The sequence below is a fragment of the Homalodisca vitripennis genome, chromosome 3 (assembly GCF_021130785.1).
Source record: "Homalodisca vitripennis isolate AUS2020 chromosome 3, UT_GWSS_2.1, whole genome shotgun sequence".
Classification (NCBI taxonomy): Eukaryota; Metazoa; Arthropoda; class Insecta; order Hemiptera; family Cicadellidae; genus Homalodisca; species Homalodisca vitripennis.
In genome coordinates, this window is record NC_060209.1 from 183,279,317 (window position 1) to 183,333,950 (window position 54,634).

Consider the following 54,634-nt stretch of genomic DNA (forward strand, 5'->3'; position numbering starts at 1 on the left):
TTGTTTCACTTAACGATGGCAAATGTGCAGAAAAATCCTGTTTCCTTCACAATCCTTTCATTGTAAAAAATAAACTTCAAAAGTATTTTAAAGGTATTTTAACTTCAAAAGTAACTAGAAGGTAAAAGCCAGCCAAAAGTGAGTTCTCCTGGAAGATACAAAAATGTCAGTGTAGTAAAGTTATCCAAAATTCCATGTTCGGTACCCCAAAAGGGGGATTTGGGGGTCCCATATCCTATTTGTTTAAAGTATTTACAAGGTTTTTTGGAAAAAAGGAAGTTTGGGAGGATGAACATGAGGGTCACCGCATCAATTGCTCAGAAGTGTATTCATACATTAGATATTAGCTTTGAGATGACACAACTATGGTCAAAGAAGAAGATTGGTGCCTACGATCGCGTGCTTTCGTTCTTCTGAACCACGCTCCAAAGAAAGAAAACGACGTGGAAGAATATTCTTAAACAGTTCCTTATAAGAAGAGCATGATGACTTCATGATCATTGTGAGAAACAAATGAAAACAGAGCTATATAAATTATATAAATTCTTCTGAAATCGGTTTCAGCCCTCCTTTAAACCTAATGTGTTTTCAAACTAAACAAGCCGTGTAATGAATCAATACAACATAAGTAGCTTACGGTTATATATAATTCATCCTTGATTTAAAGCTGTTTACCACTTCATACAGTAATTGGTAAATGGCGAAAGGCACCTTATCTGTAGTCCGATCGTTTGGTGAAAGTACTCCAACAAATACGTACTCTACTCTCCGGTTATGTGAAGCGTAACTATTAAACCTTAAAGTGAAAGATATTATTTTTGAAGGTTTATTATTCAATGTTCAACACAAATAAATTAATATTTTAAAATTCACAAAGATATAATGTTAGGTTACAAACATATGAATTTGAAGACTGAATACAATCTGATAAAATTGTTTACTTTAGTTGATTCCCTGCGTAATCAGATCCTTTAACCCGTTCGTGACAACATTTTCCAAATATCCAGTGCTCCTTTTATGAATAATATTCTAAAGAGACGAGTTCAATCGATTCCACTTCTCCTTCTAATAGGAGGTTATAGATTTTTGCCCCTCCAACGTAAATTGTGGATGCAACACTAAATTGATTTTAGAATTGTGCTAAAACTTATATTGATGAAATGTAGACTAGCTTCAAATTATCAGAAATCAACGGACGCCCGTTGTTTTGCATCGCTCTCTTCACTTATTATAGTACTGTACATTATACTGGATACGCTGAATGTCGTAACTTTATTATTTATTTATGCTAATTACTCGTAGTATTAGTACATTAAATTTATTAGGCATTTATTTTTTATAGTTATATTTTATAGCTATAAATGAGTAAAATACTTATCAAACATCCATTTACGAGTATAGGCAACTACCACTGTCAGATAACTAATTGAAAAGTCTGATGAGTTGATATAAATAAATGTATTAATGTTTCAAATGTTATATGACCGTGTTCACTGAAAAATTGATTCAGTGTACTATTTCCAGTTAATGCTTAGACACTAATTTATCTACAGTATCTTATGACCAATACAAAACTATATATTTCTAAAATTAGACTAAAGTTAGGATGTTTTGGCAATATCAAAATTTTAAATTTTTTATACCGTACATAAAAGTGTTCTCTAGTTAATTGCTAACAAAATAATGCCACACATAGATAGATTAACAGTAAAAAAAATATATTTTACGGATAAAAAAACAATTACTATACAAATCACAAAAAGATAGTAGCAGAGTGTAGATCACAATGATTCCGGCCTCAGACATCGCGGAAGCAGCAATATATAAGTACATTTATTTAATCCACCACGATCATACAGGAAAAATACCGCTAAACAAGGGCTAATGAAGAGATAGGCCAGTTTTAATCTATCAGATCAACAGCGTACTTAGTTAAAGATTGAGAGCTCTGCTTTCTCTTCGAGCGCCATCCAATCCAGTGTAAGAGACTGAACCCAACTACTAAAGGTGATGCCTTTAGTAAAGAAAAAATGGTAAAGGGTACCATTCCATCAGACGAAGTTAGGACTAAAAAGCCCTCTCTGATAATTAGAACCAACGGCTAAATGGTGACTTCCGAATCACCACCACCAATGGCCGGGCAGACAAGCTGCTTGAAAGACAGCGTTGCTCAGCGGTCACCATCCAAGCAGCAGCCACGCCCAATGTTGCTTGACTCAGTTACCTTGCGATAACCGCCCTTCTCTTTACTTTTCGGGTGTTCCTTTAAAGAACGACCCCCTATCACTTATCGTGATAACTGGGTCATGTACTACTAGGTGCGTTAAAATTACAATTTGTCAGCTACATATTGACATACACGAATACAATTATCATAGCTGTTTTTTCTATACTCAAAAAACTCTAATTTTGAAAAACTTGAATCAGTGAAAATACGATATATTGATTAAACTTGTATATTAATAGTTTCTGGCCCTCAGAAATCGATCGAAGCTGTTATTCTAGGAAAATTCCCACTTCTTAGTGGTAAGAAATTATAGAATCGAAAACTTAGAAATGGGTAAACGCAGAATAAACGAATTGTACACATGCAGACTGATACGCAATCATACACAATTTACTGTGTTGTTTGAAATAAGTTATTGTCACGGGATGAAGTTACCTTGTTTGTAGGATTAATGTGAAGAGTTTACCTCCAGTTCACCTTCCTCTTAGTGCAGGGCCTGTAATTGACGCTGTCACAGAATTGGCTCCTGAAATCTGGAGACATGTTCGTCTGAAGAGATTCAAAAAAGTTGGCGACGAAGAAGCACGAAATGAACTCGTTACATCATTTTGACATCAGGGACACCTAGACTAAAAAATATAACATCTACGATGTTCAATTCATAGAAAATACATATACAGAGTGGAGCTCGGAAGTCAGCGATGTTATAGTCTATATTTAAGCTTAAGTTTTAGAATAATATTTTTGGAATTCAGAAGTTAAATTACGTAATTCGTTACCCCAAAAAATCTTATTTATAAAAATTTTAATTTGAGAAATCGTTTAGTGACATATTTCACTGCAGAAAAATAAGAGCTAATTCTGCAAAAACTAATTTCAAAATTCAGCATAGGATTATGCGTGTAACGGATTTCACTATTATAGTATGATCAACCTGCAACAGTAACCTTGCCATCATAAATTTATATTTCTTTGCTGTTCTTCTCCCAATAAAGAGGTATAAAATACTACATTTTTTATAAATTTCTACTTAAAAATCAGTATTATCAAGGATGTTAGACTGTAAATAACATTTATCCAAACAACCTCACATACGGTTAGCTATTTTCTCCTTAGATTTCAAACAAAGTAATAATACTGGATATATAAATTTATTTTTTTACATCGATAAAATATAAATTTGTAGGCTACAACTTTTATTTCTGTTTCTCCTTTTAGATTAGACTCTTTACGTAGACTCTTTCCTACTTTTATAAATATATAAATTATATTTGGCTCGCTTGATTGCTCACCATTACATACAAAAGGCATTGCTCATTTACTTAGATTTTATAAAAGCAATATATTCAGTCTTTTATTGGTGGATAATTGCACATTTTCCATTTCCGAGAATGAACGTGTGTGAGTGAACCCTAAACTTCATAGATCCCAACATTTTCTTGAATGTATTTTTAATGTAGACTAATTTAAAGCAAATCGCCGAGATGAATTACATTAACAATTGAATGATAAATTGTTTATTACAGGAAATTATCTAAGATGATTAGCATTCGTTTTTGTTTATTTTCCAAGGCAATTTTTAAAATAAATATTTTATTGATATGAGAGGAACCTCTTTTCGATTTGTCTTCCACAATTCTTTATTTTGTAGTCTCAGAATTATCTTGTTGCATACATTGCTGTTTGAAGTGAATAGGCGAGAAAATACTTAGGGCTCCGACCATTTTATTATTGGCAGTGCCGATGGCCAGACTGTATAAGAAGTCAAATTTTGGATCTCAATTAGAGATTGTTACTATTATCGGGTTCAAATCCTGTCTATGACCGTAGCACTTTTTATCAGTACCATCAACCTTGTACCGTATCGACTCTCACCTCATTCTGTTCGATAAGATCCTCGCACAGACCAGTGGCCCTCTATGACGGGCAGAATAAGGCTTAAAAGACGACTGGCTTATCCGTAAAAAATCCTTCCGTAATAATTGAGATTGTGAATAATGCGTCAGTATATAGGATTTATAAATTCGCCATTTATGTCCCAATTTAAACAACACGCGTTAATTACATTTTTATGGTGATCATTTTAAATATCCTTCATTTTCACATGAACCTTTTATATTCATATTTTATGATAAAATATTGATAATACAAAAGGAAAATTAGGTAACTATTACCCGACTTCCATGAAAATGTTGATAACTTGTAGATTTGCTTGAATTGAATCTCATCAAATTCCCGAATGCTTTAATTCAAATCCAAAAATAAAGTGGTTTTAGGATCTTTTTCAAACAGGTAATCGTATTGTACTAACATTGCATTTTATATAACTAGCCTAATATGCTGCCCTAAACTAGAAACAAAAAGATCTAAATTTACATTTTTTGCCAAAATATTTATCTTACAAAAACATAATTGGGTAACTATTACCCGACTTCTATGAAAATGGACGTAATGTTGATAACTTGTAAATTTGCTTGAAATTAAATCTCAGCAAAACCCTGAAAGCTTTAATTCAAATCCAAGATTAAAGCTGTTTTTAGAACTTTTTCAGACAGATAATCGTATTGTCAGCGTAATGTACTAACATTGCATTTTATATAACTAGCCTAATATACTGCCCTAACCTAGAAACAAAAAGGATCTAAGAAACTAACCCTGGGGAGCACCGTGAACAGTTTGGCTATTGGGCATGATTCTGTGACCTGAACTCTAGCAAACCATAATATGTTGCGGCATGTTTCTGACGGTACAAGCATCTTGGCGCAGAATCAGGGGAAGGGGGGGGGGGCAAGCATGAGTGGGAGACTACCTAAAAAAATCCCGTTTTGGGCGAAGAAAGTTTTGCATTCCTCCGTTTAAAACACGTGACAGCCTAGACTCAGAGCCCTATTGTCATCATTACACATTGTGTCGAGCTGACGCGACGCCACGTACGCGTAAAATTGATAACGCTCCGCGACGAGATGGTGGAATTTCACTAACTCGTTCCAGTGCTTGTGCTCCGTGAGGCATGGGAGGGTTTGCTAAACAAACACCTCGGCATGGCACGAACAGTTTGCAATCTGACATTGCGAACTTCAAATTACTGTCTTCCTGAAGGTCTCGATTCACAGCTCATACTTACTTTTCTCTGTGGTACACAATTATAAGAAATTAGCTGTTATTACTTTCACATCTATATTTGGCTTACGAACACAACCACATTTTAAGGGATTCTATTTTTTCTACCGACAATGAAGTAAATTAAGGCAAGTTTATGTAGTCTGGAACGACTACTTCATTACTGAAGTCAAAAATAAGGTACGGCGGCTTAACTTGTTTCATGTAATGGTGTATACCTGACATCTAGCTCTACGTTTCTTACATCATGAAATTTTACAATATTGAAAAATATTTTACTCAGCTAAAGAGCGAAAAAATAGCATTTCAAATCAGTATTTGAAAAATGAAAATTATTATTTATCTTTACTAACTCTAAAACATACACTAATAAAAACGAAACACAACACTAATTATTAAAACTAAACTACAGGTACATAGTACAGGTCGCAATAATGCATTCGTCGACCAACCACCTACGACTGATCGTCAGTAACGTGGTGTTACTGATTTTTTTGTATCACTGAACGATGGCAAATGTCGGAAAAGTCCTGTTTCCTTCACAATCCTTCCATCGTCAAAAACAAAATTCAATCACAGAAGAATATATGGTTGTAACTGCACAGTTAATCTGCAGCCTAGTAAAATAAATCCACCTGCTTGGTAAAACAACTTAAATATATGTATTCCTTGCGCAACAAAATATAAAATTGAGCGACATCTCTAAATAGTTGTATAAAACCTTTTGCAAAATGAATTTAGAGACTTTTGAATGTCCGGAAAGAAATTCTCGTGACGCCATACGGTTAGGAAAGACCGGGACAATCTCGGTTTTCCGGGACATTTGGTCACCATAACGGAAAATGTGAATCTTTTACGAGCGGTATGGCCTACCAAGTCAACACGGTCTCAAGGAGAATAATTGTTGAGCAAATGAGTATTGGGCGAAAGCAGCGAAGTGGCCTTTATTTGTGGAAAGTAAGCCTGCACAATGGCTCCATCAAAGTCTGATGACAGGAGACTCGCGGCCGTACAAGGCGACTGACTGGCACACAGCAGGTCCGTTCCGTTAGTATCCGGACCGACTCTTTCATCTGCCATTGCGCTGTGCAAAGATGTATCCGTGCACAGCCAGAAGTGGCCCAGTTTCGTGGCTGAGCTATTTTTGGCTAGTTGCATGTTTTGGTTACCATACTAGAGATGGGAAATACCGTTATTTGTCAATAACCTATTACCAAAATAACGTGGTTAGTTGGTATTACGTTTCAGTAACATGTTACTAGTCGACCAACTCTCGGTATTAACACCATGCTGTTACTGAACTGACGTTATTAAGTTGCAAGTATGAGTCAGACTAAATCTACGTGTGTGTGTGTGTGTGTGTGTGTGTGTGTGTGTGTGTGTGTGTGTGTGTGTGTGCGTGTGTGTGCGTGTGCGTGCGTGTGCGTGCGTGCGTGCGTGTGCGTGCGTGCGTGCGTGCGTGCGTGCGTGCGTGCGTGCGTGCGTGCGTGCGTGCGTGCGTGCGTGCGTGCGTGCGTGCGTGCGTGCGTGCGTGCGTGCGTGTGCGTGCGTGCGTGCGTGCGTGCGTGCGTGCGTGCGTGTGCGTGCGTGCGTGCGTGCGTGCGTGCGTGCGTGCGTGCGTGCGTGCGTGCGTGCGTGTGTGTGTGTGTGTGTGTGTGTGTGTGTGTGTGTGTGTGTAGGGCAATGTAGACAAATTATACGAAAATTACACTGTCAGTAAAATGTAACCGTAGACTACTTTGAAATATATACTAATTATAAATTGGTTATTTAAAATTTTCACTAAACAATACAATTTATTGTTTAGTGTACAAAAACTTAACTAACTCACTACAATGTAATATTTAGATTAGTAGACTACTTTTAAATAGACTACTTATAATTAATGATAAATGAGGACGAACAGTAATTAATGGTAAGTGAGAACGAACAATTGAATAATAATAAATTAGGTAGGTTATGTTTTAATTTTTTTTTTCAGAAACAAGTCTACATTTCTATTTTGATAAATATATTTTATTTATTTATAATTGTTTATTTCAACTGATTTTTTATTCTTTGTCTCCCCTCCTCCTGTAACATCCAGCTCACTCCACTACGTTATTGGTTTCTCAGTAACGTAATACCAGACAAGCGTTACCAGAACTCCGTTCCTAGCCTCATTGCTTGCACGGTAATGGCCTCGTATGGTACTTAGTAACGAGGTTTTAGTTTTTTTTTCCTGAGGGTAAAGGACGGTTTGTCCACGCGCTTAGTCCTAAAAGGACCTTTGCGCCTCCCTTACTTAAATTTGTGTCCTCAAAGTCCGAGGCTTTTGCAGAAGTCTGTCAGATTTGAGGGCTCCTGTTCTCTGATATCCTTGGGGCTGAGGATATATGCTCCCAGGAATCTTTTCCGAGTTTCAGGTTACTGAGTAACCTAATACCAGCGAAACGTTATGAGAACGCCAAATCATTCAGTCCACCTGTTACTGAAATAACAGGGTGTTACTGGTAACACGTTATCCTGGTAACAGGTTACCACTGAATAACGGTGTTACCGACACTAATACGTTATAAACCGCCCATCTCTATACCATACTTTGAATTTAGATTAAATAGATACCAAGTGGCTAAATAAATAGACAGAACCAGCTTGTTAAAATGATCCTATTGAGTTGCAACATATTTTTAGATTAATATCCAATCAAGGCAATTTTTCTAAATACACAAATGTAGAACAAATTTCACTCAACGAGACATAAATTAGCATTCAAAGTAGTAATTTGGACAATTTTGTACCCAGACCGAGAGAAATGGTGGAAGATAAGACTATTCATATTTTACAGTATGTATATAAATTAAATTTGTATTATTTTTAGCACAAATCGTATCTCAAAGAAGGGTAAAAATTGTTACTAATGACCCGACAGATCCTTCTAATGTTGTATGGTTGTCTGTCTGTGGCATAACTCTTGATAGAAAGTTACTAGACTTGAAATTTGGTACACAGGGCTCTAGTGGTCCAAGGAAGAACCCTATTGGTTTCGGGGTCGAAATTTTAAGGGTCAAGAAAGTTGCAGTAATCAAGGAACGTTACGATCCGGAAAGACTTTCGTTATGTCCGTTGGATTCTGCAATACTCAGTTTTTGTTTTTTTGTTTTTTTTTTATTAAATTTAGGAAAGTTAGAACTTCAGTCGGTACTTTGGTATTACCCGGAAGCCATTATTTTTGCTTCATTTAAGTACTTTCTCCAGGGATGTTTTTATTTTTTCGCCAGAAGGGTGGGGCGGCGCCGGAGGCGGCAATGAGCTCGCACTGGTGGCTAGGAGAATTTCCAATCGGTACTTTAACGTGATCTGACGTCGGAAAAAAAAATTGAACGATCTGGGACGTGATCTGAGGTCGGGAAAGTACCGATCAGAAATGCTCCTGACCATCAGGAGGGCTTCAGTGGTGCTTTCGGAAAGAAAACATCCTATAGAAGATAATACCTAAATTCAAGCCCAGATCACGTGAGCGCTCGTAAAGGTTATCTTTAACGATGGAACTGCTAGTACATATTTACGATAACCTAATCTAAACGTACTTTTATAGTCTAATAACAAATAGTAGATATGGACATAGTGGCCTTCTTCTCGCTGACATCTCTTCCTTTTAGAGGCAAAAAGCGAGAACAGATCGTCAAAATGACATGTAATCTTAAACAGTAAGATTAAAAGAAGTCAGTAAGAAAGTCTAATCTTTCTAATAATGAAATAAATTTCATTCCATGAAAATTGCTAAGCTGAACTGTCATATTGTGTTTATCAGTACATGCCTTCTTTTAGGCGTATGTCCAAAAGGTTTTGTTACAAAATTACCTACATCTGGATTGCCTGTTTTTCTTCATCATGACGTTAACATACTAGCTCTTAAAACAAGCTTTATGATGTCAAATTTAGTGTTACAATCATACAAAAGAATTTGCAAACAGCATGGGAATGAGCTGAGATGTATATACAATAAGATTATTACAGAATTTAATGGAAAAAATCCAATGCCGGAGATTAACCTTTTCTTATTGACAATAGAATCGTTCATGAAGAAAAAAATGAACAACTTGTATAAAAAATTAAAGCTATCTTTGGTGTAGCGCGAAATCTTCTAATGTTGACTTTGATCTTAGACACAAAATTATTTCAGATATAATGTCAGACTCTGCAATATTGCCTGTAAACCCCATTTTTTTTGAAGATGAAAATCCCAAAGTAGATATCTCTGATCAATCTAAACCAACCTATAATATAAAAAACCATCATACTGACCCTAATAATTTTTTTGAAGACAATCAAACAAATATATTGAAAATCTGTCTAATTGTGTACTCACAGAAGGGGAAATAAGTGTTTTGAAAAAAGGCCTTACCTTTTGCCCTACCCCAAATTTGACCAAATCAATTTAGTGGATGATGCATTAAGATTTGCACGTAAGGTTCGCATAAAACACTATTTTTCTACAAACAGCTCATATTCTTCTAATACTCTTCCATGTTTAAAATAAATTTAAAGAAGAAAGTGACTGGGAACCTCCACCATTAGCTCCTGATCATCCCATTGAACAGTTCATCAACGTCATATTGTCAAACCTATCTAATCCTTCATTTCAAGATTCCTTAAAAGGAAGAAACAACTTAACACCTATTGAAATAAAGTCTATAAAAATCACTCCAAAATAACAAGGACATTATAATAACCACCGGCTGACAAAGGAGATAAGGTAGTTTATTCAAAACATGCAAGATTACATCACTGAAGCAGAAAGACAATTGTCTGACTCAAATACATACCAATCACTTGACAAAGATGCTTCCAATGAATTATAATGAAAATTATTAAACAATTTCTTAAACAACATGGGGAAAATGAAGAACTATCTCTTAAAACAATAAAATTTATTAACTCCAAAAATTCCAAGAACTCCAACTTTTTATCTTCTTCCAAAAATTCATAAAGATACTAGACCAACCTCCAGGACGTCCAATCGTAACCAGCTACGGTTGCCCAACTGAGAGAATTTCTGCATTTATCGATGATCAGCTGCAACCATTTGTCAAAAACAACTACCCTCCTACGTAAAGAACACTGATGACTTCATTTCAAAACTATCAAAAGTTAATCAACCTGTTTCGAAAAACACAATTCTAGTTACTGTTGATGTCACATCAACTGTACACAACCATACCACATGATGATGGTATAAATGCTGCTAAACATTTTCTCAACAGCAGACCCATTGACTCTAAACCTTCTACAAAAAATTTTTTACTAAAACTTATACATTTTGTTTTAAACAATGAACTGTTTTTAGATTTCACAATAAATTTTATCTACAAGTCAAAGGCACAGCCATGGGAACAAGGATGGCTCCCTCTTTTGCCAATTTATTCATGGGATTATTGGAAGAAAAATTCCTAAATTCTCAGAACCATCTTCCTTTAGTTTGGTTTCGTTTTATTGATGATGTATTTTTTCTGTGGGATCATGGTGAAGAACTCCTTCAAGAATTTTCTACATGCATTGAACACGTTTTTCAACCCTCAAATTTACTTGGAAAATTTTCTCATGAAATTCTTACTTTCTTGGACGTAGATGTTTTTATAGAGTCTGGTTTGTTAAAAACTAAAATACATGTAAAAGACACAAATACTATGCAGTATTTGAATTACAATAGTTGTCACCCCACCCACTTACGTGAAAAAAAGTATTCCGAAGAGTCTTTCAATTCGTGCGAAAAATCTTTGCAGTAATGAGGATGATTTTATTAATTATATCAGTAAATTAACTTGTGGTTTTAGAAAATTAGGATATCCCGATAAAGTTATCAAGAAACAATTTGAATCAACCATCAAACAAAAATAATAATCCTTTTCCCCCAAAACGATCCGAAATTCATAACAAAATTTTATCCTGGCCTTCACAAAATCAACGCAATCATGAAGACAGCCTTTAACCCTACTTCAAAATTCTCAAGAAACTAAAGACTTATTTTCAAAATCTCCAAGAGTTGTATTCAAAAAGCCCGCCAACATTAAACAGATGTTGGTCTGTACTGATCCTCTAAAAAAGGAAAATAAGGAATCACACAGTCCTTTGGTTGTAAACCTAGCCAAAAACCCCGTTGTGGAACCTGTAAGATCATGTCTACAAGTCAAAATTTCAAAAGTAATGTAACCAATCATGTATATCCTATCAAAGGAACTATCAACTGTGACACAAAAAAAACCTTATTTACCAATTTTTTTGACTGTAAATTTTGTGAAAAAACAATACGTCGGCCAGACATCAAATCCTTTATGGATACGAGTAACTGGCCATCGATTTGACATTGTCCATAGCGATATAGAAAAACCTTTAGCCAGTCACGCTATCAATGTCCATAAACAAAATCAGATAGAAAATTGCTACACCATCAAAGGCATAAATAAGATCCCTGAAGATTCAAACGAAAGCCTTAATAGATTTAAATTGAAAAAAAGTGAAACTGCACACCAATTGGTGCTTCAGACAAGACATCCAAGGGGTCTTAATTTAAGATAAATTTAGTTATCGTCAACTTATTCACACACGTCATGCCATGGCCCATCAGCTGCTGATCTACTGTATTTATTTATAATGTTTGTTTTTCTTGTTTGAGTTCTAACCTAATGTTTTTTTCACAAATTTATGTAAATATTTATACATGTACATTTATCTGAAGAAGTGTACCTAGATACACGAAAAATTTATAAATGTTTCAAACCAATATACCGTGGTTTATTTGTTAAGAAGAGAATAACCTGTTTCTGTAATAATGAATATAATATATATTAAAGGTCCGTGGTAAGAAAACCCATTCCACAAATAGTGGTTTCCGGATAATACCAAAGTACCTTTCAGGGTGTATATGTCTATACAATATACAATCCAAATCTGGAGGTCTCACTCAGTAATTATTACATGTTAATAGAACTCGTTAGCACTATGACCGGTAAATTGTAATACTAGGTCTGACCGGTGGATCACGCTGAACAGTTTTTCTCGTGAGAATTCTTGACTTTTCCGTCAGTCCGTGAACCAAACTTTCGTTTTTAATATTTCTTTGAATGGAACATTTTTTACCTTTAATATTTAATTTAAGTTTATTTTTTAAATAATTTTGCCATATAAACAGTTTAAAATTAAATAAATAACTCCATTAATAATTAGGATATAAATACCAATATTTCTTATTATAAATAATTTTATGTTTATCCATAGAGTTGTTAGTGATTAAAATAGATACCAAAAAATATGGTAATTACGTGATGTAGCAAACCTATCAAATTGTAAGTTAAAATTGGTATTGAGTTCGTAAAATAAATTAATTTTGAAACAATACCCGTAGCTCTGTAGATACGTATTACCTCCTAATACAATATAATACATAAATCGTGAAGCCTTCCACGTTAAATAGGCAATTATTATACATAACTGTTAAGTTGCATCTGAAAATAATTTGAAGGCTCTATGAAAAGATAGAATTCAAAGGTACGGGATGTGATGTCAAAAGAACAATTTAAATTGATTGGTGATTTTTTTATGCATTCATTAGGGTGTAATACATAAAGGTTTACATTTCACACTTTATTCCCTCCGAAGGTAATTAAGTTTTGTTTTCACCAAATTGATTAGTTTACAAAGGCCTCTACAATGATACACTAGATACGTTTGCATTTCAAAAACTCGATAACTGAATCATATACCTACATATTTGGAACATCATGTGCCATGAAACATATTTCATGAAAACATTTTAATTTATTCTCTAGGATTTATTTTGTAACCGTTTAGTTCACTACTCTACAATAATCCATTCTCACGCAACTGATTTGAGTAATCTTAAATTAAATACCCCATATAACATTTGACCCCATATACAGCAAACTAATATCATTTGCTGTTTTATCTGTTATTATGGTTAGAAAATCTACTTTAACATTTTAAGATTTTCCATGTGTATGTCCTGGACTTGAAACAATAGTATCAAAAAGATCAAAAATGGACTGGAAGTTTTATTTATATTTTATTTACTACTCTATCAATATAATACAGAATTTATTCTGTATAATATCCTGTATAATAATTATATTCTGTATAATGGTAATTTATATAATGGTTGTCCAAGTTATTTGCCCCAAAATTTTGTTTTTATGTCTTATGTTAGTGCTCATAGAACTCGTAGGGATGCATCTTTATTATCAATTCCAATTCATCGGACAGCCTTATACAGAGTGTTCATTTTAATGGGGGTGCTCACCCCCATTCCCTCCCCCACGGTACCCAACGCCAAAATTTTAAAATGGCAACTAATACCTTGTTACATCTCAAATTGAAGCTCATAAAAAATGCTATATTTTGGTAAAATAAAATTGAAATCGGGCAAGCCGTTTGATATCAACAGCCAATAATGCAATTTCTTACAGAACAAAATTATTAGTCTACAAACTACTGCTAATAACAACATTTTATTTATTTATGTTTAGCGGTTAAGTGGAAGAGAGGATGTTTCAGTCCTAACTTTGCCTCTATAAATAAAAACATTTTTCATTTAATTTCAAGGCTCTAGCTTTAATATAGAAGATATGAAAGTCGCAACGCGGAAATAAAATATACTTGATGCCAAATGTTAAAAGTCAATTTGATAATACTGATACCTCATTACAGATCCAGTGTTGCAATATTTAATCTACTCTACTTGAGATTTTATTTGAAGAAATCTGAATGTTCGCCTTTCATAACTGGTAGGATTGTTAATATTATAGTAATAAAAAAACTTCTAAAACAATTCTTAAAAATGGCCAACAACACTTTAGTATTAAAATATGTTATTAATATACTTACGTATAACACAAGCTGTTGTGTTCTTAATAAATTAAGACAATACACCATCAAAACTTTCTTAAAATCTTATTATGGTTACCAAAACAAAAGTACAATTACAAAAATGGTAACAATTATTCTCTAGGATGTGATATCAGAGGCGTATATAGAATATTATTTTGAAGACAGTGAATTGTTTAGGAGATAATTATAAAATACCCTCCTAAACAGAGGGTTGAAATATTACCTTGGGGAAATTGATAAGCTTTAAGAACTCATAAATGTGTTCTAGGTTAAAACAAACTACTGGGGGAAGTTTTAATGTTTCTCTTTCAAAATTTTGGGAGTCATGAGCTCCTTCAGACCCATTTCTATACACCCATGCAGGATGTGGAATATTCATTTTATTTTCTGTCAAATTGGACAACGTTAAAGTTTAATTTAAGCGTTACAATTTGGAAGAAGTCGATTTTAAATTTGGAATTTTAAGCCATGAAGCACACCGAAGTTTGACTTGACTTGACAAAGTAATCAACATGAAGCAATTAGGGTGTTGATAGTCAGTCACAAATCCAGATTTCTTTTGGGGGGAGAGGTTTATTAACCAATGACGAGGGAGGCAGACATTAAAAAACTGTAATGTAACGATACATTTAACAAAAGCCCATCATAAAATACAATATTACGCTTTTAAAATGTGATTTGTATCTCATTATCAAGAAATTCCCTTATTGTACTAAACAGATTGTTAACAACCAGTTATTCTGATGCTTAAAGTTGAATAAATTTTTACTCCAGGTAGTTTCAAGTTGTTTATTAGAGAATTTCACACAGTTGACTTTCAAAGGGTGAATTACTTGTATTGGCCTATCTATGATGTGGAATATAAAGTACATCTTTGTTACACGTATTATACAAATGATCCTGAAATCCTATTGAAGATTAAACAGATGTATATGAGTTTTTATGAAATATGTATACTGAACATACTGATCACTAAGAATTGTTTAAGATCCCTCTATAAAATAAACCGTATAAATTTTGTTTTAGAACATTTAATCTGAACAGTTGATGTTGGCATTACATCATCTAATCTATTAAAAAGAAAATTAATATTTTAAATTAATAATAGGTTATTATTTAATAAAATAATAATTAATTAAATATAGATTTATGTAGAGATTAAAAACTGCTACATGCTTACTACTTCAGTTCCAACAGTGAAATTTGCTTAAGTTCGGAGTTTAATTATATTGTAACATTTTCATACTGTTTTAGTGTTATATTTTTTCAGATAATACCAACAGTGCAAATTTATACTTAATATTTGGGAATAAACTCATACATTTTTAAATATTCAGATTCAAGCTGTAAACAACTATCTTTTTTATAAAATAGGATTAACATATATAATCCTCAGTACACTTCATAGGTTTGATGTTATTACAAGTAGACTACTCAATAATAATTTGAACTCTGTAACGTACTGAGTGGGCGATAGTAAGTGATAAGAAAAAAGAGCTGCACTGTGACCTTGAGAGTATCAGGTCAGACTAGGTTAGGTCAGCTGAGCGTATTGCGGGCGCGGTGTGGTCGTGGTGTGTACGTCAGTCAGTGACTGGCTGCGCCGACCGGTTTCTTTTGTCTCTGAACTTTGTTCTTGTGCTCTCTCTCCTGTCACATTGAATTGAAGGTAATCATGCTTAATTCATAGTATATTTATGTAAACGTGACCTTAAACTATCTACCAAGTTAACATTTTCGGTATTCCAACACGATTAATATTGTAAATTTGTAACACATAACCTCACTTTAAAAAAAAAAATATAAATAGTATTTTCATGAAGTGAAACTTTGCTAAATTTTTTTTATAACAGGACTAGTAGTTGCTTCCTGAAACAGTTCAAATGAACGAAATTAAAAATATAAATAATTATTCCTTATAGATGTAAGTAAGTATTTGCTGAATTTAAATCAAATCAAATCAAATCAAAATTTCTTTATTCATTGGCACAACATTGTACACTGAATGGTGTCATCAATAGCATTGTACATCTAAAGTATTATTATTAACTATATAATTTGACATGTTCTGTATTTAAAATTCGTTAAAACTATAAAGAGCCTTGTCAATGAGAAAATATTTTAATTTTGATTTGAAAGTTGATAAAACATTTTCTGACTTTAAATATTGAGGTAATTTATTATAAAATATTGTGCCCATATATTGAGGTTTTTTGCGGAAAAATTCTAAATGATGTGTGGGAATGGCAAGGTCATTTTGATGCCTGGTATTGTATTGGTGAAGTGTACCAAGCTGTGGCAAATTGGAAAATCTGAGCTTTACCGATAATATTGTTTCATAAATATACATACCATACACGGTCATTATACCTAATGAAACAAAATGTTCTTTTGACGATGTGCCTGGTTTAAGTTTAAAAATTGATCTTACTGCTCTCTTTTGGATTTTTAAAATTGAGTCTAAATTTCTAACTGTTGTGGCACCATATATTGAAATCCCAAAGGAAATAACGGAATGAATATAAGAAAAATAGACTGTTCTTAGAGTTTTGACATCACAAAAATTTCTTAATCTATTTAAAGCATAGACGCCTGAAGCTGCCCTTGCAAGAACACTTTCAATGTGAGAGCTCCAGTCCAGGTTCTCGTCAATCGATAATCCTAAAAATTTTGAATTTGCTACTTGGAAAATATGGCTATCTTTATTTATTGTTACTGTTTGGCTTGATTATTTTTTTCATTTGTTTGTGGTTAAATACTATAAAGTTTGTCTTATCAACATTCAAAAGTAATTGATTTGCTTCAAAAAATTGAGCCAAAAGTGATAAGTTAGTGCTGGATGACTCCTCCACTCCCTATATTGAAGGTGCAGAAATTTTTAGGTTTGCGTCGTCGGCATAAAAACAAAGTTTTCCAGGTTGCCTGATTTTAGGTACATCATTGATATAACAAATGAAAAGTAAAGGTCCCAGTATGGAACCTTGAGGAACCCCATGCTTCACATCTGAAATCGAGGATTTGTTAAAGTTGTTTATACATTGTCCCTTTGTTGTGGGAGAAATATTCCAATTCGACAAATTGTTTTCTATTATTCAGATATGAGTTTAACCATTCAAAAGCTTTACCTTCTACGCCAATTTGTTTTAAATTAGACAACAACAAAACATGAGAAATTGAATCAAAAGCTTTGCTCAGATCCATGAAAACTCCAATTACCTTTTCATGATTATCTATGGAGTCAATAACTGATTCAAGAAATTCTGTGGCTGCGGTTAAAACAGATTTTCCCTTTTGGAAACCATGTTGATTGCTGTTAATTATATTGTTTTTTTTCCAAATAAATTTTAAATTGATTGTAAAAAGCACGTTCAAAGATTTTGGAGATTGATGGAAGCAAAGCAATGGGACGATAATTTTCTACGTGGGTTCTGTTCCCTTTTTTAAATAGAGGTTTAATCTTTGCAATTTTCAATTTTTCTGGAAATATTCCTGAAATAAAAGAAGAATTTATTAAGTGAGTGATAGGTTTTATTAGCGATTTCCTGGCTTTCTTAATGAGAACAACAGGAATGTCGTCATATCCAGCACTAAGCTTGTTTTTTAGACTGATCATAATTTTCTCTATATCTTCTTCTGTGACTGGCTCTAGTCTAAATCTAGAAAAATTACAAATAGGTTGTTGTTGAACTGAAGGTCCTGTGGAGCTTGACAAATTAGGCAGTATAGATTTATCTACTAGATCTGAGAAATATCTGTTTATAAATTCGCTTAAGTTACCAGGGTCTGTACAAAGTTGATTTCTAACCTTAAGCTCTATATTTTTATTACTATTGTTGTTTACACCAACTTCCCTATTAATCATCCTCCAGACAGTGGCATTAACATTCACAGACTTTTCCAACTGACTATTAAGATATTGTTTCTTTTGATGCAGAATATTTGTCTTAAATAATTTGTTTCTTGATTTTTAACCTCACTATAAACAAGTGGGCTTTGAAGTTCTCTAGCTAGGCTACTTAATTCAATAATTTCTAGCTTTTCTAATCTGAGCTCATCTGTTAACCACATATTTTTATTCAACTGTTTTCGACTTAAGGTTTTAGGAAAATGGAGGTTAAAGTAGAACAATAAAATACTATGAAAAACATCATATTTTGAAGTAACAGGAGCTAAATATAAGTCTGTCCATGATTCTTGTTGCAATGAATACAAAAATGAATGTGTGTTCAAATCTGAGAACTTTCTAGTATACATTTGAATGGATTCATTGGGATGAACAGTAATTTTACTTTTATGTTTAATAGGGGTATGTAATAATGCTAAGAACTGCCCATCATGGTCTGAGAGTTGAGTATTAATTCCAATTAGTTTGATAAAATTCATATTAATGTTGGTGAAAATGTTGTCTATAGTTGTGGCTGATGACTCCGTAATTCTAGTTGGAAATTTTACTAAAGAGCACATTCCATTAGAAACTAACAAGTTGTTCAGTTTCAATGCACTGTTGGATTGTCCCATCATATCAATGTTTATATCCCCCGCTATTAAAATGTGCTTATATCTTTTGTCTACATGTTCCAATAAAACTTCCATACTTTTTAAGAATTCTGGTTTCATTTTTTGTTATGGGATTTCTGTACAAGCCCACCACTAATAATTTAGACTGTTTTTCGAGAAAAATATTTTTTATTTCAACCATGCAACATTCAAATATTTCACCCCTTCAATAAATATCCAATGTCTGGAATTTTAATTTCTTTCCAAATCACACTTGTTTTGGATAAAATTACTACACCTCCTCCTCTGCAGCTTTCTCTTGCATAGCTAGAGTTTTAAGACATAACCATTAATATTTAACCTTTGAAGCATCATCTTGGTCATTTTATGCTCAGTTAAAATCACTATATTAGGGTTTATTTCACTCAACGTAATTTCTAAAGATTCTAAGGATGATTGTAATCCTCTAATATTTTGATGGAAACAACCCAAATGTGCTATTGCTTACAAAGCTTCCAAAGTCACATGGCTTATCTTTAATGACAGTACATGGATTATTGTAAGTACTGTCTGAAACATAATTTAAATTGTAACTACTACCTAGGTGACGCTCCTGTGCACAGGAGGAAGACAGTTTTTTTGAGGTGTAGCATTCAAAGAGCAAACTGAGGCAGGTACTGCCTGATTTAATGATTCACCACAAACACCATTACTCTGCTTTAGCGCCTCAGAAAATGTGAGGTCGCCCGGTGCCACAAACACATCACTAGCCCGATCCTGTGATTCTTGCTGATTCCTGGATAGCGTCACCAAACTCACTGGAGACCTCACTGCTGCTGGTTGATGTGACTCAAGATTGATGATTTCTGATGGGTGGTTAAGAGCTGGTAAGGTGGGAGCAGTCTTTGTTTTCTCCTCAATAAGGTTCTTCAGTTCCCTGTTAAAATCTTCATGAGATAAACCATTCCTTAGTGATCGAAATGATTTTTGAAAATATGAGACAATGGTAACAGTGGCTCCTGTGCATTGTTGAAATTTTATTACATTGTCTAGAAAGAGTGTCAAACTGACCCTATCACGTACGCAGCCCATTGGGGAGCATATCAAGTGCTTCAGATCCCTCCTTTTAAAATTTTGAGACAGGTCAGAAAAAGCAGTGTCATAGTCCTGTTTACTTGGTTTGCCATAATATTTATCCTTAGTTATAAGACTATACACTGTTGCACTGTTTGCATTATCTTGTAGAGCCAGATGGCGTGTTACGCAATGTGATAGTTTAGGCTGGCCAAATTCCTGTTTGAAGACGACAGCCACACCAGCTGACATGTGACGAGGGTCATCCAAGTCCCCGGAAATGCTGTGTGCGAATCCGACAGTTTTGTCATATCGAAAGCGTTTAATAACATCTCTCATAGGTGTTTCAGTAACATTGATGGTTATTACAATTTATTTGGGATTCTGTATTTGTTATACTATTGTTTGGTTGTGTATTTAATTTCAGAATATAGTCAACAATCATTGATGCAAGTTTCTTCTTTCCACTGTGATTTAAATGAATGCCTTTTCGGGAGAAGTGAAATCTCTGAAAAGAGTCGAGATCGATAAGACTAACGTTGTTCATTCTAAGAACTAGTTCCCTAATATAGTTGTTTGCCAGAGCTATGTTGTAATGTATCATATGGTCAGGCTGGACATCATATCTAGGAGGAATTGTTGTGATACAGACTGGTCTGTTCTTACTCAGGGCATTTAATTCGCATTCCATTTTTATCAAAGATAACTTGTGTTGAATTTGCAGTTATATTGTTTGTACCAGCCAGCAAAAACAGGGGTCGAGTACGTGACTTGCCAGCCTGACTACAGACCATATTGTATATCTGCACCAGGCTTGACCAACCCATCAACATGAATTTTTCCATTGCTAAACAGACCGATAAGCTCAGGTATGCCCCTTCCCTGGCTGTCAGCGTAAAACTCGACTTTGACTGTTTCCTTCTCACTTCTGCAAACCTTAAGATCGATGGTGTTTTTTGTTTTACCTTCATAATTAGTTTTAATACAAAAGGAATCGCCTTTAACAGCTAGATTTGTTTGCCTTGGATGGGTTTCATTTGCAAGTGCAGTGAATCTATTTGAAGTTGGGATAACAACATGTTTTTCCTTGTTACATTTTTTGTCTTTGATACATCTGTGATTTTGTATTCTAACCCAATCATCACTTGACTGCATGCTAATATTGCTGTCATCAATATTCTGTTGAGATTGAGACAATAAGGGCTTGAACATCATGTCTGATACTATATGAGGATCCAAACGTAGATATTGGTAATTCTGCCACAAATAAGCTAGTTGGGCTCGCTTTGACATAACATCTATGTGTCTCAATGAGCATGGTAGTGTGGTGACAATTGCCCTCAAGGAGTCCTCCATCCCCGATTTTACCAGATGTAAAAGAATGTCTGTAAATAAAATCATATAAATGCCACAATCAACAGTATTGGTTTGTTGTGGAACGTTAATTACTTGAAGAGGAATTTCAGCTTCCAATTTAAGATGTTTTCTAACTTTTTTTGGCAATAAGCTGGGCATGAGCAAGGTTGTAAGTGCCACAAGAATCAAAGTATAGAAATCTTTGCAGTTCTTTATCATACATCATCAGGCTCCAATGAGATCCTTCTGTTTTATACAGGTTTGTGTGTGTCATCCGGATCACTTTCATTTATTTGGTGTTGTACATCATGAATAGGGAAAAAATATATGTGTTTTATTACTTAATTCCAACGGTTCTAAGAGATGGTCGGAGTCTTCAAGGCATTTAATGGCGTGTGTTATTACTGCGTTCATTAACACAATGTTTGTATCAGATCTCAAAACAGAGAAAGTAAGTGTGTCGTAGTATAATTGAATTGTTTCATCTGTTACCCACTTGTTTTCCAACACAGATAAAACAATGGATAATTTCTCGTCGGTATTTGATTGCTTATTGAATTTTTGCATCTTGAAAGGGGTCTCCTCTGTTTGAGTATAAATAGTATTTGAGGAGGAAGAGACTCTTCTAGATAATTTTGGTAAACCCCTGAGCATAGGAGTTCCCTTTTGTATGCCAATGATGTTTTGTTTAATCTGTGTGGTATTTTTTGTAATTGTTGTAGGTGTTTTTTTATGTTCAAATTCAATTTCATTTAGTGCTACTTTGTAAACTATCCTTGTTTTTCTTTGCTGCTGATTCAAGTGTGTACTTATTCTTATTAAACTCATTATAAGGACGTATATCAGTTCTGTTGATTTTAGCGGTTTCATTAGTTGAGAAAAACACAACAGTGTACTTAGTGCCATTGTTGCATTTATTATTATCTATATGAGTTATTTTTGCAGGCCAGAAGGGAAATCCTCTTACTTTGGCAAACACCAAGTCATTATTTTTAAAATCATTGTTGTCAGTTATAGCAGACTTATGGTTTTCTGCTGGTGACATAAACATTTTAACAAAATAACACTGCAATAAGCATTTGATAAACCTTTATACAAAAAAGCAATAATATATACCAAGTCTAAAATAAAAGTGTGATCAGATACACTGTCTCATATGGATAGTCTATTTTCCATCAATAGTTAGAAGTATAAGCTCCAATAAGACAGCTTTTGCACACAGGATTGACTTGACAGCAGACAATGTAAACAAAAAGCTGATATCAATTATAGGCAGCTGATAAGTGAGCAGCTTCTGCAGATGAGTAGTGGGGAGCAGGAAATACTCAACAGGAAATAACTGCACCAGTCAAGCAAGTGTGTCCCAAGCATTTACAATCAACACAATTATCCTTTCGTTCTCTTATAGATTAAAATATTAAAGTCTGAAATCACACACATTGAAAACTACTTTTCAAAAATTTAAAAAATGTTTCTGTGGCTTTTTAAACATGAATCAAGGCCACACAATGAGTGCTCCAAAAAACATGTGCTTTAACAAGAAATCTGTGAGTGTTTATTAAATTGTAACATTTATTAGTTGTCTGAAGAAGTTATGTTTATATTTATCTGTATACCAGGTAAAGTACACTTTACTTATCCAATAACGATGAATTTCATCACTGTTTATTTTATAGAACTGTTTAAAATCTATGAATTATTTAGGCACTAAACTAAGCACTGTTTACAACTCACTCACTCACTCTATCCTCCTAATTCCATCCTCTTGGTATATTATTACCATGGGAATCCAATAAGAGAATAATAATATTACTATTTATAAACTATAGGAGAAAATATATGCCCCCCCCCCACCCCCCCCCCCCCCCACCCCCCCCCCCCCCCACCCCCCCCCCCCCCCACCCCCCCCCCCCCCCACCCCCCCCCCCCCCCACCCCCCCCCATTGGAATGACCGGCTGAGTTTCTTAGTGATCACCTATTAAGATATTTGAGTGTTTATGGAAAATTGCCTACAATTCTATTTTAGTTCTTTATGTGATCGCAGTAACTAAACATACTGAATAAAGTTTGAACACTTAAATTTGTTTTTCACGTCACATGTTCGTTGAAAATAATTCAACTACCTGTGTTATTGTAAATTTTCAGTACAATTTCCCCAAATCTAAGCACTGTAATGTTCTAAACACAAAGCATCTGTCTAAAGTTATGTCTTTAAAACTACATGTGTACAGATTAATCTGTTAAACTACTCAGTAATGTACAAGTAATATGTGCCGTAATACATACCTGCCGATTTCTGATTCGAGGTCGTAAAACTCCTTCATGTCAACATTTCTTCTCCTGATGGTGACATCTCTGTAGGGAAAACTGGGCTCCAACTCTGAAACAGTTACGTGTAAGTCAGTTTTACTTCACTTGTCAACAATCCTGCCGATTTCTGATTCAAGGTCGTAAAACTCCTTCATGTCAACATTTCTCCTGATAGTGACATCTCTGTAGGGAAAACTGGGCTCCAACTCTGAAACAGATACATGAAAGTCAGTTTACTTCACTTGTCAACAAACCTGCCGATTTCTGATTCAAGGTCGTAAAACTCCTTCATGTCAACATTTCTCCTGATAGTTACATCTCTGTAGGGAAAACTGGGCTCCAACTCTGAAACAGTTACGTGTAAGTCAGTTTTACTTCACTGTCAACAATCCTGCCGATTTCTGATTCAAGGTCGTAAAACTCCTTCATGTCAACATTTCTCCTGATAGTGACATCTCTGTAGGGAAAACTGGGCTCCAACTCTGAAACAGATACATGTAAGTCAGTTTACTTCACTTGTCAACAAACCTGCCGATTTCTGATTCAAGGTCGTAAAACTCCTTCATGTCAACATTTCTCCTGATAGTTACATCTCTGTAGGGAAAACTGGGCTCCAACTCTGAAACAGACACATGTAAGTCAGTTTATTTCACTTGTAAACAAACCCTTCCGATTTCTTATTCAAGGTCGTAAAACTCCTTCATGTCAACGTTTCTCCTGATAGTGAAATCTCTGTAGGGAAACTGGGCTCCAACTCTGAAACAGATACATGTAAAGTCAGTTTACTTCACTTGTCAACAATCCTGCCGATTTCTGATTCAAGGTCGTAAAACTCCTTCATGTCAACATTTTCTCCTGATAGTTACATCTCTGTAGGGAAAAACTGGGCTCCAACTCTGAAACAGATACATGTAAGTCAGTTTACTTCACTTGTCAACAATCCTGCCGATTTCTGATTCAAGGTCGTAAAACTCCTTCATGTCAACATTTCTCCTGATAGTTACATCTCTGTAGGGAAAACTGGGCTCCAACTCTGAAACAGATACATGTAAGTCAGTTTACTTCACTTGTCAACAATCCTGCCGATTTCTGATTCAAGGTCGTAAAACTCCTTCATGTCAATGTTTCTCCTGATAGTGACATCTCTGTAGGGAAAACTGGGCTCCAACTCTGAAACAGATACGTGTAAGTCAGTTTACTTCACTTGTCAACAATCCTGCCGATTTCTGATTCAAGGTCGTAAAACTCCTTCATGTCAACGTTTCTCCTGATAGTGAAATCTCTGTAGGGAAAACTGGGATCCAACTCTGATACAGATACGTGTAAGTCAGTTTACTTCACTTGTCAACAATCCTGCCGATTTCTGATTCAAGGTCGTAAAACTCCTTCATGTCAACATTTCTCCTGATAGTTACATCTCTGTAGGGGAAAAACTGGGCTCCAACTCTGAAACAGATACATGTAAGTCAGTTTACTTCACTTGTCAAACAATCCTGCCGATTTCTGATTCAAGGTCGTAAAACTCCTTCATGTCAACATTTCTCCTGATAGTTACATCTCTGTAGGGAAAACTGGGCTCCAACTCTGAAACAGATACATGTAAGTCAGTTTACTTCACTTTTCAACAATCCTGGCCGATTTCTGATTCAAGGTCGTAAAACTCCTTCATGTCAACATTTCTCCTGATAGTGACATCTCTGTAGGGAAAACTGGGCTCCAACTCTGAAACAGATACATGTAAGTCAGTTTACTTCACTTGTCAACAATCCTGCCGATTTCTGATTCAAGGTCGTAAAACTCCTTCATGTCAACATTTCTCATGATAGTTAACATCTCTGTAGGGAAAAACTGGGCTCCAACTCTGAAACAGACACATGTAAGTCAGTTTATTTCACTTGTAAACAAACCTTCCGATTTCTTATTCAAGGTCGTAAAAACTCCTTCATGTCAACGTTTTCTCCTGATAGTGAAATCTCTGTAGGGAAACTGGGCTCCAACTCTGAAACAGATACATGTAAGTCAGTTTACTTCACTTGTCAACAATCCTGCCGATTTCTGATTCAAGGTCGTAAAAACTCCTTCATGTCAACGTTTCTCCTGATAGTGAAATCTCTGCAGGGGAAAACTGGGCTCCAACTCTGAAACAGATACATGTAAGTCAGTTTACTTCACTTGTCAACAATCCTGCCGATTTCTGATTCAAGGTCGTAAAAACTCCTTCATGTCAACATTTCTCCTGATAGTGACATCTCTGTAGGGAAAACTGGGCTCCAACTCTGAAAACAGATACATGTAAGTCAGTTTACTTTCACTTGTCAACAAACCTGCCGATTTCTGATTCAAGGTCGTAAAACTCCTTCATGTCAACATTTCTCCTGATAGTTACATCTCTGTAGGGGAAAACTGGGCTCCAACTCTGAAACAGACACATGTTAAGTCAGTTTATTTCACTTGTAAACAAACCTTCCGATTTCTTATTCAAGGTCGTAAAACTCCTTCATGTCAACGTTTCTCCTGATAGTGAAATTCTCTGTAGGGAAACTGGGCTCCAACTCTGAAACAGATACATGTAAGTCAGTTTACTTCACTTGTCAACAATCCTGCCGATTTCTGATTCAAGGTCGTAAAACTCCTTCATGTCAACATTTCTCCTGATAGTTACATCTCTGTAGGGAAAACTGGGCTCCAACTCTGAAACAGATACATGTAAGTCAGTTTACTTCACTTGTCAACAATCCTGCCGATTTCTGATTCAAGGTCGTAAAACTCCTTCATGTCAACGTTTCTCCTGATAGTGAAATCTCTGTAGGGAAAACTGGGCTCCAACTCTGAAACAGATACATGTAAGTCAGTTTACTTCACTTGTCAACAATCCTGCCGATTTCTGATTCAAGGTCGTAAAACTCCTTCATGTCAACATTTCTCCTGATAGTTACATCTCTGTAGGGAAAACTGGGCTCCAACTCTGAAACAGATACATGTAAGTCAGTTTACTTCACTTGTCAACAATCCTGCCGATTTCTGATTCAAGGTCGTAAAACTCCTTCATGTCAACATTTCTCCTGATAGTTACATCTCTGTAGGGAAAACTGGGCTCCAACTCTGAAACAGATACATGTAAGTCAGTTTACTTCACTTGTCAACAATCCTGCCGATTTCTGATTCAAGGTCGTAAAACTCCTTCATGTCAACATTTCTCCTGATAGTGACATCTCTGTAGGGAAAACTGGGCTCCAACTCTGAAACAGATACATGTAAGTCAGTTTACTTCACTTGTCAACAATCCTGCCGATTTCTGATTCAAGGTCGTAAAACTCCTTCATGTCAACATTTCTCCTGATAGTTACATCTCTGTAGGGAAAACTGGGCTCCAACTCTGAAACAGACACATGTAAGTCAGTTTTATTTCACTTGTAAACAAACCTTCCGATTTCTTATTCAAGGTCGTAAAACTCCTTCATGTCAACGTTTCTCCTGATAGTGAAATCTCTGTAGGGAAACTGGGCTCCAACTCTGAAACAGATACATGTAAGTCAGTTTTACTTCACTTGTCAACAATCCTGCCGATTTCTGATTCAAGGTCGTAAAACTCCTTCATGTCAACGTTTTCTCCTGATAGTGAAATCTCTGTAGGGAAACTGGGCTCCAACTCTGAAACAGATACATGTAAGTCAGTTTACTTCACTTGTCAACAATCCCGCCGATTTCTGATTCAAGGTCGTAAAACTCCTTCATGTCAACGTTTCTCCTGATAGAGACATCTCTGCAGGGGAAACTGGGCTCCAACTCTGAAACAGATACATGTAAGTCAGTTTACTTCACTTGTCAACAATCCTGCCGATTTCTGATTCAAGGTCGTAAAACTCCTTCATGTCAAACGTTTCTCCTGATAGTGAAATCTCTGCAGGGGAAACTGGGCTCCAACTCTGAAACAGATACATGTAAGTCAGTTTACTTCACTTGTCAACAATCCTGCAGATTTCTTATTCAAGGTCGTAAAACTCCTTCATGTCAACGTTACTCCTGATAGTGAAATCTCTGTAGGGAAACTGGGCTCCAACTCTGAAACAGATACATGTAAGTCAGTTTACTTCACTTGTCAACAATCCTGCCGATTTCTGATTCAAGGTCGTAAAACTCCTTCATGTCAACGTTACTCCTGATAGTGAAATCTCTGTAGGGAAACTGGGCTCCAACTCTGTAACAGATACATGTAAGTCAGTTTACTTCACTTGTCAACAATCCTGCCGATTTCTGATTCAAGGTCGTAAAACTCCTTCATGTCAAACGTTTCTCCTGATAGTGAAATCTCTGTAGTTTTAAATTATTTTAAATTTATTGTAATCATATTTCAGAACTCCAAGGGCTTGACATTACAGTATAAGGTTTGCCTATCTTTTACTGCCTATCGTGGATGAATATATCAAACTGCATAATATTCTCATGTACGGCATAATATTGGCAAATTAAGGACTTTTTATAACACTCTGTTTAATAAAGTACGTCTACTTCTTTCTACATACATTTGTGGCTGTATTAAATGTGTGAGAGCTTATAGGTGGCTCTGTATAATTTACAACGACTTGGCTTTGTCTTTGAAATCAAGACGTAAGGTAATTTTCGATTGTATATTTAGAAGTCAAATATATCTTAAAAGTAGATTTATTATTAACCCAATCGTAGTCACTAACTACCTCAAAAACTACTTAAGTCCAGTTTTTCATTAACTAAGTTTAATTTCACAACTTGAGGTAAGACAAGAATATTAAACCATCTAGAACAGGACCTACATTGTTAATTTTTTATAACTTTAAACCTGCATAATTTTACAAAGAATAAACACTTTGAGGTCGGATTAGCGACTTTGTACTCTACTAACAAAGACCTTTAATTTGATGTACTACTTGAATTTGATGCTCTCCCTTTTAAGATTCCCTTCTGACTCCTTGCGTGCCATCCCACTGACACGAGAAAAATATGGTAATTACTTTAAAAATTACATTTATAGGTGCAGTAATGATATACCACAAAGTTTTATTGCTTTACCTGCAATCGTTTATATATATATTATTGTTTATAGTACAACTTGTTATAATAAAGTTATTTCCTCGTGCTCCATCTCCTGACGCGATATATGGTCGTCTCATAGCCATTATAAATCAGTTTCGTTTTGACATTTCCACAGTAACAATCCATAAAATGTTCATAGACAGCACCATAGGTGGGCACAAAGGGGGAAAAGATTATACAAAAACAGTTACTAAATGAAAGGAAGGGCGTTAATACATACAATAGTAATCCATTTTATCATCCACCTCACCTACTTATATAGGTGGGTGGATGGACCAAATGATTGTGCAAAGCCGTTCAACTCGGTTGGTTGTCTTCTTCCACATAAAAAATTGATAACGTGCCTCGGAATGTATAGCGACGTATTCACAATTAAACAAATGATTGAGGAGAGGCGGTAATATAAATTTGAATCCCATAAAGCCTTTATAGATTTCGAAAAAGAGTTTGATCGAGTTGATAGTTTATTACCGTACAGAGTGATGAAAAAGTAGTGTTGGTACAGGAATGGTGTAAGCCCCAATTCTTCTTGGCATTACAAAAGTAAAATTTTCTAGGTTGTTCTGATAACATGTGATTTTTCTGTGCAATTTTTATTTAAGGCCACTTTTGTTTTTTAAGGCTTTTTATGCAGGGTAAGCAAAAAAAAGTCCCAAAATGTTATAAGTTAGTACAATAACAAATATTACAGATCTGTTTATTGATAAATATCTAACGTTATTTAAAACCTTCCTCTAGTTATTCTAGACTTGCCTGTCTATACACCTCAGATTTTAAGTAAGCCTAAAGGAAAAAAAAATTTTAAGTGTGAGGTCTGGGGAACGTGTCGGCCAATCAACATTACCGCTGAACGAGATAACGTTTCCAGGGAAAGGGATCTTAGCGCTTCCTTCGATATGCGAGCAGTCTATGACGTAAACCGTCTTGTTGAACCCACACATCAAGTTTATCCATTCCTAAGTTTTGGAGTTGAGGGTTGATGGGTTTGACGTACAGGGTTTAAACCTGTACGTAAACCTCAAAAATTCATATGTAACAAGACATGTTTATATTTATTAGTATATAAATAAACTTCAGAACGTTATGAAGACAGCAATACCAAATACTTTATGGATTGAGTATAAAAATATGTGTAATGAATTTCTAAAAGAACGCTTGCAAAACACAAATTATCGACCTGGTACAATAGAAATTGCCAATCCAGGGTTCAGGAGTGAAATAGAGATGAAGACATGTGGGACACAGATACGACTATTTCCCGGAACTGCTCGGAGTGGAGGGGGAATGGACCAGCGGACTGCGTTATCGCAGGAACGGCAGAATATAGGAAACGAAGATGCTAATGCTATCTAGCAGCTAAACTGTGGGATACTGACATAGGAACATGGCAATATAACGTTGGGACGTTACTGTTGTTATAGCATCTTCCTCTTAAAATAAATAGAGAGCCAATAATTCCATGTTCATAAATTGAACAAAAACCGTAATTTATTCATACTGCAATGATCTCTCGTGTATTTTGGGGTTGTAACCAGACTAATATTGGAAGTTTTGTTTATTAGCACAGCTATTGACAAGGAAAAACTTCACCACTCCACAAAAGAGCATGTTCTTGGTCACTTGCAAAATATTCTATGCGCCCAATGACGTCTTAAAACATCGTTGGTTTAAATCACTGAACAACTAGATTTGTATTTCCATTTTGTTGTCATTCCTACGTAGTTCAAACTAAATATATACTAGAAATTTGTTTAAATTAGCCCAGGATCTATCAACGCCGTAAAATAAATAACATTAATACCAAAATGTTACCACTATGCAACTCTTGTACTGTTGTTACAGTACATCCACGTCAACTCAAATTTGTGTTGTATGCTAGTTAAATTCATACAAATTAATTAGTAGCTATGCAAGGAAGAATTTGCGCACATCTATTTCGGATATTTTACAATATCCGTGGCGTTGTAATTGATAAACTGGCAATAGCTGGCCTTTTATTTATTTATTTTAATTAACTAAATATTCCTTGGTTTTAGTCATTATTTATCACGTATTGAGTAGGATTTGCTTAAAACTAGTTAAATTATCGATTATTTTGAAAGAAAAGCCACGAAAATGTTTTATCTGCCTGCAACTGGGATTTCTGTATAAAAGAGAATTATTTTTCAATAATAATTATAATTATTACTAATACTTTTAATATAATAGTAAATCTTATTTTATGCCTTTAAACCCCACTTTGGCCTTTTAATTTTTAACACGTGTTGATAACAAAAAAAAAAACTAAAATTAAAAAAATAGGCTGTTAACAGACAAAATTAGCTTTCATTGTTTAAATAGAAAATTAGCTTTTTAGGCATAATTTAGTATTTTATAATTTGCCTGTCCATAATTCAAAGGAACAAATCAATCTGGCAAACACATCACGTATATTATGCATATTATATTTGCTCTCAAACTTTTCATTCCCGCCGACATACATTTCTATTTGGAAGAGATTGCTATAACGGGTAGCTGTTTTAAAGACAAAAGCGACGAAACGAAATGTAGTAACTATTTTGATTCAGTACAGTAGGTCAGTTGGTTTTCATATTAACAATATGTGCACCAAACTGATAAGCAGAGAAGAGAGCAACTGCAAATTCCAGAGCGTCTGTTGTAAATATAGTTCGGCCATTGCTGGCCGGGAGCCATGATACAGGCAAACCCGTGGCTAGAAGGGCTGACTTGTCGACTGGGAGAATTGTTCTCTTTATAAGTTTTCTACAATACTTAACTACAATTATACGTGTTATTGTTAATAATAAGGGATTAAATAAGAATGGAGATGATTCTTTGTCCACTGCAGTAATAATGTCAATGTTCGTTAGTAGTAGGAGCACTGGATCTCTTATCATTATCAATCAGAAGGTGGTTGAAATTCTAATCTACATTTAAACCCTGCAAGCCATTTAAATGCTCAAGATTAAATTATGATTTACTTCGACTGGGTGTATTCTTTGATATTTTAATGGAACTAAAATCTGTCTCATTACCTTATATTTATTATTTATCTTATAAGTAATAAAAATTATCGGTATTAATTGCTTTTTGAAAACTAAAGGGAAGCCCATAGTCATTCCGTAAACCACACATAAGTAAATTATCAGAAATAATTTATAAATAGTTATTTATCTGTTTCATAAGACACATTACATTAATAACTGTTAAATTAACAGTCCACCAATGAAGAGTTTATAAGTTTGAATAATTTAAAATCTTTTCTATTATCATACTGCAATTGCAACTGTTAAATCTCCGTGATTATCAAGTGTTGAATTCGCAATAAATTACCAGAATCTTTAAAAATGTAATGTACTACACAATGATTAAATAAATTGCGAAGATGTTACCTGATAAGCCAGGCATACAATATTGTTGAAGAATACTTCAGTTATTATTTAAAAAAATTCTATTTCTCGTATATCATGAAGATAATAATTGGTTCAGATATTTAATTTTTATTTATATTCCTTTTATTTGTACCGTTGACTAGACTACATTGAAAATTCGCAAATGTGAAATTTGCATTGCATGCATGAATAAGGATATTTTCTTAGATTTTACATTAGTTACAGCCATTAAAAGTACTTTTCGTAAAGATATGAAAATAGAAAAATCTATTGTTGGTCAACCCACTTTGAATTGAAGGCATTTAAATTTGTATTCAGCGGATATTTCATAATCAAGTTCACCGAAATAAGGCTTAAAAGTTTTAAAACACGAATATACAAGATAACGGAAGGAAATAACATTTTTGTTTATTTATTAAAACATTTGTTGTCTTTTAAAGTAGTATGTAATTTTAAACATGGGACCTTTTCATATGATTATTTATTAAAACTGTCATTCCTTTAAGTCATTATTTATATACATTGTATAAAAATTCAAAATTTTCAGCCACTTTACTTTTGCTTGGTTGTAAAGTTGCCTGAAATTTTAAATTCCAACGTTTATTTTTCCTTGGTGGGTAATAAAAGTAACTCTATACTTTTTCTGTTCCTAGAAAAGTTATTTTTCATACATTTTATTTCATAATGAGGAATGTAATAAAATTAGTTGTAGATAAGCACTAGTATCATTAGTTACAGATTAGTTGTAATCAATCGAGGACATACATCAGTATCCGAGAGATAATCTTATCTCTTGAGTAAATAGAAATATTCTTAATCATATTTCCGCCATTAGGGTTGTCCGGACCAATCGTCGAACTTTCATTTGTACACACCAATTAATGTGTTCTTGTAATTAGCGAATATTGTTACACGACACCAGTCAAATATTTCAATCTTAAAAGATTAAAAAATATCCCATTGAGATGAATTAAAGCAATTTTAAAAATAAAACTAAAATTTACAATATGAACACTTCAATTAAGTGTCACAGTGCTTCTGTATCTCTGGTAGTGTGATTTAGTTTCTATAGAAATATATTTTCATTTTTGTAGTTGCAGCTTCGATTGTACGTAGTTGTATGGTTGCAGTTTAACATTTAAAATCCAATAATAATTAGTGGTTTAAATGTAAAAAACGTTGCAGGTTTAGATGTAACTCTGTGATGTCACTTCGGTGACGTTTAAACCATCACTTTCCGTGAATTGTTCTTAAACTCAAGAGGTACCACTTTCTTTCTAAAATTATTGATGAATATTAAGAAAAACGTGTACAAAACGGGTCTTTTATTTTCTCCCTATATCTCTGTTCGCAAGAAAATATACCTCTCGCCTATTTATCAATTTCAAGGGCGGTTTCACTTACTTCTCTTTAGCACCTAAATGAATCTCTTGTGTGTAGCTGTAGAATCACGATAATGTTTTTACGCCAAGTGTTTTTTAATGTCTGTAAATATAAAAATATTATTAGTAGTAAAAGGTCATGAAATATATTAAATCTATTTTTAGTACTTATCGCGATAACACTGCTCGGCACTAGAAGTGTAACTTGTGTACTTTTCACAAATCTGTTATTCCCCATTTCCTGTTAGTTTAACGAGAAATATTTTGCTAGATTATTTTGCATTGTAAGTAAAGGCAATGAAACACAACTTTAACAAGTCAACCCAGAAATGAACGGTAAACGGACTGTAGGTCCACGTCGTAAAATTGTCGGGGTAATTTCTTACCTATAATGAACATATTTAATGAACAACTATTATGAAGAAAATTGATCTGATTATTGTACATGAAATAAACTCTCTTAAAACGTTAACCTCACTTTTTAATGCACCTACAGTGAGTAACGCATCTCCTACTTTACCTATTACTTCTAAGCGCTTATTAGGAATGCTGTTTCCAACACTGCTTCTCGAGGAATATCTCCCCACTCTTCAATGACAACACGCTCAAACTCTTCAAAGCCATCGGTAAAAGTTTCAAAAGCTCTAGTTTGCCTCTATGTTTCACTGGATTCAGGTCTAATGATCACGTATCCACACTTATTATTGGGCGATTCCTTGAAGTACTTTATCAACAGAAGTAAAATTTGTCCATCTTCTTAGCAAGGTACTCCTCAACCACATCTGTTCAACCTTAGCTATGTTACCGAAAGCCACAAGCAGAATCGATCGATTGACCTATCGTCATTATCTACTACATCAGCTATATCAGATTCATGTTAGAGCTCGTAATAGCGTCTATTGCACACTTACATTTTAGCTTGATAATGTAAAACATCTTTATTTCGGATTTGTCTAAAATAACGAGCTTATAGTTATGAAAGCTTTTTAAATCGATAACTTTAAAAATCGATTATTAAACAGTGGGGTGGTAAATTATAGAAAATTCCTATTTCAATAAAAGTTATTATAATTATGTGAAGGTAAAAATGTGTAAGTTCCTTTAGCTAAAATATTTAGCATATAAGAAAATTACACATGAAAAATTATTAAAAATATACAATTTTTTAAATTCATTTTGATATAATCTGTAATTCGTTTTTGTCCTCGTGTTATCTCACTAATATGATAATAACAAGTTAATAAGCTATAATTACTAAAAAAAAACTAATACATGATTAACTTAACATAACAAATCTAAGAATAATGTTATCTCGAACTTTATATTCTTCAGAAGCGTGTGAGATTTGTAAATAGAATTGTCTGCTATTTTTATACGACATAGTTTGCCATACCGAGGACAGCGTAACAATCTAGCGAGCTACGGTTGGCAATGGTGTAAGTATTTATAAATTATCCTAATTCAGTTATAAGCAACAATATATCTTGCCAACTAACAAGTAAGTTTAGTTTACAAAAACTCACCTCCAACTGGGTCATTTTCATCAACCTTTATTGACATTTCAGCACCCTCTGGAACAGAAGAGCAAACTTTTAGAAATGTGAACTTCTTCAAAACTGGGGTATTACACTATTTGCTAATACGAAAGCTTAGCTGCTTTATCGCTTCACTTTAAATAGAATAGCATTCCATCCAAATCCTTTCTATTGCATGGTGGAAAAATTGACCAGGAAAATGAACGAAGATGGATGGAGCAAGGTCGTGTAAATCTCCGACGTAAATTCAGTTCAAATGTTGATTCAGCCAGCAAGAAAACAGAAGCCACCAAACAACGTCACGCATTGTCTAAGCAAAGCATGAAACGGTTTGCAACTGTGCCAGTTCTAATTTTGAAGCTTTAATTCAAACTTAATTACCTAATATAATTACTCACTTAGGTTACAGACGTTGCTCACGAGCAGGGTAAAGCCGTGTTCCAATATAACCCTGTGCACCCAAGTGTAACACTATATATAATGTATATTCCGGAAAATGGTGCCATTTGTATGTTCCGGAATGGTGTCGGTTAAAGCCCACTTTGCTACGAATACCTTGTTACACTTGGCACATCATATGATTTTCATTCTATTAAATAACCGAGAAGGCTTATATAAGGCTGAGAATGTTTGACCTCTCTCTGTTATATTTGCTGCATACTTAAAGAAAAAGAATTGATAGTATGAACAACGAGTCTATCATGAACGCTAAGTTACATATTGGTTCATAACAAACTTCTGGTTAAAAGTTTGAAAAAGTTTTATTTCATTGAATTACATTTAAGTCTTTTCGCTTAGAATAAGATTTGTATTTCACAAACTGATATATTTTATTGGTTCTTTAATATCCTTACCTTCCGGATATTTGCCTTTTTTCTTGAGAAAAACTACGTTTTCCCGCTCATCTCGTAATCCAAATAATATTTTCCTCCATTATATAATGATGCCTCATAATCTTTTGCTGGAGTAAGATAGTTCTCTTAAGGAGTATAATCTGAGAACTTATTGGCTGAGCGTTAGCAAAGGGTCCGCACGATATCTCGGAAACGAATTGACCTATAGATTTTAAATTTTGCATGAAGCTTATAGAAAGGAATGAGTTCTATGATGGTGCATGTCCAACCATGGAAGTAGCTGGCCGTCATTGAAGGCTATGACTCAGTAGGCCGACACAGTTTTCTATTTTGTCTGCCAGACGGGATGTAACAGTTTCTTTACGATTGTCCGCCTTTATATCTGTCCACAGGATACCTCGAGAATGAAACAAGCTATAGGTTTGACATTTTGCATGGACCCTAGTGAAGCTTGTTAGGCGACACTTGTCATGGCGTACCAACAACACGCGTGAATGTTGTACCATGTAATTTAATTGGTGAGGGTTGTGTAGTGTTGCTACTGTTGTAGATGGAACAAAAATTTTAGTATTTACTTATATTGACATGGTATAAATGTTCACATACTTTGCTTAGTTTGAGAAAATAAAGAAATATTACTCGTATTTAAATGTAGACTTCCATGAATTTTCGCTAAACTCTAATAAAGTCACCTTTTCATACTTCTAAATTTTTGAAACGCCACTGGAACAGTTGCCAAAAAAAAGAATTATATTTTAATAAATGGGACCTTGTTAGAAGGTGTAGATTATGCAAGATGCGTTGACTAGCCTGCAACAGTTTGGTAGTATGCGTACAAACAATGAGTGATTATAGAATAAAATATGAATTATGAAATGTCTTCTTCAAAGGTTTGTTCTACTGTAGATACACTGCTTCTAAAATTCACTGAGTGATTTTAGTTAACGCAGGGTGGAGTAAATACCCCTCCGCCGCTGCGATGCCACCCTCTCCCAGTATCCCCACCACTCGGCACACGCCCCCTTGCTCTATCCCCTGACCGGGCCACTGCCACTTAAAGGCTAACCTCACACTAAAACCTATGCTCCCTGGATACGTCTTTATATTGTATTGTAGTTTTGTATAGGCCTTCACAAAAAAATACAGTATACTTATAGAATAAGTAAGTAGCTGCAGTGTAAACAAAATGGCGCGAGCGAGACACGACCCACACAGCTGATAAAACAGAGACGAGGAGATGCTGGTCCTATTCCACACCAGTGGAGGGGGCTCTCCTGCGCGTGGCTGCTCATATATTTGTTTCTGCGCAGGTTTCTTTGCGAGTGGTTGAGTACTGCAAAAAAAGAGAAGCCTTAAATTCACTTTCCAGCCAGTCTACGTAGCTTATTTGGATCAGCAATACATTTATTTAAGCCTATTTACAACTAGAAATAAAACTTATGCCATTATACGATTGTGGATCGTGATATATACGTATTTTCTAAATAGATTATCCTTAATTGAGTAATCGTTTGGACGATGTCTATACTACTCTTTATACTGCTAATTGATTACAAAGCGTACATTTCTTAAAACTGTTGGTTCAGATCTTCTAGAGTCTTTTAAAGGAATTTCCATTATCTTTGTTTTTTTTAATCTATATATATAAAAAATGAATGTTTGTATGTTTGTCCTTTATGGAATCGTGAACTATTGGACCGATCATGATGAAAATTTGTACGTATATGTATTTTTCCACGGAGAAGGTTTATAAGCTATGCCCATCCCTTTCCCGATTCAGGATTCCGCCCCACTGGTTACAGAAATACCCATAAGAAATGCATTGCAGCAAACATATGTTAACGTCTTTTCAAAATTTTTAATCAGCTGTTCTTTGTAAACATATATTACACTTATAGTTTTAAAGCATAGAGTAAGCTTAAGAGAAACGACAAATTTTGTTTAAACTGTTTTTGCAATCACTGTTAAACATAGACTTTACTATCCAGATAATACAATTCAAATTTGACTTAAAAATTCACCTTTAACTGCAATATTTATTTAATATAAACCATGCTCATGCTTGATCAGAAGAGTAATGCAGATATCATAATTACTATCTTACGTTGGCTACAAATATAAAGAATGTTATAAAATCAACCTTAGTTGTTTTTTTTGACAGAAGTATGGTTCTCAAAACTCCGTGTGTACATATTCTCTCGATCGAGACAACAAAGCAAGCTCAATCGTGGCATCGGAGATATAACTAATTTAATCTAAAATTTATTATAGTAAAAAAAATTTACTAAGTAATATAAGGACTTCGGTTCTTAAGATTTGCGTGCGAAGCCGTGGGTAACAGCTAGATAGAGGCAGGAATATGGTACATACCTTCATAATACGCCCAAGAGGCTCACGATGGAACGACTATCAATTATCTCAGCAATGTTTAGAATGTGATAGAAAAAGAATAAGTGAATATAGTGTACTGTTTTCAACGGGAAATTGCGTGCGAAGCCGCGGGCAACTTTTGCAAAAAATTATTGAAATGCGCAGCAAAGCGCGCCGGGCCCGCTAGTATCTACATATTACTTAACTCTGATGCAACCACTACATTTTTAAACGGTAATAATTATTTCATTCACATATTGGTATGACATTAATCTTGAGATACTGAATATCGTAATTGAATGTTTAAAGAAACTTGTGCCATTTTGTGTAGTTTTAAAGTTACAGTAAAGGCTATTTTACTGTCATAGTTACACCAAATGCTATCTATATAGTGTGAACGTTACAGTAAGTGATATCTGTATAGAGTGAAATGTACGGCAAATTACATTTCTATAGTTTTAAAGTTACAGTAAAGGCTATTTTATTGTCATAGTTACACCAAATGCTATCTACCTGTATATAGTGTGAGCGTTACAGTAAGTGATATCTGTATAGAGTGAAATGTACGGCAAATTACATTTCTATAGTTTTAAAGTTACAGTAAAGGCTATTTTATTGTCATAGTTTACACCAAATGCTATCTATATAGTGTGAACGTTACAGTAAGTGATATCTGTATAGAGTGAAATGTACGGCAAATTACATTTTTATAGTTTTAAAGTTACAGTAAAGGCTATTTTATTGTCATAGTTACACCAAATGCTATCTATATAGTGTGAACGTTACAGTAAGTGATATCTGTATAGAGTGAAATGTACGGCAAATTACATTTTTATAGTTTTAAAGTTACAGTAAAGGCTATTTTATTGTCATAGTTACACCAAATGCTATCTATATAGTGTGAACGTTACAGTAAGTGATATCTGTATAGAGTGAAATGTACGGCAAATTACATTTTTATAGTTTTAAAGTTACAGTAAAGGCTATTTTATTGTCATAGTTACACCAAATGCTATCTATATAGTGTGGACGTTACAGTAAGTGATATCTGTATAGAGTGAAATGTACGGCAAATTACATTTCTATAGTTTGAAAGTTACAGAAAATACCATTTCTATAGCGGGAAAGTTTACAGCAAATACTGTTTTTATAGTGTGAACGTTATAGGAAATGCTATTTACACAGTGTGAAAGGTAAGCAAATGCTATTTTATAGTGTGACAGTTACAGTAAAAACTATTTGTATAGTCTTAGAATCATAGTTAAGGGACTCACTCAGTTAGTTCAAAAATAGATTGAAAGATGCGACTATCAGCAAAAGTACAGTAATATGTGAGCTCTTTCATTTCTTGGAACTAAATTTTTAAATCGGATAGTGTCAAAATAAGGGTGCTCTCTTACCCAATTTTTCATTTTTTTAGTTACTGCGCATACTGAGCCTTGAGAGGGAAGTTAATCGTATTTTTCCTATAGATATAAGTACGCTTTTGAGAAACGAAAATTGTAAACTTCATTTACAGCTCTAGACGTACATTGAAGGGTTTAGAAAGGTTGGTAACGCGGTGTGGAAAGCTATTTTGAAGATTTGACCTGGCAGGGAAAGACTTGATCTCAGTAACACATGTAAATAACAGGGTTCCCTCCTCGTATGCCAAGGAATGTAGGGACAGACGTCGGTCCATTTGCTCTGAAGAGGCTTGTACTAACAAGTCTGTAAATAAGTTTGTGTATAGTTGTGTTTAAAACATACTACGTAATTGACTTACAACTGCGTTGAACACTTAAATTAAATTCTGAAAGCTGAATGTATTTAGTTTACTGATGCATATTGACTATCAATATTAACTGCTGTCACTGAAAGTATAAGTGATCATTTCAAAGATTATTTCTTTATCTGGCATGTACATATTTCGCTATCTCTGATATGATGAAGATCTTTGAATGATGGAAAGCGACAATGTTTCACAATACCTGTGTATTTTCCAGATGTTTTCTGTGTATTTATTTATGAGACAATTGCAGTAGCTGATTTCAGAGTTGGGTTATACTTATCCACGTAAATACCTAGCATGACCTGCATCATACAATACCAGATGATCTGCCAATCCCTTGGATCTTTCTTACTCCGTTATGTAAGGTATTTGGCAAAATTTAGTTGCACTAATTTGGCAGTTATTGTTAGATTTAAAATAGACTGAGCATACTTTGATGTCGATTGTACAGTGCACTTCATTGTTATTGTAGTAACCCCTTCAATTAAAATTGAAATTCTGTATTGTTTTAAAGTTTTTTAATATTGGATAAATAATTATTTTTCTGTATTTTCTGCTTTAAAATAAATACATTAAACATTTTCTTAAAAGGAAATAGGATTTTGGACACTTGATATCGTCTTATGTTACAAAAATAGAACTTGACGTTTCAAGAGTGAAATCTACCCCCTTCCTCAGCTGTAAACATCTGTATTACGTAAGGCTAAATATTGCGTCGAGGCTTAAAGTTTGGAAGAATTCACAATAGGATATTTTCTTTGTTATCACACCAGGTTCCATTTTAATAAGAACTCTTATCTAGTGTTTTCTACTTTATTTTAAAGAATTCGCAATCTATAGAATTGTTGTTTTTAGTTTCACTTAGTTGTACTGTTATCGTGTTAGATAAAGTAAAACACGTTTAAAACAACTTCATATTTTTAGGTGTGGATACATCCTTTCCGGTACTGCGTTACGTCGGTCTGTTTTATTCACCATTATGATATGAAAAGAAAGCGGCCAACGGCGATGACCTTTGCCGGTTTCCAGATGTTTATTTTCAGCACACGGGAGGCTCCCCCACATTCAATGACACCATTCTATATTTGCGTTCTCCACTGGTCTATTGGCACGCACCATTCAGTTGCAGCTCCATTCTACTCGGGTTTACTGGAGTACGCAGAAGCCAGCGGGAAGGGGTTACCGCGAGTACATTCTCTGTTCCTGTCCACACTGATTGAACGCGAACACTGTTTTATCATGAGATACTAATTTTAGGACCCATGCAAAAATCTTGGGTCTCCTCCAAATTTATATTGGCCATCTGTCCACAAAATATAATTTATTAAAATTGGCCAGAAGACACGACATACCTATGGCAAATTATTTTCCTACATGCAAAAATTTGAATCGTTGAAAGTTTAAACAAATTAAAATTAAGGAATATGAAGAATGAAGAATCTTAGAGCACTGGAAAAAAGTTTAATTTACTATAACTGGTAAATGAATTCAAATTTTCCAATATCATTGATTCCGAAAGACTTTTTGGCAGTAATAAAATTAAGTAGTTTTGAACGCATCACAATTTATCTTCTGTAAACTTGGAAATAATTTTTAATTTATATTTTTAAACGATTCCGCTCATAAATTAGTGGTGGTTACTTTATACTTTACTTATGTGAAAAAATGTATCTTTTGCATAAAAACGCTAACTTTTTCAAAATTTGTTTCATATTTAAGGTAAATAGTAAAGCCTCTTTCTTAATAATATTTTTCAAATGAATGAAAATTTGACAGAATTGTTATTCGCAAAAGGTTTTCATTGTTGTCAATTAATTGTCAAAAGAAATAATTGGGCAACATAGAATTGAAGTTCAAGATTCCGATGTAGAGTTCATATCCACAAGGCGTTCAACGCAGAATATTGTCTTTGCTTCACGACTCGCTTAAATATAATTTAGCTTATGTGGCCTTTACTTGGTGGGAGGGGTTCATTTCTTACAACTGGAAGACGTCTTAAAAGTTTTCTCCCTCATGCCTGTCTTAAAGTAATGCGCTTCTTTTTTTTTTTTTTTTTACTGGATGATTAGTAAGAGGCAAGCGTTTAATGTATCAATGAGACATTGTAATAAACCTTATTACGTCATAGCCTCAACAGAAAAAATGCCTTTTGATTCATTAACATATTAATCAATCACAATGTATTGCGTTTTGGAGATCATGTATTAATCGCAAAAATGAATTTCAGAGAACCCTGCAAACTAGCTTTCAAACAATTGCAAGCCGAAATCCCTACATTTTGCAAACACTTATGTTCTGTAAATTAAGATGCGCCCTGATAAGGGACCGAGACATACATGAGTATGAGACTAGAGGCAGAGACAGCTACCGAACTGAAAGACACAGAACGGTTGCTTATGAGCACTTGCCTGCACAGGCTGGTGATTTAATCAACAGATTACCAGATTCTATCTGAAGTGCCCCAACGCCCCAAGCGTTTAAAAACTCGCCTCGAACGCTTCTTAGCGTCAAAAGCATTTTATAACGTCGGAGAATTCATGGCAAACTGGGAGAGCGATCATTTAGAAGACTGACCCCGACGTTGGAAGTGGGTAAAATTGGCGTATGAATGAGACTGAAATAATGCAAAAACTGTATGTCTGAATGGATATTATGGTATAAATGACAAAATTATTTTCATTTCAATTGCTAGACATTTGCTATTTATTGTACCGTTATTTAGATGTAAGGAAGTCAATTTTAAAGTTTTAAAAATTATTATGTTCGTATGCAAAGTTCCCAGAGAACATTGGAACATAAAGGGCCACCCCCATCATATAGTTTAGTTCGTTATAACTCTATTTGGCAGCAACGTGGCGATATATTATTTTATTTTTAACATCTAGAAGCGGTGCTTTTATATGTTTATTTGCAACTAAACCTTACAAATCGAGGATTCATTATTACAACCTCAGCGGTATCTAACCCCATTTGTTTCGTCCATTTGGTACAACATGTTAACATGTTTTCGCAATAAACGATTTGACTTCTCTTAACTTGACATGTCTCAGTTTGGAACATTCCCATCAGAGATATCCAGATTTAAATGCGTAAAAAAACAATTTTCAAAAAAAAAATGTATTATTGATCTAATGAATTTTAATACGGTTTCCCTTTAAGTTGCAATCGTACAGTTTTCGACCAATTCTACTTTCCATTGTTGCTTGCAAATAACATTGAAGTAAAATTTGAGAAAGCGCAAGAGCCAGTATCTTGGGACACAATGGGCAGTAAAGTCAACAAACTTGAAAAGGAGGCAGTTGTCGTGCCAAGGTATTGGCTAAGAAGCAAGGTTATATCGAGTCAAGGTAGGCTCTAAACCGATTGGTCCTCCACCTTGCACTGCAGTGTTCTTCTGTCTTCACCTGCTGTCACCAGTCTTAAAACAGAAGTTCTCTCTTTTGGACTGGATTTTTTTATATCCTATTAATACTTTTGTAAAGACTGGAGCAGCGTTCAGCACCATTTAAACGCTGCATGGAGCATAAGGCATTTTATAGTTCATATAAAAAAATTAGTGATGTATCTCACATGACTTAATCAAAGTAATTTTCAGGCGGCCTACTTTTTGATGGTCTTTCTAGTATTTAATAAGTTACTTACAGGTTTCAATCCATAAATTTGGATTTATCCGTTTATTCCTGCTGGATAAGGAAGAAATTGTGTTTTGTTGCATTCCCAAGTTTGTGTCTACTTTGTGTATCGGAAATATAACATTATTAATTAAATAAGAATATTTATTGTTTCCTACACACAAAATACAATTTGACAAACAAACAGAAGGAGACTTGATATATAAAACTTATTGATACAAAACTAATCATTACTTAAAGAAATTAAAATAAAATAATACTATGAGCGACTATCATTAAACAAAAATATTACTTTTTCAAATAAAATACAGGACATTTAAATGTATATTCTTAATTACTGGTGAGAAAATTTAGGACCTCAGAAGGCTATGCCTGTTTAGAGGTTCCATTTTTAACATTAAATATAATGTTACTGCAATTGGCCACGCTCATACATAACAAAAAAAAAAAAAAAAAAAACTAAACATACCAGTGCTAAAATAATAACATCAATACTCTTATCGCTCAACATCATTATACCATTTATATTACATTGGTGAAATAAAATAAAATTACACAGACATGGGCTGTTTTCATAAAAGAACAAAAAAATCTATTTTATACTTCAATGCTCATAGGTCTTTCAAGTTTTTGTATAGACACTAACCTCTCTTTAAGTTCTATAAATTAAAATATAAAAATTCATAATAAAATAAAATATAAGGAATTGACTGGGATTTTGAGTTAGTACACTTTTTATAGTTTGAGCTACAAAAGAAAGAGGAAATTATAAAAGATCCAGTGCTCAGCCTGTACCCCAAACTTTTAAAATCTGGTAAAAATGGTAAAGGCTTACAAAACATGTCAAAGATGGAGCTTGCATTTGGTTCTTATACTTTAATAACTAAATTAAAACATCATAACAATTTATTTATGTTTAGCAATCTTTTATGAAGTGTCTGACTAAGCCATCCTTGCTGTCGAAAGTGCTCATAAAATACAAGTTTGAAGTATTAGTTGTGTTATTTTTAAGTTTAGTGATTACAAAGTTTTGCTATTTTGTTACAAAACAATTTCTCTGTGGACTTTATAATATCGTTATAAAATGTAATTTTATTTTGTATTAGGGAAAATGTGTAAGTGATAAAAGATGCACAAAAGTCACCGCACATCAGTTTTAAAATAATAAGATTTAACCGGTTCGAAGCTAAATCTTGTTTTTATAAAAAAATAAGTTGCAATTACAGAAAATAACGTAAATATGTTATCGAAGATTTTCTAAACCCCCTCAGGATTTATAAAATAAGTCGATTTCTGTAAGTCTGAAACATGTTCTTACATTTACTGTTTTTTCCTTTATAATTACAGTTTGGCGATAACATAGGTTTTGTATGCAATTAATTGTGTTAGAAAAAACAACAACTTATTTACGCCGTAGTAAAGATTTTAACTAAAATTACTTACATTTATTAATGAAATATCAATGTAACCATTAAAACTGTAAACATTTTGATGACATTAAACTGAATTATTTTCTCAAAAAAGTTATTATAATTCGTGGAACACTCTCTTAGATCAAAATGTGAATAAATAACATTATTTCCTCAACCTTTACAAATTTAAACATAAATGAAAATATTCGTACAAGACTATCACACAATGCTGATATTGTGTTATTTGAACAATTCAATCTATAAATTTCTACTTTATTTTCGTACGCGTATAAATGTTTTATTTAGGCTTAAAGCAAAGTGGATCGCAAATCCCTCGGTTTGATGTTTTGATGAAGACGATTGAAGAATCCTAAAAGCTTGTGATCCCTTGCCAATAGCAACAATTACTTGGCTTTTACCGGGCGTTATGATTGGCCCGTCCTCGAGACTTGCACTAACACCACATACCGCCAGCTCAATCGCGTTCCACAGAATATGGAGAGGTGCAATACAACGTGCAACAGGTCACGTGAAATAGCAACAATTACTTGGCTTTTACCGGGCGTTATGATTGGCCCGTCCTCGAGACTTGCACTAACACACCACATACCGCCAGCTCAATCGCGTTCCACAGAATACCGATAGGTGCAATACAACGTGCAACAGGCCACGTGAAATAGCAACAATTACTTGGCTTTTACCGGGCGTTATGATTGGCCCGTCCTCGAGACTTGCACTAACACCACATACCGCCAGCTCAATCGCGTTCCACAGAATACCGATAGGTGCAATACAACGTGCAACAGGTCACGTGAAATAGCAGTTGTGAGCTATAATTGTTGAGGTTCAATAAACTGTTGGGTCGAGGCTGAAGTAGTTTCTGCTGTAGCATTGTGGGTGCAGTGACATAGGAGATGGATGGAGTCCGAGCACAACTATGCAATTCTCTGCTAACGTACAGGATGTGCTGGAATAACGCGTTCAGTTCAATCGCGTTCCACAGAATACCGGGAGGTGCAATACAACGTGCAACATGTCACGTGAAATAGCAGTTGGTGAGCTATAATTGTGTGGTTCAATAAACTGTTGGGTCGAGGCTGAAGTAGTTTCTGCTGTAGCATTGCGAGTGCAGTGACATAGGAGATAGATGGAGTCCGAGCACAACTATGCAATTCTCTGCTAACGTACAGGATGTGCTGGAATAACGCGTTCAGTTCAATCGCGTTCCACAGAAAACCGGGAGATGCAATACAACGTGCAACAGGTCACGTGAAATAGCAGTTGTGAGCTATAATTGTGAGGTTCAATAAACTGTTGGGTCGAGGCTGAAGTAGTTTCTGCTGTAGCATTGCGAGTGCAATGACATAGGAGATAGATGGAGTCCGAGCACAACTATGCAATTCTCTGCCAACGTACAGACTGTGCTGGAATAACGCGTTCAGTTCAATCGCGTTCCACAGAAAACCGGGAGATGCAATACAACGTGCAACAGGTCACGTGAAATAGCAGTTGTGAGCTATAATTGTGAGGTTCAATAAACTGTTAGGTTGAGGCTGAAGTAGTTTCTGCTGTAGCATTGCGAGTGCAATGACATAGGAGATAGATGGAGTCCGAGCACAACTATGCAATTCTCTGCCAACGTACAGACTGTGCTGGAATAACGCGTTCAGTTCAATCGCGTTCCACAGAAAACCGGGAGATGCAATACAACGTGCAACAGGTCACGTGAAATAGCAGTTGTGAGCTATAATTGTGAGGTTCAATAAACTGTTGGGTCGAGGCTGAAGTAGTTTCTGCTGTAGCATTGCGAGTGCAGTGACATAGGAGATAGATGGAGTCCGAGCACAACTATGCAATTCTCTGCCAACGTACAGACTGTGCTGGAATAACGCGTTCAGTTCAATCGCGTTCCACAGAAAACCGGGAGATGCAATACAACGTGCAACAGGTCACGTGAAATAGCAGTTGTGAGCTATAATTGTGAGGTTCAATAAACTGTTAGGTTGAGGCTGAAGTAGTTTCTGCTGTAGCATTGCGAGTGCAGTGACATAGGAGATGGATGGAGACCGAGTACAACACTATGCAATTCTCTGCCAACGTACAGGCTGTGCTGGAATAACGCGTTCAATTCAATCGCGTTCCACAGAATACCGGGAGATGCAATACAACGTGCAACAGGTCACGTGAAATAGCAGTTGTGAGCTATAATTGTGAGGTTCAATAAACTGTTGGGTCGAGGCTGAAGTAGTTTCTGCTGTAGCATTGCGAGTGCAGTGACATAGGAGATAGATAGAGTCCGAGCACAACTATGCAATTCTCTGCCAACGTTCAGGCTGTGCTGGAGTGACACTTTCTACGAAAAGATTTATGTCGACAATGCTTGGGTCTTTTCCCATTACCAGTTGTCGATTGGTCAAACAATATCGTTTGGCATACAAATTTATGCCTTAAGTTTCACACATTTCTGTGCGTCTTTGGGCTGAAGTCGTGTGTTTAATTGGAAAAAGCTTCTAACAGCGAATCGTTTTGTGATTTAAAGTTATATTTATACATAGATTACCAGTATAAAATTCCATTGGCTTATTAATAAATTACTAGGTACTTTATATTAGTTACTTTGGAACAACGAAACATACAGAGTTGGTTACTTGTGTGTTGAAACGACAAGAAGAAAGCATTAGTTTTATTGTAACAAATATTAATAATTTGATGATCAAAATGCTTGTTTAAAGATTTATAGAATACAGGGTACTCTGGAGAAAAGGAAAACAGGAGATTGTAGACCGAATAATAAGACAATTCATATAAACATAGACAAGTATTTGATCGTTTCATATGAATTTTTACGTGGAAAGTTGAATAAACTAGGTGCCAGAACTGTAAGTCCACTATTTTGTATAATAACTAGCTTAAAAATAAAAATGTACTGTTCAAAAATATGTTTTAATGTTTGAGGCGCTATAATTTTATTAAATTGTTAAAAAATGAATAAAATCCATGGACAAAAATGGTTAAGAATATTATTCTGAGAAAATTAATGTAAAAAAATTTAATAGCAAACAAATTCTAATTCTAAATTAATGCAATAAGAACAACTGTTATTTTAGCATATTAGCTGAACAGTTTCAATTATATTTTATTACTTTATTATTTAGTTGGTAGCACTGATTATTGGTACTGATGTTAGCTGCTTAAACACATCATAACTTATTCGTAGGCGCTTGATTACTCTACGTATTTGTGATTAGTGTTATTGCATTAACTATATACTGTGTTTATCAATTATTAAAATGTTAATTTAAAAATTCTGTAACTCGATGAGCAGTATGTGGAGATACACCGTCATGTTGAAAATAATATTCATTCGTGTTCAAAGTGGAGTATTTTCCAGAGAAGTACACAATTTAGCGTCACCTTCATTGTGTTTAATATTGAGCTTTGATAAGACGTGTCACAAAATATCTAGTTTGCTTTGTCCTATATTTAGAAGCCTTTCATGTTTCTAACCTTCCATCTCTGGACTTCTTCAGCTTTTACCATATGTTATTAAACCAAGCCATGCTCTTGAAAAAGATGTATGAAATTACTTTAGCAAGTTTGTTAAGATCCCTGCAATACATTAGTATGTAGTAATTTCGTGGGCGCTTTTCTTCTTCAGGCCTGATTGGATAAGATTTTGTGCTAAATGTTTCATCAGGAAAACCATGATCTTACAGCTTTTTTTCAGACAGATGTTCACAATTTGACATTTTTCACTGAATATTGGGTGTTAGACTTCAGCCAATCAATAAATGTCTACGACTTTTGTATTTTAAGAAATACAAAACTAGCATGACATCAGCAAATGACCAGATTTTAAAATGTGTGGTTCTTATGATATTTTCGTAAAGATTAATATGGGGCTCAGAACAGAAACTTATGATCAAAAGGATCAATACTAGGTGAAGTTATATTTTGACATCATTGGCAGTACTGTACTATATAATTGCGGGCCAACACTAAATTGGCGACTGGCCAGAGAATATTTTTATAGATTGGCATCAAAGTTGATGTCCTCTGTTTGGAATATAAACACCTCTTAGTTTACATTATCTAAAGGAAATCATAATATGCTAGGCGCCTTATGTGTAGAGACGTTTTTCTACCGTTTATTTAATTTCCATAGCTTATTTATTTGATTTAAGATATTTTTATTTTTTACGCATTTTTAAGTAGAGACTTTAATATTTCTCCGAAAACGGAGTTTGTAAACGCTTTTTGAGTGTATTAAATGCAAATTTTTGAAAAATACTTTTTGCTAGGGGATGCAAAAGTCAAACTCTTATATAAAAAAATAATATACTTCGAAATCTAAATAAGTTACAGCCGCATTAATCATATATACTTATAGTTATAACATATTTCGAACTTGAATTTGTAAATGATTAACTTTTTTATCCGGTAAAGTTAGAAATAATTAGTAATAAATATTTTCTTCAGTAGGTATCCTAAACTAGCGATTGTTCTTTTGTTCACATTAAACAATTATTTATTCCAAACATTCTGTTCATTTATGCTAAAAAAGCATAATTATTTTTTGTCTACTCGTAATCCAATTCTGAATAACACCTTTCCGAAATTGGTTTTAGCATTCTATTTATCGTTTACAAATGTGAAATAAAAAAGTCGGTATTCTTATAACGAGTCGTCCTAGAAAATAATAGGTACAAATATTGGAACTTAATAATATATACTTCGTTTGCAGGTACTGTAGTATTTTCCTTAGGTCCTTAAACTTCAACGTTGATCGTTATGGAGTCACGTGCCTTATATCTTAGGCGTCAATTGGATTGATCAGTTCATACTCAAAGTCCGATCAAATCTTTTTAAAAGAATCAAAGGTGTAATGAAGGTCAAGAACGGAAAGTCTTCCAAATCGTCTTCAGTGTCTGGATTGGTGACTGGAGGAAGTAGTGTTAATGTCCCAGTTTAAAGTATGAGGGAGATCTGATTCTTTATTTACCTAGCCACGGGTAATGGATTCTAAATTCAAAGAACGAATCGCAATATTATCATGTAGACTTGGCAACATCGCAGCGACTGGCGACACCTAGCGGCAATCTGGCCAACTCAGACTTAACAACTCTGCTTATAGAATCACCGCTCTGTAAACATCTGTCTGAATTTCTCAGTAAGTAATGGAACTTTATACGACAAAGTTGTTATTTTATTCTTCATTCTGATGCGAATTTCAAAGCTGAAAGTGTCCATTTTACAGTGTCATACTATGTATAATACATTTTTCGTTTTAGCTTTTACACAATTCACTGACTGTGGCCCGTAAAACTACGGTATTTGAGTAAAAACAAAGTAAATGATTTTCATAGCAATTACCAAGTCAAAACTTCTTTTGACGGAGTTTATAATTTTTATAACTTTTTAAACTAAATTTAAATCCTTATGTAATGATTTGAATGGGAAAACAATGTTATATCTAATTGTTAATTTCATTTAGCCATTAAAACTTTTCAAAAACTAGTCATTCTCTGTGAATTAAGTATATTTCATGGAAAAAACTAGTCAGAAATTGTGTACAAATAACCCACAAAGTAATGGGTTATTAACTTCATAATTTCATTGCGAAGTAAGTAGTAAATGTTAAACATTTTTGTTATATACTTTATATATATATATATATATATATATATATATATATATATATATATATAAAGTATATAACAAAAATGTTTAACATTTACTTATATATATACAAGTATATACTATTGTGAATTATTTTTGGAAATTACTCCTTCCCTTTATTCCAAACACAAAATACCGTGTAGATAATTAGTAATGTATACCTGTATATTATGAGCTTTCAAAATGTATAAGTGTCATATTAAAAATTTCGACATTAATTCCTTTTTTCTTAAAGTTTTTATCAAACTATTCGGTCTATCAGGTAGTAATAAACAAAGTTCACTTTTTACTGCCATATATGCGACCACTTGTAAGGCTGCAAAAATGCAAAAAAAGAGAAATATATTATCTGTGTGGTGCATTCATGTTATTTGTGAACATTAGAATATGTATACAACGTTTATATACTTTTCAGTAGCGTACAAATTAACTAGTGTTATTTACTGTCGAAGTTTCAGACCTTCAAAGTCGAGTTGAATCGCATGGCTTTTTTTAGTATTTTTCACGATAGTAAAATGTGGAAATTAATTTTATTGGGATTTCTTATACTTTATAAGCTTTATGAACAAATCGTATTTTTTACACTTTTGAAATATTGACTATAAAGTAATGTGCGAATAATTTAGCTATTTCCAAACTTAAACTTGTAAACAAATTATTTTGGAAATATTTAGACATCATTATAGTGTATAGTCTATGTTCTAATAATATAATCCGATTTTGAAAGTACACTATTTCTATTATATAATTATTTTATACTTATTTCCAAGGAAAAACTTATGTTATATATGTTGGATACATATAATTTCCCCATATTATACTATATACTTGATTTAGAATTGTTTTTAATTTTATCACATTATTATACTGCAAACATTTACAAGTTTGTGTAGTTTGTTTAAAGACCCTTATTTTTTAGATGTTATGTGTGATTTTATGCTCATAAAAATGTGTTATTTCCTTTTATATCAATGCAAAATTCGCTCTAAAATTTACTTTAATTATTAAGGACATTCCTTATTTTAATGAGTGATTGGTAGCAATTGTAGTAAGTTAATAAAGTTAAAAAAGTAATAACACTCTGTTAAAAAGTAAGAAGTGTGATCTACAAATAATGAATTTAGAACTCGACAGCAATTTGGCTGCACACTGTAATTTTTTACATATTACGTTTTTTTCTAGTGTTCAAATTTTGCATATTATATCAAATAAAATCATATTACGTTTTAGTGAGAGAAACTTGAATATGGATTTTTATATTTAAAATACTACTCTTTGACTATAAAAACAAACAAGGTTTTGTTTAATAAATCTGTAAAATACAATATATCACAAATAAATACAATATAACACATACAATGTAATTATGGAATCCTTAGAATTAATTATTTTGTGCAGTCAAGATTAATATGTAGTCAGTTATAAATCATCTTAATTAACATTCACACCTAACCAAGTCATATTTAAGCGAATAAGAAGTAAATCCTAGTTTTTATTTAAAAACCAGCATCTACATAATATGCATAGATTAACTGCTGCACAAGACGTAGAAACTGTGATAATTCAGATTTTGGGGACATCCAAGAGGAAAATGCCGACATTCCAATTTAATTACTTTGACATAAATGCATCTTATTGTAAATAAATTAAATTTTTTAATAAATATATCTTTACTGTATTATTTTGTTTTTGTTTTTTTTTCGCCACAAATTCCATTTTAAGACATAATTTTAAGAGTATAATAACTACTCACCTATATTTTTACAAAATATTACTAGTATTATAAAAACTTAATCAAAACTGATTTAATCAAAAAAAGTTGCAAAAGTGATTTTGTCCAGCAAACTGCTGCAAAACGCATCATGTCCAAAGGTTTTTTTTGGAATTAAGGACGTAATTAAATTTGGATTTGTCTATAATTAATACATAAAATGAAGTATTTTTCTGTAGATTTTTTAGTATAATAATAAAATTTACCAAATGCAACATAAACAAATTACAGTTTTTTTCTAATTTCTGAAAATTTAGTTTAGATGGACATAATGCCATCTAAACTAAAAACAGACGACCATGAGTTTTTTGAAACTGGACGACTCATATATTGCCTATTTAAAATGTCTCCGTTTATAAGAACTTCCTGCCTCTCCATTGAATTTATATTTCTATAGCTCGTCAAAAATAAAGTAATTTTTACGCGCGTCTTGCATTTTCATTCCAAAACTTAACAAAGTAGACACATAATATCGCATTAAAATTGTTATATTAATTTGTTAGTTCGTATCATATTTCCAAAATAAACGTGAAAGAGATTATTTTTAAAATAATTTCATTTCAATAAAAAAAAAAAAAATTGTTTGGTATAATAACAAATTGATCAACGACAACGTTCAATATGCATAAAGTTTATCTTAAGGACTAACTAACCTAACTAGAAAAGACATAAGCCATGCAATAAATTCACCTTGCTATTCTTACATGCCTGAAATGTTACCTGTGGAATATACTATTTAGATTTTTTATACTAAAATTGTTTGTATTCTCCAGTGGTTTTAAACTGATTGAAAGTACTCACTTGGCTGTCTGTAGGACTCCAACAACTCTCCCACGGCGTCGACACTGGACTGGCGAGAGACGCTTTTAGCCGCGTCGCGGCGCCCAGACTGCTACGTCACCGTTCCACCATCACGGTCGCAGGCAGTGCCGCCTCCGTCGTCGTCATATAGTCGGCCGTGGACGTCGTCTGAGGAGCATGTCGGGGTGCTAAACTGATCGGAGATCCGAGTATTAGCAATGTTGCTACATTTACAGATATTAATTACAATACAACTTCATTAGAACATTAATTATTGTACGTTATTAAGCATAATCGAAATGTTGAATGTACCCAACCACAAAGCCTCTACGAAAAATGTCCCAATTATTGCATAAGACTTAACAGCCTAAATTAGTATTCAATGCTTTGACCAGTTCTTCAACACTTAAGTGAGGTCCTCGAATCCTGTCAGGTTTGGCGACTTCAATGCCAAACATGTAATGTGAGGTCCTAGGTTAATTAAGCGCCGTGAGAGATCCGTGAAAAAGTGTATGGATAACAGTAATGTCAGTTATTTGTCCATAGGATAACCTACTTATTGGCCAACTGATATAACCTCCATACTTTCTTGACCATTTGTTGGAACCAGATGTGTTTCTCAAACTTATATGAATATTGTTTCAGTCCTCGACTTATCATCAGATAATTTTTCCTAGCTACACCTAAAACCTACCTCCAAACATATAAACAATATTTATATCATCGTTAGACGAATAGATAAAGAAACTGAAATATAGTTCCACTGAATCAAATCTAATTGAGTATTTTCTTTTCTGTCCTTTGCAGAAGTTTTGTGGATTAGGACCAAGACACACTGCCTTTGGGGCCTGTTTGTTTGTTTCCTGCTTTATTTCATGTGTTTTATTATACGTCTCCAAAAGATCTTTAATCAGTTGTGCCAGTAATTTATCTACCTTTTGCTTATTGATATCCTCTCGCCTTGAATTTTAGTAAGTCATTTATTTTGTCATTTAGTAATCTTCCGAACTGTCCTCTGTTCTCAGGTGTAAGTGTTCGATTTCCGGATTTTTATTTGCAGGTTGGAATAGGTTGTATTGTCGACTCTTGAACTGAATCCCGCTATAGGATTTTTCAGACCAGTTTTCCTTGGATTTGACGAATCTTGGTTTGGTGATGAAAGGTTTGTCAAGGGTTGTATTACTGGGTTCTATTGCATCACTGAGTCCTATAAATATATTACTTGAGGACAGAAGGGGATGATTGCTGCCGGTAACTGATGGGAGTTTAAACAGGGCTGTAGAATACAGTCTTCTTTGTTATGGTTGTATATGATTTCCTATTGATGCTGTATGGATTATTATTTAGGCCATTTGTTGGGAAGTGTTTACTTGCCTTCAAAAATTCTTCTCTATGGTTAGACATAATGTTTATCTCTCATCCTTTGCATAACGTTTATTGTCTCTCACATTCAATACACGATGCACTGTTGCTATTGTGATTACCATTGCAGTTGAC

At 34.1% G+C, this 54,634-nt stretch overlaps 1 long non-coding RNA gene across 1 annotated transcript; it reads right to left on the reverse strand.

Annotated features, from left to right (window-relative positions):
* Positions 1-26,728: 26,728 nt before the first annotated feature.
* On the reverse strand, positions 26,729-53,235 carry LOC124357835. Its single transcript, XR_006921988.1, has 3 exons — positions 53,138-53,235; positions 34,836-34,883; positions 26,729-26,844 (listed from the first exon to the last, which is right to left on the reverse strand). It is a non-coding gene; the product is annotated as an uncharacterized LOC124357835 (long non-coding RNA).
* Positions 53,236-54,634: the final 1,399 nt, after the last annotated feature.